General features: G+C 38.7%; 1 protein-coding gene across 2 annotated transcripts; it reads right to left on the reverse strand.

The window, feature by feature from the left end:
* Window positions 1-4,666: 4,666 nt before the first annotated feature.
* On the reverse strand, window positions 4,667-28,823 carry LOC149834136 (26S proteasome regulatory subunit 6A homolog). 2 transcript variants are annotated; one of them, XM_090011239.1, is made up of 10 exons: window positions 28,649-28,823; window positions 28,355-28,471; window positions 19,806-19,913; window positions 16,010-16,201; window positions 15,379-15,570; window positions 10,425-10,543; window positions 9,181-9,268; window positions 5,300-5,419; window positions 5,094-5,234; window positions 4,667-4,933 (listed from the first exon to the last, which is right to left on the reverse strand). In XM_090011239.1, the coding sequence occupies exons 1-10, from the start codon at window positions 28,748-28,750 to the stop codon at window positions 4,856-4,858; spliced, it is 1,257 nt and encodes a 418-aa protein (XP_089867365.1). In that variant the 5' UTR covers window positions 28,751-28,823; the 3' UTR covers window positions 4,667-4,855. The 2 variants fall into 2 exon arrangements, with proteins under 2 accessions (XP_089867365.1, XP_089867366.1); XM_090011240.1 differs by having other exon boundaries at window positions 4,778-4,933; window positions 5,030-5,234; window positions 28,649-28,799.
* Window positions 28,824-59,674: the final 30,851 nt, after the last annotated feature.

Raw genomic sequence — 59,674 nt, forward strand, 5'->3', positions numbered from 1 at the left:
CCTGAACCCTGTGATTCTTGGCCACAAGACTAACCTTGTGACCAACAATCACTGCTACTTTCTCAGTTGTTATTGCTCTTTCCCCTAATAAATGCTAATCACTTTAACTTGAACCCTGTGATTCTTGGTCACAAGACTAACCTTGTAACCAACAATTACTGCATCTACTTTCTCAGTTGTTATTGCTCCTTCTGCTTGTGTGACTAAAGCACACATCCACCAAAATAATAGTTTGCATTAAACTCCATATATATCTCCATCAAATAGTGATCTCTTAATTGAGGAAAATAACATAGTTAGGGATAGGTGAACTTGCAAAAGATTGCTAAACAATGAATTCTGGCTTTGCAGTCATGTACCAAAGAAAATCAACAACTATGACATCAATTTTAAAGTTATGTATCATGTAAATGGTAACTGCCCACAAGGACTCCATGTACATACTTAACTGGATGGGTGGGCTTTAGGCATTCCAAGTTGAAAGAGATTGCAAATTCGATACCTCGAGTGTACATCCTTTGTTGCAAGGCTGAAGCAAGGGTATCAACGGGGGATCTGTTTGTCTGGCAGGAGAAGTTAGTGCACGTCACCTTATGTTGGGACATTGCAAGTTCGAATCCCAATGTTATATGGTTGTATAACTGGTAGGGGGCGGCCTAACCCCAGCCTTCTCTGTCGAAAAAAAAAGGCCGATGCAAAGGTGAGATATTTCTGGTGAGCAGAGGCAGGATATCCAATGGCTCTACATGTACAAGAATTGATTGGAGAAAGGGTTATTGAAAACGCCACTTACATGCAGGAAGCTCGTTTCCTGGAAAACCGTTTGTGAAACCGAAAACCTTGTGTTTCTGACACTTGTAAAAATGTATGAAACCCCCAATTCCCATCAAGTGAGAAACCCGCTTCACATCACATGGGAAGTATATGGGAAACTCATTTTCCTCGTTTGAAAAATGTCTGTAAAAATTTTTGCAAGTTTTCCTTAAATAAGATTTTTTTCAATAAAAAGTTGAGAGATGTGTTATTCAAAGTTTTAGTAACTTATTTTAGTTGTAATCAATACAATCATATGTTTTATAATTTTTTTTTAATTCTTACTATTTATCATAATACTATTAAAAAAGTAAAGTTTATGTAAACTTATAATATTTTTCATGCATATGTCAACATTTGCACCTTTGTTCCACAGGCACACATACATGCAATATATATATATATATATATATATAGAGAGAGAGAGAGAGAGAGAGATGGGTCCGTGCTAAACCCATTTGGTGCTAAACTTATAATATTTTTCATGACATCTGCACCTTTGTTCCACAGGCACACATACATGCACTATATATATATATATATATATATATATATATATATATATATATATATATATATAGAGAGAGAGAGAGAGAGAGAGAGATGGGTCCGTGCTAAACCCATTTGGTGCTAAACTTATAATATTTTTCATGCATATGTCAACATTTGCACCTTTGCTCGGCAGGCACACATCCATGCACTATATATATATATATATATATATATATATATATATATATATAGAGAGAGAGAGAGAGAGAGAGAGAGAGAGAGGTCTGTGCTAAACCCATTTGGTGCTAAACCACGTGCCAAATGGGTTTTTCTGGCTTCTTCAGTGCTTTTTATGCTGTTCCGGCTCCATAGATGTGTTGGGCATGGTCGATTTACTATGAATTCACACCTGGATCATGTGTTTTGGATGAAAAAATGATGTTCGGAGACTAAAAAATTTATGAAGATTTTGGACAGTTGATTTTTCAAACTTTATAAAAACCTACCCATATATTGGAATCAAATGCTTCAAAAGATGATCCCTATAAAATCAATTACATAGATCACATCTGTATGGTCAGAATTTAAAATTACAATGAAAAAGCCCGCAAAACCCCATTTAGCATGAGGTTGAGCACCAAATGGGTTTAGCACTCTCTCTCTCTCTATCTATATATATATATATATATATATATATATATATATATGTATGTATATATATATAAATCATGTTTCCAGTTTCATATGAACTTTAGAAAGTCTGGTTTTCCAACGCCAACCTTGGTTGAGATGCCTGAGGGAACATGCCCATGAATCCATCCCTAACTGGCTTGCAAGGGTGATTTCCTTGGTTATGGAACACAAAGTTTACTCATTATTAACCGTCATTTATGCTTGCTTTTATACATATCAATCAGCTTGTAGTTGTTGATTGTATTATCTATGAACAAACTTGGAACTTAACATGAAACATCTGTGGCATCGTTTGGATTGTTAAATTAAGTTCAATGCAATGAGTTGGTCGACTTTAAAATTTATGCAATATAAATGGTTACCCATTACTCATTTGTGGTCATTTTCATACATGGCAATTCACTTGTAACCATCGTTTGCACCATTTACGGTAAAATAAAAATTGATTAGATTTAAGCTGCCAGATTGAATCATATAGTCTATGCAATATCATAGATGTTTGGCATAGGTTAGCTGCATCTTCACCCTTTCTTAGTGGCTCGGTGGTGGCATTGGCATCCTCATCACAACTTCACCGTTTCCATATACTTCCACAAGTCGCCGCTTCCGAACTTGCTTCGCTCTCCCGTAGTCTCGTTCACTTTCAGTTTTTAACACAGATCCAACATTAAGGAGTCATTTGTGTGTCACTGTAACACTCTTCGTACATTTAAATAGCATGAAGAGTGTTACAGCGGAAACGAAGTCCGACGGTAAATGAGGGTGAATTGTGGAAACATGGTGGGTGGAAAGTTTTCTGCGCAGAAAAAAAAACTTCCTCTGTTTGCATGCACCATGTCTTTCTGATGTGGGTCCCACAGAAAAGGCCTCTTTACCAATGAAGAAGAGCCCTTTCTGTGACATGCAAACAGGACCTAGGGGTATGTTTGATGCGCCGTTTCCAGCGGGATTCGGACGTTGGATGCATTACGCGCATCCACCGCGTCCAAAAAATCATGTAGTTTTCGTAACAGACCCCTCCCCTGTTACAAAAAGAACTGGACGTGGGGAACAAGGAGTGTTACGAAAAAAAAAAAGTCGGGAGAAAGGGGTCCCCCCGACTCTCTATCTCTCTCTTGTGCAAGCCGGGCAAGGCCACCGATGACCGGGCACGGTTCTCTCTCTCTTTTTCTTTCCCCCTTTTCTTCTTTCTTTCCCTTTTTCTTCTTCATTCTTCTTCGTTTTTCTTCACCTTCTTCATTCTTATATCTATATCTCTCCTTTGTTTTTCTTCGTTATTCTTTTTCTTCTTGATTTTCATTATTTAGGGTTTTAATTGAATAGGTTAATTCTGATTAAAATCCAATTAGGGTCTCTCTTTCTTTTTTATTAGGTTAGATTTGATTAGGGATCTCTCACCTTTTTTATTTTCTCTGATCTTCTTTTTATTCTTGATTAAAAATCTGTATTAGGGTATTCTTCTTTCCCTTTTTTATTTTTGATTTTTTATTTTCTTTTGATTTTCTTTTTTATTTTCTTTAATCTTTTTCTTCTTTTCTTCTTCTTCTTAATTAAAATCTTGACTAGGATAATATTCTTATTCCCCTTTTTTATTTGATTTTTTTTAAATATTTTTAGTGTGATGGCTTGTCCATGATGTCCGTGGACTTTGGAACACAGACAGGGAAAACGGTCGAAACAGACATTGGACTTGAAACAGTTGTTATGGAACGCACAGAACATTGGTTCTGTGCCGTTCTTTTTGTTCATTTTGCCCAACCCTGAACAAGGGTTCAAACATACCATAAGGGGGGCAGTAACATCTGGACAGAAAGCCCAAACCTGCTGGGCTTCTCAACAATTTTCAACCAGTCAAAATAGAAGAATAGGATCAAAGTTCCAAAACTCCCAGCAAGAAAGTGACAACATTAGCCACAAGCCCTGCCAACACTTGCGAAGTTGCTCTTCCTTTCTTATCTCTCCAGGGCCATGATCCGCTAAGGTGGTTGCAATGAATGCAGATGATTGACAACAATGGTGGATAGAGATTAAGGTCTGAAGAAATCTGCAACTGGTAAAAAGCTAAAAGAAATGAAATACCGTAACATTCTTTTAGGCTGTGCTTGAGAGAAGGGTGTAGGAGGAAGTGAGAGGGGTCAGAAGTAGTTATTTGGCTTTTGGGAGGAGATGAATGAAACCTAAAAATAGGTATGGAGTCCGCTGATTCCAAATCCCCGATTTGTTCTGGTTTCAACTCCCTCTCAAAAGAGGTATTTGCAAATCCTGGATTCTAAAGAATTCCGATGGTCTCATGCTTCTTTCACCAGATTAAATGTTGGTCTTTCCCTCACAGCCTCCATTCCCATGAACACCAAGGCATCTCTATCACCTCCATATCACACCAATATCACCAGCCACCACCACACAGTACTTCTCACCTAATTGATACCACTAGAAATACCACCACCACCACTGAAGCACTGGCAGCTTACTTCGAATTAATATAAGTTGCCCCACCACCACTGAGGCATTCACCACCAACTCAACATTGCAATTATTCTCCATCACCACCACCTAAGCACAAAACTCTACCCCTCCCATCACTGTGAATCTAAACTACTGCTGCCTCCAGACAAGATCAGGAAGAAAGAGGAATTGAAAGCCGAAATCCCTGATAGGTCCTCCAAACAATAAGAATCCCTGTTTTTTATTCAAAACCACTTCCCCTAAATTCCAGTATTTGATTTTCTCCAACTCCTTGCAAATCCGTGCAAATGCCGGATCCCAAACACAGCCTTAGTGTACAGGATCCCAAATGTCGTAATTAAGGCCTGAACTTTACACCAAATTCCAAGTACTGTACAAAAAGTTGAAACAATTAAGCATAATAATTCAAACTTGACTTCTTCTTTGCTTGAACTTGGATGATCCCTTCGTTGAAATCTTCGTGGTTAACCTGAGTACAGGAAAAACGTCACATAAGGAACACCACACCGGGGAAATACCCAAAAGAAGAAATCACATTGTTTTAGAGCAATATTATATGACTGACAAAGCCCTTAAAGTAAATAGTAGATGGCAAGATCATATTCAGAAATTTGAGAAAAAGGCAGAACCTCAGTTGCATCGCGACGGAGAGCCAACATGCCAGCCTCCACACAGACAGCTTTGAGTTGAGCCCCATTGAAATCATCAGTAGAGCGTGCTAGCTCTTCAAAATTGACATCCGGATGAGTGTTCATTTTCCTTGAGTGGATCTGTTGCAAATGGAGTTTTTAGTGACATGCATCACGACCAGCAAAAAAAAAGTATCAGGATTCACCTGCAAGATTCGAGCCCTAGCTTCTTCAGATGGGTGTGGGAACTCAATTTTGCGATCCAGACGGCCTGAACGCATGAGGGCAGGATCAAGAATGTCCGCTCTGTTAGTAGCTGCAATGACCTGCTTGCCAGAATAATTGATGCAACACTCAATGGTCAGCATACAAGACTAACAACCCTACAATATACAAACTGTGAAAAGAAAGATTGATAAAACCACAACTCAGGTCAAATAATAGCTACACTGGTCAGAGTTCAAAGGGTCTCAGATTTGAAATTCACCGGGCCCATCACCCCATGCTTACATTGACGGTGGGGCCCCAAGAAAAAAAAAAGTACTTGATTCTGCAGGACCGAAAACACCCCTAAATAATACTGGCAACCATGGCTTTTTGCTAGAGTATGGCACCCTAAATGGTACCAAAGATTTGTGTGTGCACACGCATGCGTGCTTGTGTGTACACTGTGTAGTTATTTGTTTATTTCTATAATGTGTTTCTAATAGTTGCTGTGTCAAATACATAAATATAAATATAAATATAAATATATGCATGTATACATGTATGGGGGTGTGTGTATGTGCTGGGTCTTCCGTCAGCCGACTAGTCCTGCCTAGGTTCCAATTAGGCCTTTTAGGGGCCTGGGCACTAGAACTTTTGACTACCTATCTAATAGATGTGACAGCCTAAAAAACCTTTAAAACTAAAAGCTAAGTGAGACAACACAGCTCCACAGAAACATGAGAAATTCAGCCAGATAAGTTGGATGGTCCAACAACAGGTTCCCTTGAAATGCTATCCACGATGGCATAATCAATCATACAATTCCGATTGTTTTCTTCTCCTTTTGTTTTCTTCTTCTTTTGTTTCTTTTGTGATAATATCAGGGAATGTAGTTGTCAGCATCATTCATGGGTTTAACTATGCATACAAATGAATGCTGACAATTTTGAAAGAGTTTCATGGGAAGGAATCTGGCTGTGGCAAAAGATTCTGAAGATTCCTTAGGGCGTGTTTGATCGTGGATCCTGTGCGCTGGGTGCATGGAACACTGCGGCCAACAAATGCTGGACGCAGCAGACGCACGTACCGTTTCACCTCCTGGTTACGCTGAGAATAGGATAGAGGAACACAACTTGAAAAAAAATCGAGCAGAGGGGGGTCTAACCTAACCCTCTCTCATTCAAATCCCCCTCTCTGCGTCAGCCGCGTCAGTGGAATGGTGAAACACCGTCCTCCCCCCCCTGTTAGGCTGAGAATTGAACGGGAGAAACACAACTTAAAAAAAATTATCAGGCGGAGGGAGTCTCTCTCTCTCTCTCTCTCTCTCTTCCCCTTCTTCGTTCTTCTTCTTCTCTGATTAGGGCTTTTTTTCTTTGATTAGTTGGATTTTCATTGATTAGGGGTTTTTTTCTTTATTTTTATTTATTAGTCTTTTTCTGTGATTTTCATTTATTAGGGTTTTTTTCTGACTTTCATTAATTAGGGCTTTTCTTATTTAATTTTATTAAGGCTTTTTTATTTGATTTTATTTGATTAGGGATTTCAATCAAATATCTTTAATTAGGGTTTTAGATATTTAATTTGATTAGAGCTTTTTTCTTTGATTTTCTTTGATTAGGGTTTTGAATCAATTTCTTTAATTAGGGCTTCATATACTTAATTTGATTAGGGTTTTTGTTGTGTTTGATTAGGGTTGTTTTTCTTTGATCTTCTTTCATTAGGGTTTCAATTAGAGCTTTTTATATTTAATTTTACCGTTTATTTATGGTTTCTTTGATTTTATGATTTATTTTTCTAGTAGTTTAGGATTTTTTGGTTTATATATGATTTATTTTCTTGCATTTTAGGGTTTTATGATTTATTTATGGTTTTTGCATTTGTATATAAAAGAATATGAATTCTAATTTTTTCTCAAATTACCCAAAATTTAAACATTTTTTAGTACTTGGATCCATTTGAGATGCATATTTGGGGCTCAAATCCATAATTTGTTTTATAAAATTTCATAATTAGATCCAATATGACACCAATTAAAGCATTTATATATCGAAAAATATCAATTCTTATTTTTCTCAAATCATCCAAAATTTAAACATTTTTTTAGTTTTTAGATCCAATTCGAGATCCATATCCAAAACTAAAATCCATAATAAACATGTTAAAAACAGTCATATGGTTGGGCGGATCGAGTCATACATTCCAAAACGAAGTTATCTGACCCATTATCCATGTGTCCAAGCTGTCCACAATGTAAAAATCAAATGCTAGACATTAGGAATACAACTACTTGTAAGTCGAAACAAACGCTAGACATAGTACAGTTGTTACTGAACAGAAAGAACGTGTGTTCTGCTGTTCCGTCCAATCTTGAACGCACCATCAAACAGAAAAAATATGAGAGAAAAAGGACAATCATGCACAATGTTGTGAAAAGCGTTGAGGCGTAGTGAAGCGCTCCACCAAAATCAGAGGTGAGGCATAAAGCGTAAGCCTCAAAATTTTTTTGAAAACTTAAAAAATACTTTAAAAAATATCTAAAAATATAAATAAATAAATAAATAGATGTTTTATTGATAAAGCAACAACCAATAAGATAGAAAATCTCAAATAAATACCAAAAAAATTTATTATACATAATTACTTTTTCCTAACACATAATTATACAAAAAACTATTGGTTTTTATTTTCTAAATGAGTTCCACAAGAAAAACTAGACAGGATATTCATTACCGTAACTATCTTCTCTACCATCAATGCTCAGTTTGGTTTTAGACTTACCAACCTAACACCCTATGGAGGGTGCAAATGGATTGTTATGTCAAATATCCAATCCAAGTCTGGCATATTATTTCCATATGTGAATCATCCAAGTAAGATCCAAACATGCATTCAGATTGGACTCCGACTCGCTTAGCATACAGCTCCTTTGCTGATGACCTTCCATCTCAACGTATGTCAGAAAGACACGTGGTCGACACAAGGATGCATGAGCAGGTTCGACTCGTAAGTTTGAAAATGTTTTGAAAAATAAGATATGAGGACACAATTTTTTGAAGTTTTTAATTAATAAAAAACTATTTTTTTGTTATTTTAATGTTAAAAATGCATTTTATTAAAATAAACCTTTAAAATAATAATAAATAATGCATTTTAATGTTTTGAAAATGCATTTTTTATTATTTTTTTGTCATTTATGCTTCATACTAGGGGTGGCAATCGTGTCGGGTTGGTGGGTCGACCCGACGGGTTGGCGGGTCAGCATACCACAACCCGAACCCGACTCGTTTATTAAACGGGTCAGCTGTGGCAAACACGAACCCGACCCGTTTAATAAACGGGTAACCCGACACGACCCGCCAACCCATTTAATAAATGGGTTGGGTCGGGTAAACGGGTTCTCAGGTTCGCGGGTCGGGTTGACGGGTTGACGGATCGGGGTGGCGGGTCGACCCACCCGCCTAACCCGTTTATTAAACGGGTCAGCCGGGTTGGCGAGTTGGCATACCCCCAACCCGAACCTGACCTGTTTAATAAATGGGTTACGCGGGTCGACCAGTTTATTAAACGGGTTGGCTTAAGCCCAACCCGAACCCGCCTAAGAGGCGGGTTGGCAGGTCGGGTTGGCGGGTCGTGTCAGGTTTTGCCACCCCTACTTCATACATGCACCTCTCGCCTCAAGGCGAGGCAGGCTTTTTGCACCTTGAGGAGCAATTTTAACACTGGTCATGCAATATAGCTGCCATAACTCAGAGGTCATGATGCAAAGACATGCCATCACTTTCAAATTAAGAAACGGGGAAACAACAAGACATACGACATGGAAAATAAAATTGGCATGTGTTAGGTAAAAAAATATATATTAAACAAAAGTTGTTCTTACCTTTATACGATCATCACTGCTAAAACCATCAAGTTGATTTAGTAACTCTAACATGGTCCGCTGCACTTCTCTGTCGCCACTTACTTCACTGTAATAAATGGAAGTAAGAAAAAATTGTATGGTCAGAATCAAAAGATTTAGAGCTTTACTAACAAAGTCCCAGATTTTTAAAAATAATAGAATTACCAATGTGCTTGCTAACTCCACCAATTGCAGGTTATGAATAAACATCGATGGAACCCAAATAAGGTATCCAATTTCCAAACAGTCCAAAGAATAAAAATGAAGAGACCCTAAATGCTTGTAACCTAACAAAAAAGTCCAAAATAAATTTTAAACTGGCCATAAACACCAGTTATTATCTTACAGATACTTGTTTGGGTAAGTTGCACTTGGTCGGTAGTAAACAAAATTTATAGATGTGACTTTCACCACTCACGAGCTCTCCCACAACAGAATTAATATGCAAGAAGCTAAGAAGAGAAATAGTTTAACCGTCCTATGAATCAATCTTGAATTCCCACTTGACAGGTGAGGCCATTAAACACTAGAATTTTACAAACAAAATGTGCTATTAACAATGGTTATTTACAAAATACAAATACAAGCCTGAAGCCTATAGAAGATCAATATGTGTAAAATAGGGTCTAACTTTATTAATTTATAGTATGACACAATATATAAAGAATCACACATTAATAAACTACAGAAAAAATCTAAATAAACCAATGCTTCTTTGCCACTGAACAGCTAATGTCAACAAAAAAAAAAAATCCTTCTACAGGTAGCCATGCAAAAACATATAAGAAATTATATACTTCACAATAAGATGCAAGGCCCCAAATAACAGCATTAAGGAAATGGGAAAAAATATTTGAAAATATAACCAAAAGAAACTAGAAAGGTGTATTGTCCATCTGAAAAAAGAAAACCAATGATGATGATAGCAATACTTTTTAGATAATTGGAAAAACACTACATGAATTTCAGTGCACATAAACTGCATTCTAGCTTTGTGATTTTATGTACTCTTCTGCTGTTTGTATTACCCAGTAAACAATATAGAAAATACTGCAAACCAGATTTACAATGACATGCCATCAGGTGATATCTCTTTCGGCAACTAGTAATTCAAGAAAAAGAAAAATTGCAGATGAGCATGATTAGATGCAACATATAACTCAAACAGCATATCCGTTGTTCTTTTTCCTTTTTTCTTTCTTGGAGAGATTGACTTTGCATACCTGTCAAATCTTTTTGTTCCAATGGCATCAATTTCATCTATGAATATAATACAGGGAGACTTCTCTTTTGCAAGCTGAAATGCATCACGCACAAGCTTTGCTCCATCTCCAATAAACATCTGAATAGGTTCATATTTCCATTTAATTGTCATATTTCAATTCAAAGAGATCTACAAATGTTGATACAAATATAGATCCAATATTCAACATAAACACTTCAGAATTAAATAGAAGCCAAGGTCATATCGAACAATCAAAGATGTTTTTCAAGAGTTGCAAAAACAATAAAAAGTATTTAACTGATAGATGTAAAATCCCTGCAATGAATATTCAATTTTCCGATAACCCATTTTGCTCCAAACTATTCAGTCAAAAGCATTCTCAGAAGAAACTAGACCAAAAACCCAGTGATGAGGATTTCAGAAATCATGACCTTGAGGAACGAAGTGGAATAGATAGTGTAACTTAATCTGGCAGATCCTGCCTAGTATAGTCCTGAATCAAAGAACCAAAGGGGGATATATGCTCCTATCCATGGTCACCAATATCAAACATTTCTTTTAATTTCTTATATTGTTGTTGCAAGGAATTCAGAAAACTTTAGGGTTCTTTCGGATGTTTTTGGCACACAAAAAAACTAATAACAGAACAATCTTTTATATCATTTTATTTAAGTTAGAGAAAAATATATGTATTGTTCCATTAAAATATTTATAGTTGCTTGGATCTTTATTTTTTATTGCAGAATGTACTTTTCAGATTAATAACTAGTCCAATTGGATCCAATGGCTGGAATAAAATAAAAAATAACCCACAGTTTTATGCTGTCAGGACAGCGACCGTAAGTACGGCAGGCAAAGCCAGTGCGGCTAGGTCTCTGATCCTGGGAGTGGTTTCTCCATGTAAATATAAAAAAAAATAAACCTAGATAAAAGAAAAATCAGGCAAATTTCCAGCTATGTAGAGGAAAATAGGAATCATGGAGTACCCAATAAATCTTATTAACAATTGAAGATCTGACAAATTGGTGATTTGCATAAAAAATTGAAACCCAAGCACTCAAACAGCTTCCTTTGTATCAGGTGAAGTCAACCACACTGAGGTCCATTTCTATCCAAAAGTAGATTCAGTTAAACCTAACGAAGTCCAGTTTTATTTATATATATATATACATAAATGCACACACATACACGTGTATATATATAATATTCACCTTTGCACCAGTGTGGTGTTATTTTTTATTGATGAGGAATAGCATTTATAGATTATTAATTTGATTTGTTGCATGAATTTATGCATGATGAATTGATGAAATGATAATTGTTTTTATTTCATTAGTGTTAACTTAAAACTGTTAAAAATTATATATATATATACTCTCCTCGCACCCCCCCGCACCCAAATTTTTTTAAAGTGAAGCATCGCCGCATATGCGCCCACACCTATGTGACATAGCTCAAAACTAAGAATTAACACATTTAATGAGACATGAAAGCCTAACAAGAGATATGAATGTAAAATAAATGTTCTTTTTTTCTCATAATTGTTTACTTTAAAAGATTTTATAGCTTTAGAGTTTCTCTCCTTTATTAGAGAAAACACACCCTCTATCTGTAACCACAGTTTAACCCAAGGTTGTCAGACTAGGAAGCAGATACAGGAAACGATATGGGGTGCAGAAGCGAGAAGCGATACATTTTAAAATGTATAGAAAGCGGGAAGCGAGAAATAAAAAAAATATAATAATTGAATGGGAATTGAAATGAAACTCAAATAAAAACTAAAATGAAAGTGATTATTCTTAAATTTCATGATTTTTTAGTATAAGAATTAAATTTTTAACAAAATCTAAAAATGATGACTGTCAATTTAGAGAAAGCACATGGAAGTGAGTGAGAAGGTAGATAGGAAATACAAAAAAACATGAAAAGTATAGTGAGAGAACATATAATAAGAATACATGAAGCATGTGGAAAGCATAGGAGAAGCGTGGGAGAATCGAGATTTTCATCAAGTTTCAGAAGCGAGGAGTATCGCACTTCCAAAGCGAGTTTCCGGGAAGTGGGCTTCCCACCTATCTAAGAAGCTTTCGGTAACTCTGGTTTAACCCAACCTCTCATGCTTACTCCTACCTCCTGCCAATAAGATGTTGTCTCCCTCTTTATTCGCTAACCATGAGGTTGTGACAACTTTTCCCTTGCTCAAAAGATGCATATGCCTAGTTGCATGGGGAAGCATACTTTACCAAGGAGAGTTGTTAACAACTTTCTACAACTTATAATATTGTATGCGTAAATATTTAGGTTCAATCTCAATATTGTATATGTAAATATCACAGGTGACTTTTGCACTATATAACCTCACCTCAAGGCAAAAACCTTGAGGCAAGACACATTATTTGAACTTTAAGGTGTGTTTTTATTTTAACAATGCTAATCAAGATACCACACACACACACACACAATGTATGCAGCAATTGTTGTCAGAGGGTGGAGGTGAAGCAGGGAACAGTTGCTAGCTTAAGAAACCTCATGGTAAGTTGATAAAAGACTGGTTATTTGAAGTTCCAAAGTAAAAAATGTAGGAAAGACTTGTAAAATTTTAAAAAAAGTACATTAATAAGTTTCCAAGTTTACTCTGTTCTCAAACCAAGCTTGGTCAAAATTTAGACCAAAGCTTGGAATATAACATTAAAATACTAAGAATACAAAATAGCAACAGCATCAGTCAGATGTGGCTCCAACAAGACCCAACCAATGAGCTCTAACCTCTAAGTAAATTATCCCTAGGTTTAATAGGGCCTAAGTATGACAACAATATTTAAAAAGTACATGTATAATAATGAGAGCTTAGGTGCTATGTAGTCAAAGGTGACGACTAGGCGCCTAGTCGGGCTAGACCTATGGTACTTGGACACTCCGTTTTGCCTTCCATACCTGCATCGACACCTGGACACACCATTTTACCCTCCGTACATAAAAGTGTGTATTCAATTTATAATTTATAATTATATTTTCAGTTTATAACTTTATATTTTCAGTATATAATATATATTTTAGATATAACATATATATTTAGATTATATTTAGTTTATTGTGAATTTATGTTGTATTTATGTGATATTTAATATATATATATATATATCCGTGTCCCCGTACCCGCATTAGGGCGCTAGGAAAACTAGGAGTCGGTCAGATTCCTAGTTATCACAAAAAAAGGTACCTTTTTTGCTGACTAGATGCCTAACTTGCCCTCGCCTAGGCGTGAGGGCAGTAACTTCTTCTTTTTTCATGATAACACATGGGGGTTATAAACCTCTTTCTCTCTCTCAGGCCCGACACGCCGTCACCCTCCGCCTCCAGGTATGCCTTCTCTGGCCCCCTTACTCTGCCTCTTCTTCTTCCCTGTTTCTCTCTAACCCTTCCTCTACCTCTTCTTCTTCTCTCCCTATTTTTTGCTATAATTGCTCTGTCCCTGTTTTTTGCTGCTGCTGATTTTGTGACTGTGTGTTGATTCTACTGTTATTAACTTATTCCTTATTAGTAATTTAGTATCCATGTAATATGTATATGTTATCTATGTGATTGTTGTTTTTTTTAATTAATTTGTTATGTCTGTTTGTTTGTGGATGTGACATTGAATTGTTGTGTCTGGATGTGACATTGAATGAATATACATATGTACATTTTATTTGAAGGTTAATTGGTTGTCTTTTATTTTAGATTTATTGATGGAGTATCAACGACGTGGATGTTATTTCAATATCTTTAAGACTTGATATTATGTTTAAATTATATAACTTTTGTTGATATTGACAGTTGTTTGCTTTGTTTATTCAATTGTTCTTATTATTTGGACTGATTTTGTAATATAACAGGTTTACTATGCTTGCTTGATGATTGTGATATCTTATACTTAAGCATTTGTTGATTAACTTTATTTTAGGAATTCAAATTATGTTAAAATTGCATAGCTTTTGTTGATATTGGCAAGTGTTTACTTGTTTATTTAATTCTTCTTAATTTTTGGGCAGGTTTTATAATATAACAGGTTTACTATGCAGCTATGCTTCACGATAGTGGTATTTAGTACTTTGTGCATTTGTTGATTAATTTGATTTTGGATACATCTTTTCTGTTGGTTTAAATAATATTTGGGTAGGTTTTGCAATATAACATGTTTAATATGCTTGACGATAGCAATATCTTATGCTTTGTGCATATGTTGTTGATTAATTTTATGTTGGATACATGTTTGTTGTTAGTTTTAACACTTTATTTAAGAATTTAGATTATTTTTAAATTATTTGACATTTGTTGATAGTTGTTTGCTTTGCTTATTCAATTGTTTTTAATGTTTGGACAGGTTTTGTAATGTTTAACAATGTTTTTTTTAGCTTTTGCTTATTGTTGATTGATTTTATGTTGCATACATGTTTGTTACTAATTATAGAAGTTTATTTGCATATTTTTTATATTTTTATATTTTTTTAATTAAGGTACCGACTAGTCCCGCCTAGTCTCCGACTAGTATTTTTAGGGGTCCACCGACTAGGCACCACCTAGCGCTTTTGACTACATAGTCTAGGTGAGACCCGGGTCCACAAACACACCCAGTTGATTAGTGATGCTTAGACTATTTTTTTCTACACCCATAAGCATCCCTCTGGAAGAGGAACACCACTACCACCAGCATAAAATATAATGATGACCAACAATAATGATAATGGCCCTTTTTCTTCTAGCTAGGGTGTTGGGGTCTACCAGCACTAGGTTTTTCATTCAGTGAGAAGTTAATCAATTCAAATGCATGACTAGAGAATAACAACATTGAAATGAAATACTAATAGTGGTTGAAAATAATAAAACCAATAGCAAAACACTTGGCCACTAGCTGACCCTTAAAATTACTTAGAAAACACACAATTAACATGGAAAAAAGAAGACGTTTTTACCTGCACAAGTTGTGGACCTGCTAGCTTAAGAAAAGTAGCATTTGTTTGAGCTGCACAAGCACGTGCCATTAGTGTTTTACCAGTTCCCGGAGGTCCGTAGAGCAGAACTCCCTTAGGTGGACGAACCCCTAATTTCTGAAACCTTTCCTTGTGAGTCATAGGCAGCACAATTGCTTCAACAAGTTCTTGGATCTGCAAAAACATCACAGTTAGCACTACTAAACATAGCTAATATTAAAAATTTAGCAATAAACATTAATAACATAACAATTATCAAGCAGATTTTAGTTTTATATGAAGCATTTTTAAAATTGCACAACTACTGCAGTGTCATGCAGTAGTACTAAAAATAAACAAAAACAACATTAAGGGTATGTTTGGTTGCATCTCATATGACTGGAATCACATGTGATTTGGAGTCATATGATTCCAAATGACAAGGTTGAAATCACGAGGTATGAGAAAATTCACTCCAAATGTGATTTCAAATCACATTCCGTTTCTCATGCTCATCATCTGATGTTTGGCTAGCTCTGAAAATGAGATCCATTCTCTCATTTGCATGAGTCTGAATCTCATGAGATGTTACCAAACATACCCTATGTGGAACTTTTCACTCAAATTGCTGCACCTGCTTTTCAAGCCCTCCTATATCATTGTAATCTTCCGTTGGTTTTTCATCCACCTCCATGGCCTTCACACGAGAATCATATTCAGATGGCAAAGTGTCCAATATCAGGTAGCTATCTTTGTTCACCCCAACTAAATCGCCAGGCTTTAGCTTATCAGGGTCCACAAGTCCGACCACAGGAAGAAAGATTGTCTGCATTATAAAATATAGAACACAAAAGCTCTTATTAATGCATTGAAATTCAAATAAGTTTTAATGAATATGATCCAAACCTAAAGCACATAAAGATAGATATTCTTCCATGAGATGCACACAAAAACAACCAGCAAATACAAAGTCAAACTGAAAAAGATGATAATAATAACAATAAGAACAATTAGTCTAAAGCATAGTTACTGTATCGTTAAAGGTAATTTCTCAGCAAGTGTATTTCTCAGAGAGATTTTCAAAAGTTGATAAATCTCAGGAATATCTAGGGAGTTTAAAAAAATTTAAAAATATAAATAACAACAAAGAAACAATTATTTTTCTTTCAAAAATATAAAGAAACGTGTTTTAAAGGTTTTAAAATATAAAAGAAACAAAAAAATAGGAAATGCAAACTTAAAATAAAAAAAGAGAGTTTTTTCCAAAAATTATCATGATAATATCACAATATTTTGTCTTCTGATGATATTTTGAAAATATCGCGAAATATTACCTTTAATATCGGCTACCTTAAAATATCAGTATTTCTTGCGATATTTTCAAAATATCACCAATATCGGTGACAGTGGTCCAAAGAACAATTATTGAGAACACATGAAAAATGGAGACTATGGACCTATCATTTTGTAAAAAGTGTGTGCACTGTGTTGTTATTAACTATTTATTAATAAGTGCAGACAATTTAGTCAAAGGTAAAATCCCCAGAAGAACTATCAATGTTCCATCCCACAAAGCTCCTCTCCACTCATCGGGTAGGGGTGACTTGTGAATGTCACCAAAGTTGATGGGATGTCACAGGTTCTAATGGCATCCCTTGCCACAAGGTCAAAGCTGGGTGTACTCTCCAGTGGGCAGGGAGACATCAAGGGCTTTACCAACTGGAGGCCAGCCAATCTGCAGTCAGTGATGGAGGTTATCCCCTTGGATAATAAAAAAAACAGCAAGATGGGAAAATCTGATCACTGGATTTTGAAATGCCAAAGAAAAGCACAAGAATATTTAGTCTCTTATGCATATGTCATCCATTAACAGCAGAATGTTCATCACCAACAATGTGAACACCAATAATCAGGTCTTAACACCCCAACCACCAGAACCTAGAAAAGCTAAATTGAAGTCTCGGGAAATACTAAGAAAATAAAGAACCTATAGTCCCCAATTGTGCCATAAGTGATCTGCCCCCATCTTCATTTCTATAACCAACTATGCTCCAAGAGATCAAAGGAAAACAAAAACCAGCCATCTCGTGTATCACATAAGCCAACCAGTAAATTGTGGGAAAAAACAACTAGCAGCTTATTGCTAACAATAAACATCATCACATGTAGCACCACGTTGACTTAAGAACTCCTAACAAATGCATCGTCTGCAATACCATCAAATTTCTGTAGAGCTCTCTAGTCTAGAAATTTGGCTGACTGTAATGATCATTAGTTGTTGTTACGATCATGAGCTGCAAAAACAGTAGTAAACACACAACCAACAGATGATCCCTAACCCAAGTATAATTCCACACATTATTCCAATAAGAAAGAAGGTGGCCCAAAAGCACAGCTGACTGTTATGACCATAGTCAATGATATCGCTTATATTTTGAAAATATTGCGATATTATCAGTTTTTTTAGGTAAGCCGATAATATCAGCAAAATATCATGATATTTTTCAAAATATTGCCAAAAATAAATATTACAATATTATTGTGATATTTTCAAGACTTTTTTAACCATTTATCTTATTTTTATATATCATCATTCTTTTTTCTTTTCTTTTTTGAGAGAGAGAGAAGGGCGCTTACCTTTACTCATCTTCCTCCTACTCTTGTTCTTCTTCATCTTCTTCTTGAAGCGAGTTCCAAGAGACAGGGGGGTACAAGAGTCAAGACCCCCCTTAACTTTTTCTTTTCTTTTATGAAAGAGAGGGGAAAGGGGGTTGTAATCCCTTTCCTCTTATTTTCTCTTAATAAAAGAAAGAGGGGCCCTTTCCTCTTCTCTTTTTTTAATAAAGAGTCTTCTCTTCTTTTAAGGAAAAAAGAAAAGAAAAAGGAGGTTTTTGGTAACTCCCCTTTCTTATTCTCCTTTCCTTTTAATGAGAGATCCATCAGAGAGGATTGGTGGAGGGGAGAAAAGTCAAAAACACCGCCCAACCAACTTCTCAATATGGACCCATCCTAACTGGATCTCTCTCTCATACACACAGAAAGAAAAACTAATACAAAAGCTTTATTTCGTATATGTTTCACTAATTTTTATATGTTTTAAATTTTCAGTATTCCAATATTTTCACTAAAAAACCACTCATTGAAAAGAGCTCTGAGAGAAACCCCTCGATGAGAAATTGCCGTCATCGATACAGGCGACTATGGATGTGATTGTAGAATCAACAATTTTGTTTCATATAAGATCCTCCAAGGTTGTCATCTGAACCACTTGGTGATGGGATTTGTTCAATATAGAAGGATTTTTCACTCCTCCAGTGGTGATGATCAACTTATTGTGTGTCCTACCCCTCCCCACAACCTATGTCACATGGGTATGGGTACGGGTACGATATGGCAAGTTCGAAAAATGTGGGTACGGGGACACAGCTATATATATATATATATATAATCTCTTAAGGAATCCAAATTTGTTGTATTGGATCTATCCAGACCCATTACCCAGATTATAAATCAACCTCATTTAGTCCCAAACCAATTTTATAGGAAAGAAAAGACATTTTAAATGCAAAAAAGGAGGATGAGGGGTAAAACAAAATTATTTTAAAAACAAGGGGGTATTTAAAATTTTTGTGCTTTCATTTTTAAAGGGAAGGGGTACTTCACAAACCCTATTCTCTCATACCCCTACTCTCTCTCTCTCTCTCTCTCTCTCTCTCTCTCTATATATATATATATATATATATATATATATATATATATGCGAAGAAGAAGAACCAGAAGGAGGAGGATGGCCCATACCCACTGCCCTTCTCTCCTCCGTATTCGAAAGAGAACTAGCAAGAGAAGAAGAAGATGATGAAGAAGCAAGAAGTAGGTACACTTCTTTCTCTTTTCCTGCTTCTGCTCCTCTTTTTCTTCCTCTCCTGCTTCTCCCTCTGCCTAGGGGGGAGAGAGAGAGAGAGAGGTATCACCCGGTTGGGTTTACCAAGACCAGACCAGACCCAGACCAAATGCTGTAGGGTCCAGGTATGGTGACAAAGAGAGAGAGAGAGAGAGAGAGAGGGGGGGGGGTATCAACCTGTTGGGTTTACCCAGACCCAGACCAAACCCTATAGGGTCCAGGTATGGTGACAAATAAGAAGAACCGGGTCCGGAACCGAAAGTCCGATTAATACATGGATCTGGGTATAGTTTATAAAATTTTATACCAGACCCGGGCCCGACCCAAGTTCTGATTAAGACCTGCAATTTTTCAATGTAAAAAATGATAAAAAATATTATTTTACCGGGTATGGTCCAGGTATTACATAATAACATTAACAAAAGCAAAATGTTGATCCCAGTATACGGATGAAATTTCAGAAAAAAGAAAGCATGATATATCAATTGCAAATCAAACAGTTATGGGTGAAAATAATAAGGTTTCTTACTTGACGTGTAGATGTTTTCAGAACAACACACTTCCCTTTTCTTTGGGAGTCTAAATCAACATTAGCACCATCTTCTTCAGCCTCATCTTCAGGATTCATTTCTAGGATCTGCATAGCAAATAGCATTTAAGAAACTTCTCCAGATGGTTATCTAATTAATCACAATGCAAATATTTTACCTACAAAACAAAAAAAGTGTCCAAACAATAGATGAAATCTAAAATACGAGCGAATAAGATCTAATGAATTAATGTAGGAAGCAAACAGGGCCTAAGGCAGACAACGTGCTGATGCAGTCAGCAAGAAGCCAGGAATGAATTTCCTGGTTCATGAATTTGGCCATTCAAAAACTTGCAGAATTATCCATCTAATAAAACTATCCATTATGTTCTGGGTCTCATTGAATGCACCATTCTGACTAACAACATTATAAGCACCAGTGTGTGTTACTATGGCACCATTGTCAATCTTTACACTTTCACATTTTCTACATGTGAATGTGATGCAGAGCAGGCGGTACCAGTACCAGTACCATGTGACCCTGGCACGGCCAGGGAACCCGACCCACCAGTTGGAATGGACGATCGGACCCAGCAGCAGGGTCCGACCCCAGGTGAGTTGACTCGATGCAAGAAGATAACGCGCACCTACTCCAGAAAAGGGAAGTCCCGGCTCAGCACCGATCCAGTCCAGAATTGAGGCCTTCTCGGGTCCGAGTCCGGGTCCGGGTCCGGACCCGGATCCAATGACCATCTTTAAAAAGCACGACCTAGGGCTGCGTGAGGCAGTTTTTGGAGAATAACGACAGCTTCATTTCTTTTTCTCAGCAGCCTTGTTTTGTTTTCCCTTTTCATTCGTTTTTTTTCATTACAGTTCGTAGTTTTCATTCTTTATTCCCTTGTTTATCAGCAATCTGCCAGAGACATTGAGTATTTAATAAAATCAGTTTCAACTCACCATTTGGGTGAGATTTATTGTTCTTTTTAAGCCTGTTCAGCAGCCGATTATACACAGTCGAGCCTGCCAGCCTTCATCAAGGTTACGCAGGAACTGGAGTGCGCATCGACAAGCCGAGTCTTCACTGCTTTATTCACAGCCCTTTGAAGGCTGCATCAGCTTGGTATCAGAGCCCAGACATCCTCCATCGATAGCCGCATGGCTCAAGAGGCGAGGAACGATCCGGCACACGGCAAGGAACGGGAAGAGGTAAGTACCGAGGACCCTATGATGCGCATGATGGAAATGATGACCAAAATGCAAGAGAATATGCTGTGCATGAACAAAGAAATGGCCGGGATCACCAAGAGGATGGATGGTATGGAGTGTCGACTCGTTGCCATGGAATCGACGGTAGGGTCGACCTCGGCAACAACTCAACCCATGGGTACCCCCGTGGGTGATGGTGCGGTGATCGCCACCAACCGAGAAGTGCTCCAGCAAGGTACGCCAACAATGAACCCTGGTACGGCTGTAGCGCCTCCGACCCTAGAGCCCATTGGAGAGCCTCCCATCAGTGTAGTGCATGCGCAGGGTAGGCACCGAGCCCCACCACAGGGGCTGCAGGCCAGACCCGACCTGCGTGGCCCAAGTTTGCTACTGGATCCTCTTGGGGGCACGCCAATGTCAGTTCGGATTGCGATGGGTCTGTCGACCCTCCCAGCGCCTGCGCCCGGAAACATGATTGCAGCCCCTTCACGGGCTAAGGGGATCGATCCCCTGTGGATGAATTCGGATCCCTCAGGGTCCAGTCAAGAACCAATGGTAAGTGGATCCGGACCCGATTACCGAGGACCACCCTTTGGGTTCTCAGGAGCGGGTCCGGGTTCGGCAGGCCCATACCCAGCCTACCCAGTTGGGTTGGGTTCGCAGTTCGTTCTAAATCCGACCCAACCCGTGAATTTTGAATCCCACAATGGATCCCATACTGACCCGAACCTGTATCGGACCCGGACGGAACTCCAGCTTGATCTTGAGCCGGGTCACAACCAGACCCATTTTCATATGGACCGTGGATCGAGTTCAAACAAAACCTTTTATCCCCACAACTCGATCCCCGATCCGACCTATCCCAATCTGGGTCCGACGAGTAGTTTAGGATTAGGCCTGATCCATATCCAGTCGGGCGAACCATCCCAGTCCTACCCCAACCCAACTAAATACCCGAACCCTAACCAACCCAATAACCCATTCCCGATCCAAAACCCAATACCTCGCCTGACCTTACCCCATTATCATAACCCAAACCCTTACTACCCCTTTCCTACCCACTTAGAGCCAGAGGCCCAACCCAACCCACCACCTTTAGTAGGACCCCCTTACATACCAGTACCACAGCGACAGCCACAGGCGGTGCCCGCCCGCGAGCAAACCCGGCCGCGACAATTTCAGCAGGGAGCGGCGCGACCTGAGCGTCGACCACCCCTCGGTAGAGTCCGTCAGCACCAGCATCCAGGCGAACAGTACCGCATAGAGGACGATGAAGCAGCATGGGACGACGACGCATTCTGGAGCGAGTATCCTGCAGGAATGGTGGAGGCTCGACAACAGAGAGCAGCGGAGCATCCCTCCACTTATGGGGTGAAACTGGACCTTCCGGAATTTGCAGGACGGTTCGACGCAGAGCAGTTCTTCGACTGGTCCTATGTCGTGCAGTTTTTCTTTGATTACCACACCGTAGCAGAGAATCGTCGTGTCTCTTTAGCGTCCACTCGGTTGAGAGGGTTAGCACAGACATGGTGGGTGGAGCTGCAGCGATCGAGGGAGCGGCAGGGGCTCGGGCGCGTACAGTCGTGGGAGGAGATGCAAAGACTGATGCAATCAAAATTCGTGCCTTCGGATCACGCTGAGAGAGCCTACAAGGAGTATCTAACCCTGCGTCAGGGCACTCGTACTGTGGCGGAGTACACTGCCGAGTTCCATCGTCTTTCTCTACGGGTGCAGATCGAGGAAACTGCCCGCCAACAGGTCACGAGGTACATCTCTGGTCTCCGTCCTGTTATTTCTGACGACTTTAGTTGTATCACGGTTGAGACATTAGATCAGGCCAGCAGTTATGCCATGAACGTCGAGGAAAAGTTGAAACGGAGGCAGGAATATAGGACCTCCCGTAGTGAACAGTCGAGTCGACCCAAGTCGAGTTTTCCAACCAGGGGAGCGAGCTCCCCTAGGAAGGAGGACTCAAAGTCTACCCCTAGAGCGAAATTTAGCAAACCTGATCCGTCCGGACCCGCATTCAATACCCGGTCTAAAACCAAACCTAGTGAGTCGACCATCCGTTGTTTTAGGTGTCAGGAGCTAGGGCATGTCGCGTCTAGGTGTCCCACTGTGGCCAAAAACACCCATCTCGTCGAAGGTATTGTGGAGTCCGCATCCGAGAGTGAGAGTGAGTCCTTGGGCGAGGATGAGGATGAGAGAGAAGTCGTAGAGTTCAACGGCAATGTCGATAATCTATTATCCATCCGTCATGTCCTGACCGCACCCCGTGAGTCGACCCCTGCCAAATGGCTACGGAACAATATCTTTAGAACCCGATGCAACTGTGAGGGTCACGCATGTGATGTTATTATCGACACTGGTGCTTGTGAGAACATGGTGTCCGAGAGTGTTGTGTCTACCTTGAACCTGAGAACCGAGAAACTGTCTCACCCCTACAAGATGGCGTGGTTCAAAAAAGGAAACGAGGTTCCCATCACCCAGCGTTGTTTAGTCCGATTCTCCATGAGGGAGCACTACCACGACGAGGTGTGGTGTGATGTGGCCCCTATGAGTGCATGTCACATCCTGTTGGGACGTCCTTGGCAGTTTGATCGCAAAACCATTCATGATGGCTGTAGGAACACATACTCGTTCATCTTTAAAGGTCATAAGATAATCCTTCTCTCCATCAAGGAGATGGGGTTTCCCACGATAGATAAGCCTGAGCGAGTTCCCCGACTGGCCGGACTATCCTACCAGTCTTTCTTGAACCAATGTCAGGAGGATGGTTATTGTTATGCTGTAGTGGCTAAACCCTCAGTGAGTACGTCGTTACCAGTTCCTACGGACATCAAACCCCTTATTGAAGAGTTTAGCGACATTATGCCGGATGACCTTCCAGATGATCTTCCTTCCATGCGTGTTGTGCAGCATGCTATTGATTTTCTACCAAGGTCGAGTCTTCCCAATCTCCCCGCGTATCGTATGAACCCCTCCGAGCATGCCGAGTTATTGAGGCAGGTCCAGGAGTTACTGCAAAAGGGCTTTATTCGTGAAAGTGTGAGCCCTTGCGCAGTACCCGCCTTGCTCACCCCTAAGAAGGATGGGTCCATGCGCATGTGTGTGGATAGTCGAGCCATAAACCGCATAACTGTCAAATACCATTTTCCCATCCCTCGATTGGATGATATGTTTGATATGTTGGTTGGTGCTTCCATTTTCTCCAAAATCGATTTAAAAAGTGGGTATCACCAGATTCGTATCCGAGAGGGGGATGAGTGGAAGACGGCATTCAAGACACGTGATGGGTTGTACGAGTGGTTAGTCATGCCGTTTGGGTTATCCAATGCCCCAAGTACTTTCATGAATATGATGACCCAAGTGCTGCGTCCTTGTATAGGGAAATTTGTCGTGGTATATTTCGATGATATTTTGATCTATAGTGCAGGTCGTTGGGTTCGAACAGTGCAAAGAATTATATCCCACGGACCGGATTTTCAACAAGTCTGGGAGGGGTGCATCTCTTCAGATCGCACCGTCGACCCCCGTTTTAGTATTCATAATGGTTACCTCTTCCGTGGGAACAAATTATGTGTGCCTGATTTCTCCCTTAGGCTTCAGTTGATTTCTGAATTACATGAAGGAGGGTTAGCAGGGCATTTCGGGCATGACAAGACGTTCGCTCTGTTAGATGAACGATACTTTTGGTCTAAAATGCGCAAAGATGTTGTCAAGTTCATCCAAGGGTGTCATGTGTGTCAAGTGTCCAAGGGTCACCATCAGAACAGTGGTCTGTATACTCCGTTACCCATTCCTGAACGGCCGTGGGAGCACGTATCCATGGATTTTATCGTGGGCCTCCCAAGAAGGCCACGTCGTTTTGATTCAATTTTAGTCGTTGTTGATCGGTTCTCCAAAATGGCTATTTTTGTCCCGTGTAAGCGAACCACCGATGCATCTTTAGTAGCGTCCTACTATTTCAAGGACGTCGCTCGCTTCCATGGTCTCCCCCACACAATCACTTCTGAACGTGACACGCGTTTTATGAGCCATTTTTGGAAATCGTTATGGGCTTTGTTGAAGACCAAGCTTCAGTTCAGTAGTGCGTACCACCCCCAAACCGATGGCCAAACCGAAGTTGTGAACCGCACCTTAGGAAACTTGTTAAGGAGCCTAGTAGGGGAAAATGTTAAAACCTGGGATCTAGTCTTGCCTCAAGCCGAGTTTGCGTATAATAGTTCCATCAATAGGTCCACAGGCAAGTCTCCTTTTCAAGTGGTTTATGGTCGGTCGCCCACTCATGTTGTCGATCTAGCTCCAGTGTCCAGTCTCCCTGATCCCGCCCCAGACGCCTTTGATGCCGTTGAATACATGCGTGATATACATAGGCAAGTCCGGGCCAAACTCATCGAGAGTTACGAAGCGTACAAAGCCTTCGTTGACCAAAGTCGTCGCGACATTCAGTTTCAAGTCGGTCAGCTTGTTTGGGTCTACCTGCGTCCTGAGCGTTTTTCCGTGGGCACTTATAATAAACTGAGTCCTAAGAAATATGGTCCCTTCCAGGTCCTACGACGTTTAGGGTCGAATGCCTACCTCATAGAACTGCCTCCCGATTGGAACATTTCCCCGATTTTCAATGTGTCTGATCTATATGCTTACTGTGGAGACAACAAGTCGTCGGAGCCGACTTCTTCCCAACCAGGAGAGAATGATGCAGAGCAGGCGGTACCAGTACCAGTACCAGTACCATGTGACCCTGGCACGGCCAGGGAACCCGACCCACCAGTTGGAATGGACGATCGGACCCAGCAGCAGGGTCCGACCCCAGGTGAGTTGACTCGATGCAAGAAGATAACGCGCACCTACTCCAGAAAAGGGAAGTCCCGGCTCAGCACCGATCCAGTCCAGAATTGAGGCCTTCTCGAGTCCGGGTCCGGGTCCGGACCCGGATCCAATGACCATCTTTAAAAAGCACGACCTAGGGCTGCGTGAGGCAGTTTTTGGAGAATAACGACAGCTTCATTTCTTTTTCTCAGCAGCCTTGTTTTGTTTTCCCTTTTCATTCGTTTTTTTTCATTACAGTTCGTAGTTTTCATTCTTTATTCCCTTGTTTATCAGCAATCTGCCAGAGACATTGAGTATTTAATAAAATCAGTTTCAACTCACCATTTGGGTGAGATTTATTGTTCTTTTTAAGCCTGTTCAGCAGCCGATTATACACAGTCGAGCCTGCCAGCCTTCATCAAGGTTACGCAGGAACTAGAGTGCGCATCGACAAGCTAAGTCTTCACTGCTTTATTCACAGCCCTTTGAAGGCTGCATCAGAATGTCGATAAATGTCTCAAAGCAAACATTCCTAATTATTATTTATGAATAGCTGAAATCATTGAGTGAGCTTGTAGGGGTGACTCAGCACAGCTGAATGGATGCCACGAATTCAAAACTCGCATGCGTGCGTCCCTAGGCACAAGACCAAAGATGGAGTTATGCCCTGATGGGCAAGGAAGACCTAGAGTTTTTACACCGATGAGCTTGCAAGTGAGAGAGATGTTTGTTTATATAATATATATATATATATAGAGAGAGAGAGAGAGTAAATATTGGTTACTAATGAAGGTACGGAACTAATGAGCTCGAAATCATAGGTGCAAGTTGTATCTACTCAATCTAACCACATAGATGTGTTCATCATGGTTTGTTTGCTAAGGATCAAGCCTTGGATCATGCTTTTCTGATTTAGAAATGTGATCTTTTGAGTTATGAAATTTTGGCACATTGTGGGACATTGATTTTTGAACCCTTTTAAAAACCTATTACTTGTCATAATCACATGATTCAAAACAAATTTCCAACTAAACAAACCATGTGTGTGTGTGCGTGCGTGTTATTGAAGGTACGGACCTATTGAGTACAAATCACCTTCTTTTTATATTTTTTGGTTTTTTTATAAATCAGACCTTATGGATGTGATCGACATGGTTTTCCTAATAAAAATTGAGTTTTTATTCATGTGATTCTAACATGTAAGTAGGTTTTTCAAAGGCTTCAAAAATCAAATGGCTCACAATGCACTAAAAATTCATGACTCAAATAATCATATGTATAGATCGAAACAACATGATCCAAGATTTGATGCTTAGCAAATAAACCATGTTGAACACATCTATGTGGTCAGATTGAGCCAATAAGAATTGAAGCTATGAATTCCAGCTCAATAGTTCCACACCAATTTCTTCATTCAATGATTTCAAACTTATCCATCTAAAGTTTTTGTTTCCTAAGACCTTGCACTTAATATGCACCAAGGTGCAAGCTAGAAATAACTTCTAATATTTAAAAAAATGGCACTGGATTTCTTGTGAGCTTACCAACTCTTCCCTTATCCACTAATTAAAAGGCAACACATTTCTCATTTTTCATCGCAAAAATGGCACTAGATTTCTTAAGTCACAATGACAACAGAGGCCTTGCGTTCAAATTCCACAAAGGGATATCCACCAGCTTTCCTAAAAAAGGAAAACAGTCAGAGTGGCAGTGGTGATGATGAGGGGAAGGGCCTATCTTTCATAAGGTAAGCCCGTACCTCTAAACCACTTCTAGCTTAACTCACCCATTCTCTCAAAATGACTGTTCATAAGAATAAGGGTGGTAGGTTCATTGTCCTCTTTCAACCTGAGTTATACTAGTTTATCTCAAATTCAAATTAATCCAGGCAAAAAATCTTTCATGGTGGCTCAGGCCATGCATTGTTCAGTAAGCCGCGCAGTTGCTCCATCGTACATTTCATTAGTTGTTTTGCTGACAATTTTAAGGTGAGATTGACCTAGTGATAATGATGCCGTTAATTCTCCAAAAGAATAAAAGTAAGTCGAGAATGTTACTCATTGACTGAACAGATCGAAGTCTAGACATTTTGATATGAAAATGGGAAATCGTCTACCAATGGATAAAAGATACAGATCAAAAGCAACATTTACTTTAGCGATGCTGACCTAATTCACCACAAACAACATACAAATTTCACTTTCACAACTCCAACATTCGATTTTTACATTTCCATTCAATAACCATTCCTCAAATATTTACAAGTATATGCTTCCCCTGTCAAAAATTGCATCAAGTCCCCAACAGCCCAATGCACAACACTCAAACTCAAATCCGCGAAACCCAATCTTCAGAAAAGCAAAAAAAAGATAAGGCTTTACAAGGAAAATAGCAACGCACCAAAAGAGGCTACTAGGAATCGGAACTAATAGAACCCACACGCTATCCATTAAAAAAAGAGATAGTCTTGGGGACGCTTCAGCCTTAAAGAAATCACAGAGGCATCGGCCGAAGAAGAATGGATATGTTACCTCGACGATGTTTCCGACCAAGTAGGGAAGTTGCTTGTTGAGCTTAATCTTCTCCTGGTTCTCCTTGATCTTCTCCTTGAGATTTTCCCATTCGAGATTCGTCCTCTGAACCTCATCCTTCAAGCCACCCAAAAAAAAATAAGGAGGATGAGGAGAAACAATGAGATCACTCTCGATGCTAAAAAGCTAAAAAGCTAAAAAGAAAAGGAAAACCCCCCAATCTGAGGTTCCAGGGTTGGTGGGCATAACCTACAGAGAGAAAGAGAGAGAAGAGGGGTAAGTGGGGGATCTTGCCTTGAGAATCCTGATCTCGTTGTCAAGGAGGCGGGAGGCCCTGACGATGTCTTCGATGGGCATTGACGCCAACTGGTCGTCCTCGAAGAAGTTGTCCGTCATTCCTTTTATTGTTCTTCTTCTTCCCTTCCCTTGCTCTTGCTCAGCTGAGAGAGAGAGAGAGATTAGCTTTCTTTCCCTCAACGAGAGAACTTTCTTGTGGAGCAAGAAGGGAGGAGAGGGAAGAGGAGTTGGTGGCAGTTTTCGGCCAGTTTTGGTCCTTATGTCGTAAAATATCTCCGATATTTTTGAAAATATCTTCAATTGAGATCAGCATTTCTGAAGTTTTATATAATAGCAAAAAACACATGTTATTTTCAAAACATTACCTATCTTGAAAAGATCGTGAAACAACTTTAATAATTTTTATTTGTTTGATGAGATGGGCTGTCACCCGTTGGATACCCGACCCATCTAGGTGTATACCCGAACCCACCCAAATAACAGATTGTTAGTTCGGGTCATGCCATGTCACGAAAATAAAATTTTAAATTTAGATCCATATTATTCCAAAGTTTATCTTTACTAAAAGTACATATAAAACACTTAGGTTGGATCAAATATCATAAAAAAAGCTAGGTCGAAAGGGCTACTTAGCAAAAATCATAACCCAAACCCGACCTCTCTAATTAAATTATGGTTGGCCTAAATCTTATTTAGGTCGAAACTTTTTGTGCCCATACTAAAAAATCAGGTTCGATTACCTAATACAAACCTGACCCATTGATAGCTGTAGACACTGGCCACTTAATGACATTTTCTTTCATGAGATTTTTATGTTGTTTATATTTTGTTTGCATATTTTTTATGTACTAATATTTTCTTGAGATTTTTTAATATAGAATTTTAAGTGTCATAAAATTATTAATTGCTAAGAATAGGGTTTGAGACATTGATTTGGCACATAATTAGAAAAACTGCATTTAAAATACATCTTTTCAATTAAATTTTGGAAAAAAAGAGAGAGAGAACAATACTATGTCTTGTGAAAAAACCGCAAAAGTAATAGTTATTTTGAGAACACAAACAATACCATATTTAGAAGTATTCTGCCCAAAAATAATCCTAAATTTGAAACCTCATATACTTGTCATTGTCGACCTCATTTTTTAAGTTAAAGCAGCACTAAACTTGTAGATATCATTTGTTGTTTTTTTCAGCTGACATTCTGAACATAAAATGTTTTTCATAGCTGATTCATCCTTTAGGGCCTGTTTGGATTCATGGAATTGTAGGGAATGCAATTCCTGGAATTGGATTTCCATGATTCCACTTCCATTGTTTGGATTACTTAACTATTGGAATCCCGTTCATTTGTTTGTGTTCACCTATGGAAGTGGAATTTAATTCCAAGTTTAAATTTTGCATCCATACTTGAGTTTAACCCAATTTTGCTCAACTCTAATTATCACTCTCTCTATCAGGATGGCAGTGGACTTGGGGAAACGAGCCCCGCCTCACCTGGTTCCGTTTGGACTGGGGATGGAGGACATAAAACGGAGATGGAGGCGGGGATGGACTTAAGCTTTCCCCCACCCTGCCCGTCCCCAATCCCTGTTAATAAACCTTCCTCTCCTTCTTTAAGGATAACAGTGGACCGAAGAAAAACAGGGTCCCACCCTGCCTCGCCCCATTTGGACCAGGGATGCAGGGCAGAATTTTGAGACAGAGCGGGGGTGGAGACCTTGTCCCCCGCCCCTCCCTGGTCCACTGCCATCCCTCTCTCCATGCTTTTTCTTTTCGACCGAGAAAGTTAGGGTTAGGCAGACCTAGGGGTGGCAATCGGGTCGGGTTGGCGGGTCGTGTCGGTGGGTCAGCATACCTCAACACGAACCCGACCCGTTTATTAAACGGGTAACCCGACACGACACGGTTAACCCGTTTAATAAACGGGTCGGGTCGGATCGGGTAAATGGGTTGGCGGGTCAGGTTCGGGTAAACTGGTGGGCAGGTTGGCTGGTCGGGTACGAGTAAACGGGTTGGCGGGCGGTTCGGGTAAACGGGTTGACCCGCCCGCCTAACCCGTTTATTAAACGGGTCAGCCGGTTTGGCGGGTTGGCATACCCCTAACACGAACCCGACCTGTTTAATAAAGGGGTTAAGCGGGTCGACCCGTTTGCGACACGAACCCGTTTAAGCCAAACCCGAACCCGGCTAAGAAGCGGCTTGGCGGGTCGGGTCAGATTTTGCCACCCCTAGGCAGACCCCCACCTGATTTATTCGATGCAAAGGAAATTGCACATATTTACAACAGAGGAATTCATGAAAGACTCATATTCTGTTAATGTCTTCCCACATTGGAGTTGGCCATAACAGCAAGCGATCTGGCAAATACAATTGTGACATCGGGAGACATGACTCTCTCAAACTGAAAAAGGCAGCGGACCAATTGATCTAGGAAACCATGATCTGCCCTCCAAAGCTTTGTTAATCTGAGCCATCGTGTCTTTGCGTGAGGCTTCAATTATAATTTTTCAGGAAGTTGGGATGAAACTCATAACCTTCATCCAGCAGCAAGAGTCTCTCAGTTAGCAGATCATCCGAACGATGATAAATGTTGTACAGGTTGAGCTTAAGCCACTGTTTGGGTGGATATCTTTTGTTGTTTTTCTCAGTCGACATTTTGAACATAAAATGCTTTTAATAACGGATTCACCCTTTAGGGCCTATTTGGATTCATGGAATTGTACGGAATGCAATTCCTGGAATTGGATTCCACTTCCATTGTTTGGATTGCTTAACTAAACTGGACTTGGAACCCCATTCTTTTGTTTGTATTCACCTATGTCAGTGGAATTTAATTACAAGTTTAAATTTTGCATTCACACTTGATTTTAGCACAATTTTCTCTCTCTCTCTCTCTCTCTCTCTCTCTCTCTCTCATGCATAGGTGCATGGTAACATTGCGAATGAAAGATGATTTATAATGGATTGTAAACAGTAAAACCATGTACACAACAAGTAATATATAATTTAAAATCAGAAACTAAGAGGTCAAAAAAAAAGGAAATTTGGCCCTAATTCATCATACTATACACATTGGATATAACACAATATATGGCACCAAGTACACAGTCCCACCTAAGGATGGCAATGGACCAGGGCGGGGACTGGGGACAAGGTCTCCACCCCCGCCCCATCTCAAAATTTGAACCTCCACCCCCGCCTCTACCCCTGTTTCATGTCCTCCATCCCCAGTCCAAACGGGGATGAGGCGGGGCAGGTACCCGTTTTCCCTCTGTCTATTGCCATCCTTTAGAAGGATTGGGGATGGGGCGGGGCAGGGCAAGGTGGGGATCATGACGGGGGGAAGTGTATGTTCATCCCCGCCTCCATCCCCGGGATGGATTTTAACCTTCATCCCCGTTTCATGCCCTTCACCCCTGGTCCAAACGGGGCAAGGCAGGGTGGGGCCCCGCTTTCCCCCGGTCCACTGTCATCCCTAGTCCCACCGTATATAAACAATAGGCAAATAATACAAAAAATTTGGGCCATGCAGGCAAAGCAAAATGCAGAATCCACCAACGTTAAGACTGACGTGAATGCTAACTCTAGAGACCAGCCAAATGCATGGTGTCAACATGTTCTCTTCTATAATTGTATGCTTCTCTTGTTCTGTGGCAAAAAATAGGATTTTGAAATTTCGAGATCCCAAGCCTAAAGGCATGTGATTAAGATGGCAATTTTTAGAATTTCAGTTGCTCATGACTGAATTCCTAAGATACAACTAGGCTTGGACCTCAAGAGTGTATCGCTTCACAATATTAGATGACATCTCCTACATGCAAATTTGCAAGTCAAAGAAAAGCAAAATAAATAAAAAGAGAAAAGCTTGAGAATTAAAAATTTTGATGATTCAAAAGACATAAATGAATAATTTTTATAGACTTTAGGAGAGCCAATACGTTTTGGGTGATAAATGAAATTAAAATGTCATGAATTCAATATTTAAAAAATTGAACAAAAATGGTCACCTGCCTTTAACCTTTAAAACCGACCAACACTCACAAAACTCAAATACCATTTATCTTGAATGCATCATAAGTGTAGGGTTGGGAAACAGAATAAGCTACTCGTGGCTTGGCTCATTTCAGCTAGTAAAGAGCTCATCAGATAGGCTCGTCAAGTTTGAGCATGAACAACTAGCGTTCGGTTCGCTTGGCTCTTATAGGCCTCATTAATCAATAAAATACATATATTTTATATAATAGAACAAAGTTTTTCAAGAATTTAGAGTTTAAATCCTACTACTTATAACTTTAAAATAGTAAATTATTTTGTAAATGAGCCCGTTTGAGCTTGGTTTAATAGATTTAGGGTTCAAATTCTATTATTTTCAACTGTGCAAAAATATGCATACTTTTAGTTTTGGAGAGCGTATGTCCTTGTTTGAGATCACATCCAAAATAAATATATTTAACTAAATTATTTAAAAATATTGAACCCAAAGTGAACTAGTTGAAGATAAAGTAGAAGGGTATTAATGGTATTTTAAAAGTATTTAACTCATGTTGGCTAGGTAAAAGATAAATATAGGTTAAAGTAGGTCCTTATTTGACCATTTTCAGAATAAGTTAGGACTATATTAGGAATTTCATAAAAGGTGATACTTTGACATGAAATTTCAGGTTAAAGGTAACTAGTTCTCTACGAGCAAAATTTTTATTCAAATATTTTGAAGGTCAACAATGGGCAGACTTGCTTCATAGTTAGGGTTGTGGCTCAGCTATTTGGCTCATAAAAAGCTTGTTTATACTTGTAAAACAGGCTCGGCAAGCTGAATATGAACAACCAATGGGGTCTCCGAGTGGTTGGTAGGAGCTGTCAGTACACGTTTACTTGTGGTAGGACTTTGCAGATTCAAACCCCAGTGATACGTTGAATAATAACGGATCTGCCTAACCCCAGCTTGCTTTAAAAAAAAAAAACTAAATATGAACAATAGGTACTCAGTTGGCTCCCTTGTATATGCTCATTAGGTAGTAAAACTCATATTTGACATATATTTTACATGTATTTGTTTTGTAATCCTATTTCTTAACTTTAAAATACTGTTTTTTTATGAGCATGTGAGTTCAAACTTGGCTCATTTAACTCATATTGATTTACGGGAAGCAGATCAGGTCATGTTGAACATGAGCGTTTTTCCTCATGCCGACATCGTGGCCATCCGATTTGCATTTTAAAAAGCTCAAAAGTCAACAAAACCACGTGGCATTCATCCAAAATGCAAACAGATGGCCACGATGTAGGCACGAGCAAAAACGCTCATGTTCAGCATGACCTGATCTGCTTCCTGATTTACGAGCTCTAACTTGGCATGACTTGCCACAAGAATGAGTTAAGCTTGAACTCTTCAAGCTTGTCTCGTTCAGTTCATTTACCAGCCCTAGTTACAATTAGGGCTTGTTTGGAATCTTGGCGCTGGGATGGGGGTTTATTCCTTTGGTGGTCCCAAGGTAAAATTTGGTCAAACTACTTTGGTGGTCCTGTTTGGAATCTCGGCTATGGTATGGAATGTTTGTGCATTTGGGATGGGAAGTGTGACCCTTTCTCCTTTGTATTTGCACTTAATTATGGATTTGTCACTGCTATTTCTTCAAATGCACAAATTTAAGGAGAATTTGCATGTTTTGTATATGTGTGATCTATTCAGTATACGTGTGATCTTCATAGGGAGAAAAATCACTTATTTTGAATAAAACTCGCATGTATACATGAAAATTTATATAAAAAATTTTACATAATTCAATATTTAATTCAAATATATTTCAAACTGAGAATTTTTCTGCTATTACATAATTCAATCTTCAATTCAAACACACTTCAAACTTCATTTCTTATTGAAAATTTTCCGAGTCACCTGTTATATATACAATTCAATCTTCATTTCAAACTTCTACATAACACAATCATATATTATATATACAATTCAATTTAAATTCAAATACATTACAAAGTTTAATTCAACAAAGTACTACATGTTATATACACAATTTAATCTTCAATTCAAACACATTTCAAAATTCATTTCAACAAAGTGACACCTGTTATATACACAATTCAATTTTCAATTCAATAAAGTGTCACTTATTATATACTAGATTCAATTTTCATTTCAAACACATTTCAAACATGCATCAAATACACATGCATAAATAATTCAAACTATTTAAATAAAAATTAAATTATTTTTAATTATAATAATATATAACAAAGTTTAATATTATTTTTATTTTATAAAACAGTCCAAAAATATGCAATCACTGCTCATATTGCTTAAGGCACAACATTAATTCCTTGTTGACCTTATCCAGCTTTTTGATAAGGTCAGCTTGGCTTTATAGCATGACGGTGTTTGCTTTAAACAACTCTCTTAGCATGTCAACTTTTTTCCTTAAAAGGTCTATATCTACATTTGCTCGTGCAACCTTTTTTCTTGTGTACTTTAGACTCTTTGACCCAACTTTCTCTTCCATAGATGAGTTGTTGATGGCTTTCTTGTTGTCATATCAATCTTAAGTTTGAATTCAAACAACGTTCGGTAATCTTTCTTTCGATCCTTTAATATGCCATGGACAATTTTGCTTACTACATCAGGTTGATAGAGTGGTTATTGAACAAAATCAAATTTTTGGATCACTCAACTAGCTATTTGACGCTCAACTTCATTTATGTTGTACAATCAAATATCTCTCCTCATGAAGCCCTTGACTGCTACAATCACATCTTGTTTATCCTTGTCCACCACATCTACATACTAGCACCATGTCACCTATAATAATATTTCAGCATGGTTAGTCTTATATCGCATTATAACAAAAAATATATAAATTATTTCAAGAATACTTACATGTGTCATGGTAAACTTGCGTAATTTTGCAACGCAAGCTTCCTTGTTGATATAAGGACCCAACTCTCCTTTATCATTCATACCCTCATCATTATGTGATTGCCTTCATATTGCAATATGAGAAAATTAAGAAAAATGTTACGTCTTAGAGGTTTTTCAATAGATATATACTCTCATATCCAGACATGCAAGGATCAATACAAAATTTAATATAAATTAACATACAATATAGTACATCAACAATTTCTACATAATGTTTGAGTATAAATAAAAAGTTAAGAAGAAATGAAAGAATAAATACCTCCAACGATACCAACATTTCGATGATGTTTTTTCTATCATTCCTGTATTCATTCAAACTTTCATATAGATGTGCAAGTGCAGCAACTCTCTATGTGTACTTATTGATGTGATCTAGTGAGTGTAACTTTTTCATGTATAATGCATGGATCGTCTTCCCACTAGTGTCGATGAATAATCATATGTCAAAAAAGTAAAGCAATAATGCTCTCATTTCCATGTATATAAATGTTGTTTTCTGCAAAACTGAGAGCTTCACACTCGGTCTCTGTGAAACAATAGGGTCATAGTGGTTTCTCGACATCCTAACTTGAGTGTGTCACCTTCGAACGCACCCTCCTCTGCTTCTAGGAACACATGACCTAAGTGATTTAAATCTTCTCACTGATGTCTAGTCACAGGCTCCATGTGACACCTAAATCCATTGATTCATGCCATGTCCACTTATGTAATGGTCATCTTAATGCTTTCGACTGAAATTTGTTTATCGACAGATTTTAGATCTGGACAACAAACTCTAGGAGACTGCGATTGGTGTTCTAAGGTGTGATCTACAAGATTTTTTTAAAATATATCTAATCTAGCCAATCTTTTGTGTTTTCTCTTAATGTTGGAAACCACGTGTGCTAAGAACCAGTAGAATCAGTGCATATAGTATGCTGATATAACGCCATCAAATATTTAACTAAAAAAAAGTATAAAAATTTATTTTAATCACAGAAGAAAATTTTTATTAAAATTTTGGTTAAATATCTCGTTCGTGTTATAGGCGATCGATAAAAACTTTTATAACATAAAGAAAAATAACTAAAACATTGTTTTGAATAATTACATGCCATTTAAAGTCATAAACAATAAGAAGAAGAATTTAAATTTGAGTTCCACAAGACATCATTAGAATGATATGGTCTCATAGCACCACCCGCAGCGATGCCTGCAATTGCTTTATGATTTTTATTTGCTACCTAAAAAATAGTAATTTAGAAGAGGTCTGACTACACCCAGTCTGAGTAAGAACATAATATAAATATGATTGTGCTCAATGTCACGTGTACAAGTATACATGCAAAACATCTAAATACTAGTGTATGACGTACCAAAAATTCATTCAAGACATGAAATTCACACAATATAACCACTTGTCGTCTGACAAATAAAAGCATCACTTAGAGCTATGCATTGCATTATATCATTAAACCATAATCATATTACAACAGTCGCAATATCAAACCAGACATCTACCTCAAAACAAAAAGAGGTAAATTTAGATTCCTTTTTTTAACTTACTCTTTGGGTACACACACGTTCATACAACATAGCGGATTAAGACTACACGGGAGTTTGTTATGCTTTCATGAAATAACCCAAGTGACTAGTTGTACAGATACCCATAGGGGATGGTCCATGATCGAGAGAGTACTCCCCAATGGTAAAACTAGAATATGATGCATCTCGAGACTTCTGCAGAAGACATGGATCTACCATCTAGAGCACGTTGATAGTCCTGACCCCCTAACTCCGAGGACTAGGCACCGAGTGAGATGCCTAGCTCTCACAAGAACAAAAATATCCCACAGAGTTTGTACCCTATATCCTCTCCAAGATAGACCCCGGGTATGGTAACATATATTGTCTTTTAGGTACACCTAGAACCTAGAAAAATCAATAACATATATCGTCTTTAAAGTATACCCAAAATCCCTTAAGTTATGTGTGCATATATTAAATTTGTTTGTTTCTTGGTGCGAGTCATAGCACCTCTAGGAATTATCAAAAACCCTAAAACCATACTCGGGGTGATCTAAGTGTATGCACAACATCAAACCTAGTTCACAATAGGCACCAACACAGTTTTTCTGAGAATTATAGGCTCACATCCGAGCCAAGCACTTATGCTTGCATTATTTTAGATTTTCAAGGTTTGGGTGTACGTATCGCACCCCATTGGTTATTTAACCATATGTCCTATTCCGGGTGAAACATACCCAAGTGTACGCATCACAACGTAGCATCAACCGTGGCATGTCATACGTACAAAATTTCACAATTGTTCAAATGGCACCACAAGGGTTCTTTGAAAAAGCGTGCTCAATTTTGACTTCACACAATCATGCCCCTGCCATTTTTTTTAACTGTGCAATTATAAAAAATATGCATTTAACAACATGTGGTTCATGCATTGGACAATGGTCGCGATATTCATATGTCAACCACATACAAATTACTTACGAAACAAATACATAATTGGTATCTCATTCATTTGCCACGTTCTTTAACACATAACATTCTTTTCATAAGCAGGTAATCAAATTTTCATTACATGATTTAGACATGCGCACTGCAGTGAGTCCTACCATAAATTATGTGTGTGCACATTAGTGAGTTTCAGACCTACTTTGAGCAAGTGCACAACAGTGAGTTTCTAATGTAATATATGTATGTGCAATGTAAAATTTTCAATCATGATAATGTATGTACACAACTTTGACCGTGCATATACACAACGCACATATTCATGTGTGCATGTGCACAACATGACAACACAACAGTGTTTTTGAAAATATACAACACACATGAATATGTGTGTGTGCAAATGCATGGTACATTAGGCACACTCATTCTCATAACACCATGACCAGACAATAGAATTTTTGGACTTATATATTTTTTTAACGACAAACTGGCCTGATTCAATTTAACCCAATATGATGCAAACTTAAACATGTATATCACACCTGCTCTATAGCAAGAGAGAGAGTCGGCTGGTGATCTGCAGACTACAGCCAACCTGCACCTCTTATATATATTATTATGTTTTTTTAAAAGCAAGTCGGGCTGCGGTAGACCTCTAACAATTACGCAACATAGTGTTGGTCGGGGCCTGCAGCGCCTTGTCAAGGTGACTTGCACTAACTGTGTGTAAGCTGCTTGCAACACTCAGCCCATACAGTGGTCGACAGACCCTAGTCAGGTTGGGTCAGGCTGACCAGACAGGTATGGTCTAATATACAATATTGAAAAGACAATGAAAAGTGGGTTGGGGTGTGATCATTTCAAAAAATTTGCTCTTTGTTCCTTCTCTTCCTCATCTTCGCCTTTCTAGCCTCTATTTTTCTTTTTGAAGGGGAAATAAAAGATAGAAAATAAAGAGAGAGAGGAACTCTTTTGCAAAGGTCTCACTTGACCTAAATTTTGAAAATATTTTAAAATTACTCGCCTCTGTTTTGAAAATTTACGGGAAAATAGAGAGACGGGATTCGCTCGTCGGTATGAGGTTCGACCGTTTCTAGCGCCTTTATGAGGGGTAATTGAACCAAGGATTGAACTTATGTCTTTTGCTTTGCCTAAATATTATCTACACATTTTATTCTAAGTCTAGAATGCACAAAGAATCATGCTTGTGTAAATGAAAAGATGTATGCTCTTTCGAGAAAAATAATTAAGAAACTTTAGATTTTCCCAAGTGATTTTTGAAATAAGTTTGAAAATATTGTGAAAAAAGGTTTTAAAAGATTGAACTTGACTTAGAAATCTTGAGCTCTGAGTGCAAATTTGGAAATTAGAATGAATTCGAAATTTTGAAAGGATAATTTGAAATTCTAAAGTTGAAATCATATTTGAGATCAGAGATTTGAAATAAATTTAAATTTGATTTGAAGAAGGAAGATTCAATATAAAGATTGAAATAGAATTTTGAAAATAAGAATGGAATTTGAATTTTGAGATTGATTTGAAATTTGAATTTTGAGATAAAATTGAAAAATGATGTCAGAAATAGAATTTGAAACTGAATTTGAATTTGAATTTTTCAAAGAAGGAATTGAAATCTCTGAAGAAAAATAGATTTTGGAAATAGGGCTGGAATTTAGATCTAGAATTGAAAATCAAGATGGATCTTGAAAAATGGAATTGGATTTAAGAAATCCATATGGAATTTAAAAAAGAATTGGATTTTGAGAAAATGGAATTGGAAAATAGAATTGGTTTTGAGAAATTTAGGTAGAATTTAAAATGGGTTTTGAATTTGAGAAATCCAACTGGAATTGGAAAATAGAATTGGATTTGAGAAATCCAAATGGAATTTATTGGAATCGGATTTGAGAAATCCAGATGGAGTTTTAAAATTGATTTGAATTTCAAGACTTGAAAATGAATTTTGAAAAAGATGAAAAATAAAGAATTTCAGTGAAATGAATAAGGATTTAAGATAGAATTTGAAAAGATATGAATTTGAATTGAAAAATGGAGATTTGAAAAGGATTTTAAAAAAGATATTTTGAAAATTTATCTCAAAATCACTTGGATTTTTGAAATAATTTGAAAATATGATGTAATTCTATCATAAATGATGAATGAATTAAAAAAGAATTTGAAAATGAGGATATTGCGGGGAAAAGTGGTCGGGATGGGGTTGGGGTGGGGATGAGGCGGGGCGGGGAAAAGTGCACGTCCATCCCCGCCTCCACCCCTGGACGAAGATGGATTTTAACCTTCGTCCCCGCCTCCATCCCCGTTTCATACCCTTCATCCCCGGTCCAAACTGTGCGAGGCAGGGCCCCGCTTTCCCCCTATCCACTGCCATCCCTACCTTCGAGCAGTGAACAACATCCTCAAAAGGGAAAAAATTCAGAAAATCAGAAAAAATATAGGGTTTTGACTTTTGATCCAGGGGGCATGATTCAAGCGGCACGTGCGGGAGCTCATCTTCTCCGGCCCGCGTGGAGCCTCGCACATGGCAGGGGAACAATCTTGGCTCGGGGCCCTATGACAGGTGCTAGGGTCTTCTCCAGAGTGGTGTATGCTTCTCCCTCGACGTTCGTGGACAAGGCCGTGGTCGTGGATCGAGTCACAGGCCTCCTTAAGTCGAGCCCTCTCATTGGCCCCGTGAAGGCAAGCAATCTCTCTCTCATCGTTGGAGACCCTAATTTTCTCTAGTTGAGTCGATTCCATGTCTTTGTGTTCGTTTTCATGGTCAATTGTGAAATTTCTTCCTTTCTTTTGATTTTTATATGAACTCCTTGCGATTTGATCGATGCCTTTTCGTTTTCACTCTTTTTGCAATTAGAGAAATTGTGTTAAAAAAAAAATCATTAGCACCATCGCAGATTAAGGTGATGAAGAAGCGTAACAGATTGTGTTGTCAAACCCCCAAAAAAAATCCTTTTTTTATGTGTTTAATTGGAGAGAATGTGTGAAAAATCGTTCGGATTTTTGTGGATTCAAGGAATCAAGAAGCCTGATTGATTTCTTAAGGAACTCTGGAAAATGTGTTCCTTTTTTTCTTGACATCGAGGAGGATGCGAGGAACGGAATCAGGTGAAATGTGAATCGTCTAAGTTGCAATTTTTTTGTGGATGTTGAAGGTTGGGATGCTTGCTTGCGGTGAGACTCACAGAGTTGCTGGGGATGATTTGCCTGTTTCATTTCCTTTGACATCCTTCACCACATGGAATGTGTATTTGGTTTTGAGGTCAAGTTACATTTGTGGATAGCAACGAATTGGGCATATGCATCACTTTTTTTATCTTGCAGCGTCAACTGCAGGAGTCTCCTCTGAACGTCGAGGTAAAATCGTCGTTTTATGTTGATTTTTTGGGTTGTTATTTCATTTTTTTGCAAGGTCGATTGCGGGAGACTCCTCTGAACGTCGAGGTAAAATCCCCTCCTCCCTTCAGATTTTTTGTTTCATTTTCAAATTTTTTTGTAAGGTCTCATATTTTTTTACCTCACGTTTTTGTTTTGTGGGTGGGCTGAGATTTTTTTATTTGTTTCTCTTTTCAGATCCTCTCTACAAGGATTACCACTGCTGTAAGAAATTCACTCTATCCTTGACATAAGAAGCTTAATAGTTCTCTTTATATCATCCATTAATTTTTTAAATTTTTTTCAAGTTTATAACCTATAATGGTGTGATCCCTATCTCACTATTATAAGCAAGATCCCTATCTCGCCATTATAGCTTATAATAGTGAGTTAATTATTCTCGTTATAGCCTATAACAATGATATAAGGATCTCATCGTTGCAGTTTTGGTAAGATTCCGTTCACCCTTTATGGCGAAATATAAATGTCACCATTATTATTCAACAAAAGTCATTTTTTTATGACTTGTCAACGAGAATTATCGCCGTTATAAGCCTATAGTGATGAGAAATAGGATAATAGATCTCACCACTATTGACCTGACTTCTTGTAGTGCACCTTTGAACAGAGGACGTGACCTACATCACTGCATACACTAGATCCAGCTGGAGACAACACGGGTCATTCTAAAAGTTTATAGTTCTCTTTGCGACTTGAATGCCAAAGTCAAGATACAACATTTTCTATGGTGTTTGACCATGTTAAATTACTCAATTTCTTTGCACCCAGCTTCATTTTAAAAAAAAAAAAACGCCCCTAGGAACATAGACTAAGCCTCTCTGGCTCTTCCAGCTTGGTAATAAAATCAACATTTCTTTTTCTGTCATTTGACCATGTTAATCAATTACTCAGCTTTTGTACCCTGACTCATATTAAAAGACACGCATAGAGCTGGTAAATGAGCCGAATGAACCCAACATATGGTGTCTAAGCTTGACTCATTCTTGTGGCAAGCAAAGCTAAGTTTCAGCAGCCTTATTTACAAAAAAATAATATAGTTTGGACTCTTTAACTTATAAAGCCAAGCTCAAACTGGCTTATTTACAAAACAAGTGCAATGTTTCAAAACGGTAAGCAATAGGATTTCAACTTTAAACTTGTTGCTTGGCCAAACACTTCAACCATCTAAACTATGTGATATGAAATATGTCTAAAATATATCTATAGTTAGTTAATGAACCTAGATGAGCTGAGCTGAGCTGATCCGAACTGAACACTTGTATTTCCTGTTTGGCTTGCCATACTGATTTCACGAGCTCGAACCAGCTGTTTATGAGCCCAACATATATAATCTGAGCTATGAACGGCTTGTCTAGTTTCTCAGACCTACTGTCTTTAGTTAGGTGTTGCAATTTCCACTGTAGACTCTTCCGCACCATAAGATGGCGCATGGCTAATTTCTTTTGGTCTTTTTTCACAGGTGCAGTAAATCCAACTTCGAGAGGACTACCATCATCAGGGCGGGCTCAAGACAAGTTGAGGCTCTAGGAGAAGCCTCTAAATGAAGGCCTAATTTTTTTCTTAAATTCTTAATATCCTTCATATTTATTAATTGGGTTCATATATATATATATATACTTTTTTTTTATTGTACATAAAAATTCTATTATTTATTAAAAGGGTTGCACTTTTTTTCTTTAAATTCTTAATATCTTCCTTATTTACTAATTTGAACATCGGTTATGAATGTAAAACCACATTTCAAATGGAACTATTGTGCGATTGAACCATAAAATTGAAAAAATGGACTCTAAAAGACTCATAATAGTGCTTTCTTTTCATAAAATCACATAAACAAAATAGCATTTCCAATACATAAATTAATTGAGTTTACTTGTAATTGAGTTCTAGTATTCACACTTGTGCTTGTGAAGGACAACTAATGCTACTTTAGGATTATCAATCATTGACATAGGTCATCTAGTTGTAAATACTAATCAAGGACTTGAATTAATATTTGAATAGACCTGAGTCCATGCTGATTTATGGTATATTACTCTTGGCCAAGTAAGGGCGTGGGTTGGTTGGATTAGGATAATATTTATGCCGCTTAAGTTGAATGAACAAGTTACAACTATGATTAAATTTACACCAGCCAACTACAAGTCATGCATGGGCCCACCAATGGGGGCTATGACTGTTTGGTAAGAACAGTTTGTGCAAGTCACCATGTGATGGGACGTTGCAAGTTCGAACTCCAGTGGTTGAATAACTGCGTGGTTCGATATCCACCGGTAGGGCTCCTTTAATGAAAAGGAAGGAGGTTTAATCCCCAGCTTGATCATTAAAAAAAAAACATGCATGGCCCTGCACCAACTCAGTTTTACCTACTGGACCTAAGTTTAGACTAAGATGCAGATGAAACTAAAAGGAGTCTTGGGAGAAACACCAAAATGCAGGGGCATATTGGTTAACCTAATAATGGATTTGATCTGACTTGAGAGAGTCAATTACAATTGATAATTCAAATGGCACATAGATCAACCCCACTACTCTTTCAGCGCACAACTCGCTTGTCAACTCTTTAAACTTACAAAATCATCTCCAGCTCATCCTTTCCCCTTCAGCAGTCTAGATCTTCTTTAGTGATCTCAGCTTTCACTACCACCATTGTCATGGCTCTACCAAGGCTGCTGCTAATAATTGCTGTGATTGATGTGCTCATGGTGTTTGCAACTTTGTCGCCATCATTCGAGCCAAGTGATAAGGCACAAGATCTAAATCAAGAAGCTGATGATGATAAGCCCGTCCCCAATGATCTATCATCGCTCGGCCTTCGCCGATTTCTTGCCAACTCCAAACCAATGACATGTGACAAGTACCCGAGTGTGTGCCAAGTTAATGGCAGTTCGGGACTCGATTGTTGCCAAAAGAAGTGTGTTAATGTCAAGATGGATCCACTCAATTGTGGCGAGTGTGAGAGGAAGTGCAAGTTCACAGAGACATGCTGCAAAGGGATTTGCACCAATCTTGCATTTGACAAAACCAATTGTGGGAGTTGCGATAAGAAATGCCATAGGGAGTTAAGCTGTGTATATGGCATGTGTGGCTATGCTTAAGCGGCTAGAGGAAGTAATACACCTTTGATCATGAAATATTGATTGCTTGTTGAAACGTCGACGTATGCATTTATGAAGCATACATACTTCAAATAAGTGCCACCTCTCTCTCCTCCTCCCCTCTCATCCTTTTCTTTTCATTCTATATATGGTTGCTTGTCATTGTGTGATCTTGGTTAAGTATCATTTTGGTTGAGCATGGCTACCAAGTGTTGTATGTATTTCGGTGACAAGTATATATGTTGTGTTCATGTTTATGGTTAAACTTGGCTTTCTTTTCATGGCTTGTTAGTGGTTGGAGTATCTTCACATTGCAAAAGTAGAATGTTTACATCTTAAAGAAGCTGGTCTCCATCATCAGGAGGAGTGATTTTGATTCGGTGTGCCTGTCTCATAAGTGGCTAGCCTACTTCATAGAAGGACAATATTTCTTTTGTCTTGGTTTATCATCCGATAACACTGTGTTTTGTGATCAAAGGCCTGGTCGTGCTGGCTCAACCTGTCATGGTTACAGTTGTCAGCCCATTTAGGATCCTCACCCCGAGGGCCTATGCTGAACGTTAGCTTGCGCAAGGAAGTGACGCTGGCAGGAATCGAACCTTGACCATCCCGCCTTACCTCACTATGCCAAAACCCTATAGAAGGGTTGGCTGCCAATGGCTACTAAACATGATTAATGTCTGTCACACCGTAGTCCCAACCACTCTAGTGTATGCTTATCAATCTTTATGCTTTTTTAATAAACCACTCGGTGGTGGTAGATACGTGAAGATAAGTAGAAGTTTAATGCAATTAATGTCACAAATCTCATTCTCAGAAAAATCTTGCAAAATTTTGGTTTCTGTTGGTAAAATCTGTCGAGAATGTTGTCGTAATGTATAAAAAATGCAAATGATATATAAATATTAAAAAGTACTGAATGTTTCAGAACATCACGATATTTGTGACTTATCACTCTAGGGCACTCAATGCCATTGGTCTCTCTGGCTTTTCATGTGCGTTGTTGTCTCACAGAAAACTGGTGGTTTCTGTGTAACTATTCAGAGAATGAGGTGTTTGGGCAGGCCCCACCAAAGCAACGCAGGGGCTGAAGCTGTTTTCTGTGAGGAAAACAACTCCCAAAATGACTATTAGGAGGGCCCAAAGGAGTTTGGCTTAGTGGGATGGGACTTAGGCCGTTAGGCAGGTTGTCTAAGTTCAAATCTCATTGGTGTCACCCATTGCGCCCAAGCATGGCAACTCTCTTGGGGGTAAGCCCATAAATTTTTGCACTGTCAGGACAGCGACTGTAAGTACGGCAGGTAAATATAAAAAAAACTGACTGTTAGGGGGTGGACATTAGGTCGGGTGCTAGATGGGTAATCAGGTACTGAAAACTATGATGGGCTAGGTTTTGGGTGGTCCGTGCAGCTCTATTTGAAAAAGACTCAGGCAGGGCTACCAAACAAATCAAGCTGCTCATGGCTGGGCTACCAAACAAGTCACAAGCAACTCATTTAGCTTAAAATCTGTCGAGAATGTTGTAATGTTTAAGCAACTCATTTAGCTTAAACGAGTCAAGCACGAAGAGAGTGTGTTCATCTCGGATGAGTTTGTGCGGATAAAGCACGGGTTTTAAGGTACGTCACAAAATGTAACATGATACAGTTGAATAGAATCGATGGCTCTCCAAAGAAGGTTCAAGGTTTAAACCTCCCCGCTTTAATTCTTTAAAATACATCACTGCTTTCTGCCTTGACAAACCTTTTTTTTTTTTTAATTCTCTCTCTCCGGTCTCAGACCTAACCCTAACCCTAATCGCCTCACTCCCAAATGCATCTTTGAACAGAGGACGTGACCTACATCACTGCATACACTAGATCCAGCTGGAGACAACACGGGTCATTCTAAAAGTTTATAGTTCTCTTTGCGACTTGAGTGAGTTAATTATTCTCGCCATTATAGCTTATAATAGTGAGTTAATTATTCTCGTCATAGCCTATAACAATGACACAGGGATCTCATTGTTGCAGTTTGCGACACCGCTATTGATAAAGCCAGTTTGGGCAAGATTCATTGCTGGTGTCCGTTCACCTTTAACAACAACAACAACTACTACAACTACGCCTTCATCCCAAAACAATTGGAGTTGGCGATATGAACCAACAAAGAAAATCATTCTGGGTCTTCCACATGAATCCTTCTCCTCCAATCATTTCTATCCGCTAAATATAAATGCCACCATTATTATTCAATAAAAGTCATTTTTTTTATGACTTGTCAATGAGAATTCTCACCCTTATAAGCCTATAGTGATGAGAAATAGGTATTGACCTGACTTCTTGTAGTGTGTGCGACTCACAAATGCACCTTTGAACAGAGGACGTGACCTACATATCTGCATACACTAGATCCAGCTGGAGACAACACGAGTCATTCTAAAAGTTTATAGTTCTTTTTGCGACTTGAGTGCCAAAATCCATATACAACATTTTCTGTGGTGTGTGACCATGTTAAATTACTCAATTTCTTTGTACCCAGCTTCATTTTTTTTTTTTTTAAAAAAAAAAAACGCCCTAGGAACATAGACTAAGCCTCTCTGGCTCTTCCAGCTTGGTAATAAAATCAACATTTATTTTCTGGCTCATATTGAAAGACACGCATAGAGCTGGTAAATGAGCCGAATGAACCCAACATATGGTGTCTAAGCTTGACTCATTCTTGTGGCAAGCCAAGCTAAGTTTGAGCAGCCTTATTTACAAAAAATATATATTTTTTTCAAAATAAAAAATAATTTAGTTTTGGACTCTTTAACTTATAAAGCCAAGCTCAAACCGGCTTATTTACAAAACAAGTGCAATGTTTCAAAACGGTAAGCAATAGGATTTCAACTTTAAACTTGTTGCTTGGCCAAACACTTCAACCATCTAAACTATGTCAAATGAAATATGTCAAAAATATATCTATAGTTAGTTAATGAACCTAGATGAGCTGATCCAAACTGAACACTTGTATTTCCTGTTTGGCTTGCCATACTAATTTCACGAGCTCGAACGAGCTGTTTATGAGCCAAGCATATATAATCTGAGCTATGAGCGGCTTGTCTAGTTTCTCATACCTACTGTCTTTAGTTAGGTGTTGCAATTTCCACTGTAGACTCTTCCGCACCATAAGATGGCGCATGGCTAATATCTTTTGGTCTTTTGTCACAGGCGCAGTAAATCCAACTTAGAAATGACTACCATCATCCGGGCCTCCACCTATTTTTTTTTTCTTAAATTCTTAATATCCTTCATATTTATTAATTGGGTTCATATATATATATACTATTTTTTTTATTGTACATAAAAATTCTATTATTTATTAAAAGGGTTGCACCTTTTTTCTTTAAATTCTTAATATCTTCCTTATTTTACTATCTGTTATGAATGTAAAACCACATTTCAAATGGAACTATTGTGCGATTGAATCATAAAATTGAAAAAATGGACTCTAAAAGACTCATAATAGTGCTTTCTTTTCCCAAAGGCACATAAACAGAATAGCATTTTCAATACGTAAAACAAAATTTTTCTTTCTCTTATTTCAGTCATAAAAAGGCAAAATGTCCTATATGCACATGGAGCTAAAGGCAAGTTAGCTCTGTAAACTCCTTTCAAGCAATAAACATCAATAAAGTTACCAAAGGGGGCTCCCGTTGTCTGGTAGGAGCAGTTAGTGCGAGTGTTGGGTGGTTGCAAGTTAGAACCCCAAATGTTATGGTTGTATAACTGGTAGGCTAACCCCAGCTTTCTTTATTAAAAAAAAATAGATATCATTAAAGTTCACGCCAATTGCTTTGTTTTTTACATGTATCTCTCCGGTTCCAATTTTTATGAGATTTGAGGCCCCTCCAAGAGAGGGTGGTTTGTTGCGGTACCAAATTACGATGCAGTATGATGCGGACAGACATCGGGATCCATGCCGGTATGGATCTTATACGTAGCGTTATTTGGAACCCCGAACATGAGATCTCAGTACCGGCCCTGTTGGGGGGGGAAACATATAACCTGCTTTGCTCCAAGAAGGCATTAGGCCGAAGCGGTGGCCTCAAATCTCCAAGAAGCCAGCTGGCCCTGGTAGTCATCGAGCAACATTCCAATTACCAATGCAGCCGGCGTGGTTGGTAGGAGCTATCAGTTCACTTCTCCTTATGGTGGGACGTTGCAGGTTCAAAACCCAATGGTACATTGATTAATAAATGGTGGGGTGTACCTAACCCCGGCTTGCCTTTTAAAAACAAAATGCCTCATTTCTCAATTGCCTTAGGTCGCTCATTTCACTACCCCTTGCTATTTAGTTATATCTTGAGTCACATCACAATTTCGGTGGCCTCCTTCTAAGTCTTTTATTGGCCTTCATTCCTATTTTCTTCTGTTTAAGTCATGTCAAAGAGTAACTGAATCGCCATGAGCAGAGGGTTTAACATGGTTAACAAACAACTACCGTGAAGGCCAGCCATTACTTGATAAAATGATGTAGGAGCGGAGCAAGGTGCATGTGAGGTCTAAGGGATCCATTTGGATCCCATAAAACCCCTCCCTTAAACCCTTGTCAAGAACCGGATCCTGTCCCATTATCACTTGGTTGAGCTTTCCATTGATCCAGTTATGGTTCAAATCCCTCCAAAACCACTACGCTCGAACCATAAATACCTTGTTAACCCATTAGGTCTGATCCTAATCATAAATTTTAACCTCCAAGCCCAAACCCAAACTTTAAATCCTACTCCTCATCTACATGGTTTGGACCAGACCCAAAAGTTTATTTTTGTGAACCCATTTAGCCAAACCATGGACCCATATGTAGATCCATTTGAAGCCTATTTGAATCCATCATTGAACCATAGGATCAACATGCCCCTACTACTTGGATCTTCTGCAAACCGGATCCCACTATTGTCAGATCTCCTTGACTAGTTCACATCAATTCTCCATACCCAAGAGGTGACATTATTTTGATGGAATGCACAGGTTGAGCGAAATTAGAAGAAACAAAAGAGGAGATGACTCGAGGACGAGTCTTCAACCCTAGGAGAATGATGGGGGAGCATAGCAACATGCATGTTAGGTCTAAGAGATCGATTTGGATCCAAATTTTTAGTTTAGGATTTTTATTTAAGATCGATTTATATTTGGATGGTATTATATAATGGATCTATCTCACATCCAGTTTAAAAGTAGTGTTTTCTCTTTTTACCTTATAAATACTCATTATAGGGGTTTCTAAGTTAGAGATGGATGATTAAAGCTTATTCTTTTTCTCTGAATTTTATGCATTTTTCAATATTTTTTTGCTTGCTCTGATTCTCTAACATAAGAGTAGAATAGCGCAGAGATTTTTTTTTCAGCATCTTCATGATCAAAGGTGCATTAATATATTGGGAACGATGTTGAATTAGATAGATTGTTGTGCACGAGTGTAATGCACCTTAAGAACTGGACATCAAATTGAAAAGATAAGCCTCTACGTGAAAGAACTAATAAGGGTCTACCTAACCCCTGCATGCCTTAGATCCATTCTTTTGCTCTAATTGTATCATAGATCAGGGTTGATGTAGGGGAAATGAATGCATTCCCTACTCTACTAAATCTTAGAAGTCTATTCATGCATGCCATAATTAGAATCTGATAATAGCATAGGTTCTCCTCAAGGGAAACGGTCTATCTTCTTGCTTTGCAGGAGCATGGTGGTTGGAGCAAACACACATTTGGTTATGAATTCCAATGTGGCATATATAAAGAATAAGAAAGAAAACGCAATATCTCATCCACAATTGAAAATGTTATTCCATCTGTAACTAATGCAAATAAGCATGGGCTTTAGATAATCCATCGTGTAGTCTAATCTTTTTTATGGTTATTTATAATTACATGTGGCCCTCATTGTTGTATCTGCCCTATCTATATCCTAAATGGTTTCTAGAAATCCATATAAAATTTTTATTTTCTATACTCTTGAGTCTTGAGTTAATTATCTTGGATCTCTATCAAAGGATCTCATCTGACATGAAACCAGGGTACTCTTTCACCACTCATTATAAAAAAATATTATTAAATAATTATACTATCTTATTCTTACCTATTAACTTAATTTTACAAGATACATTTTTTTATGTTTGATATCACTGTTTTAACGTTTTGGAGCTCCCATTTTATCAATCATTCCCTAAGTAAGCTCTCATGCTTGGTTTAGTGTCTTTGTAGTATTTATTTATATCGCTCAAAAAATTACTTTTTGTTCATGTTCAAGTAACTATCTTCAAAGAAAATGTTACCATCTTCATCCTTTATACATTTTACATGGTTTAAGTGTTTAGTTTTTCTTTGCTCGATATTAGCTCGCTAATTCATATTTTCTATGCCTTCCTTTCTGCGTTGTTTATAACATGTCATATACAAGTTATTTGACCTTATAATTTTCATCAACTTTGTTTTCCATTGTCTAAATTGTCATACTCCTAGTATTTTTGTGAATCACTAAAACATATCTTATTATTCTTAATGAGTTTTTAAATTTTTTATTCAACTACTAGGCCTGCATATGTATACAATAACAACTTAGATCAACTTATAGTTTCATTTTTTATGTTTTAAAAATGTTCTCATACTTTTCTACATTATCACCATTAAGGTCCCATTACCTACTATTGAGTTTCCCCTGCTTTATTATATGCTTTTTATTTCTTAATAGAATGTAGTTTATAAATATTAAGTTAGCATGTTTTCGTTGTAAATTATAAGCTGGCCTTTTTTTCTTCTTAAAGTACATTTTACAAACTGTAAGATTGAACACCCAAATGCAAAAGAAAAGAATCATTTCCCATATCTCGGCAATTCCAAGTCCCTATCATCCATCATCTTATTTAAGGGGAAGCTTGGAAGCAGGAAAATGCTAGGAATAATGCAAAGCCAGAATGGAAAATGTTGTGGTTGACTAAAAAATTTTAAGCTTTTTGAAACAAGCTTATTGGCCAAATAACCATCTCTTGGTCTAAGTTTTTGGGAAATAAATTTTGGAGGAAAAGTTTACTTTATGAAATTTGTTTAGCCACACATAGATCATTTTTTGACAAAAGCAATGCATTTAAAATGTGCAAGGTTGACTTTGAGGGTTGAACTTTGGATTGAGATTTAGCTTTGGACTTGGATTTGAATTTGGCTTGGTTCATTTTTGGTCTTGTTCTTAGCTAGAACATTTTTTTATCATTCTTTTTGGACCCTTTTGTACCTCTTAAAAGCTTTTATTAAACCTTTTCATTTTTTGTGTTTGATCAAGTTTGACTTATCTAGGGAGTGGCACTTCGCCTAACGACTACCCTCAATGTCTTTGGCATATTAGGAAGGCGAGTGGGTGCATGTAGCCCATTATTAGTGATTGTTTGGGCTTCAAATGGGTACATGCTGGTCGTTGGAGCCTTAAATGGGTGCAAGCTACTCAATTGACTTTTATGGGCTCTTGTAAGCAGTCCTCTAGACCGTTCTTCTAGGGTTTATATAAACCCTCAATTGCCTAGGTTTCTCATTAGTGAGTTTCAGCTCTATTCTTCTTGCTATCTCTTTTTCTCTTGAAGTTGACAAAAAAAATAGTAGAATTTTTTTTTAAGGAAAAACTTTTCTATTTTGCCCAGATTTTTGTCAAAAAGAAATCTCACACTAACAGTTTTGAGGTCAGCCCTCACCCTAATGAAAACATTCTTTTTCCAAGATGATTTTATTAACAGCATAAAATTTTTCATGAAGAAAAGTTCTCCTAATCTCAACAGCCTTGTTCTGCAGTGCATAATCAATTATAGGTGCTTCTTTGCTTATTGAATTACTATCTCTTTCATACCAAAGCATAAATATGGCTATTAAATTTTCAGTTTTCTTTTTATTATTTAGTCTTTGCATATAATTGAAATTTGGATACGGGTTATCAATTAAATTTGGATTTAGTATGCATTCAAATGCAAACCAACATACCAAATCTAAATCCGATTATTAATCAGATGTTGATCTCCAAATCTGACTGAGTGGATTCAAATTTGACCTGATATCTAACCCAAATCTATGCTACTCGCATCCTTCAAACCCTTCGGACCGGTAAGATTATGCTTCTAGAAATACGGTTTGAAGCCTTCGTGGACTCCCTTATTTTCTTTTCCAATAACCTTTTTTTTCTTTTGTTTTTTGCATGTCGGTAATTGGGTAAGACAAGATTCTAGGTCTGGGTGTCTGGACCCGAGTCTGGGTCCAATTTCATTCAGTTCATGACACAGACTGTCACGGGGCTATTTTCTTCAATAGGCCAGCGTAGTGTGACGATCCTTCTTTACCGTTGCAAGCCTACTTATCGCTCGTTTGCCAGTCGCGGAAGCTTGTAATTAGAGTGCAAGAAAGCAAGAGAGAAAGAAGAGAGAAGAATTGCAATCACAACGAGGGTGAACAAAAGAAAGCTCAACGCATTTAATTCATTCATAATTTAGTTATTAGGCCTCTTACAGTTCAAGTATACGGGCTGCCCCTTCGGAGTATTGATTAACTTGAACCGGACAGCTTACATCAGACTCAACGAAAGCAAAACAAACTTTAGATGCAACTTTACAATGTAAGTCACAAGGGAACATGCTCCCCCCTTCCAATCATGTGTTGTCCTCGATGCCATCTGTTTCATGGTAAGCCCTGACTTCAGTCGGGTAGTGGTTGTTCATCCGAAAAGCTGGCTCCCACGTAGGTCTTGTTGTTTCCTCCCACTGCACTAGGTATTTCTTCGCTTCGCCCAAGTAGTTGACCTTGTGACGAAGGATCTGACTGAGGTGCTTCTTGGCCTGTTGTGTTGTTGAGACCCTCTGCATGATGGGAGCGCGTTGTGGCATGCTACGTTACAGATCTCCGTCATCTGTATGGAACAGTTTGAGGTTGCACACGTAGAACACTGAGTGCACCTTAAAATCTTGGAGCAACTCCAGCTTGTACGCCAGTTTGCCCACCTTCTTTGTGATGGTAAATGATCCTTCATACTTTCTCATCAGTCCATGGTGCCACCTGCGGAAGATGTCTGTGCAACCAGGATAAAGCTTCACCAACACTTGGTCCCCAGCGGATCAACGATGCTTGTCCACCTACTTTTTTATTCTATTTTCCGCCTTGTGTAGGAAAGCCTTCTCCAACTCATTATGCTTGTGCCAGTCTCTAACAAATTGATAGGCGAAGGATGGCCTTCCCTTTTCTTGTGCAACAAGAGTGTGGGGGGTCAGCGGTTGTTGCTCCGTGGCTATTTCAAATGGGTTGTGGCCTGAAGACTCACTCTTTTGTAGATTATAACTGAAATGTCTTACGTCAAAGAGCTTTACCCAATTTTTCTGATTGATACTAACAAAGTGCCTAAGGTACTACTCAAGTATCTCATTGATGTGCTCAGTTTGCCCATCGGTCAGCAAATGGAAGCTTGTTGAAAACAGCAAATCAGAGCCAAGTAGCTGAAATACCTCACGCCAGAACTTGCTTATAAAGCAAGCATCGTGATCACTCACAATGCTCTTCGGTATGTTCCAGTGCTTCATCATATACTTTACAAATAACTCTGTAGACTTCTTTGTAGGGCACTCCTTAGAAGTTGAGATGAATGTGACATACTTTGAGAAACGATCAACCACCACTAAGATGGAGTTGGTGTCATCTACCTTCAGCAGACTAACAATGAAGTCCATGGAGATGCTTTCCTAAGGATATTCTGGAATCGGTAGAGGCTCAAGGAGACCGACTGTCTTCTGGTTTGTTCCCTTGTTTTGCTGGAAGATGAGGCACGTTCGCACATACCTCTCCACATTGCCTCTCATCTGCGGCCAATAGTAGTCACATTTAAGGAGTGATAAGGTCCGCTCCTGAACAGGATGGCTGGCCCATAATGTATCATGGCACTCCTTAAGCAATCCTCGGCGGAGGCTTCTTTACCGCGGCATGAAGATTTATCCCTTTTTTATCACGAGGAGGTCGTCCTATAGCCAAAATCGTTGAGTCTTCTCTGCCTGCGCCAGAGAAACAAGGTGGTGCACTGTCGGATCATGTTGCGTACCTTTCTAGATGTGACTCAACAAAGTGCCCTCCAAATGCACTTCAGAAGGTTCCGCACATGCAATAGTCAATTCTGCTCTGCGGCTCAAGGCGTTCGCAATTACATTGGTCTTCCCAACCTTGTACTCTAAGGCAAAGTCAAACTCAGCCAAAAACATCTGTCATCAAGCTTGCTTCAACATCAGCTTTTTCTGTGTCTAAAAATAGCTCATGGCAACATTGTCCTTCTTAACGACGAACTGAGCACCCAGAAGGTAGTGCCGCGAGGTCTTTAGGTAATACATGATGGTTGTCATCTCACATTCGTGCACCGTATAACGCATCTCTGCATCCTTTAGTTTACGACTTTCATATGTGATTGGATGGTCGTCCTGCATAATAACTCCACCGATAAAAAAGTTTGAGGCGTCTGTGTAGACCTCAAAGAGTCTTCAGTGATCAGGCAATCGCAACACTGACTCCCTCACTAAGGCTTTCTTCAAGCCGTCGAAGGCATCTTGGCATGTTCCTGTCAAGAGTCATACCTGATTCTTCTTTAATAGGTCAGTAAGGGATGCAACAATAAGGAATTAACCTTCAATGAATTGGCGATAGTAATTCGCCAAACCAAGGAATGATTGCAACTCTGTCACCTTGCATAGTGGAACACATTCCTAGATGGCTCTTATTTTTTGCCCATTCATGCGCAGCACACCATGCCCCACAACGTGGTCGAGGAAGTTGATCTTCTCTTGATTGAAGAGACACTTCTCTCATTTAACACAGAAGTCATTCACCTTTAGCACCTGGAATACTGTACACAAGTGCCTGACATGTTCCTCCATGTTGCTGCTATAGATCACGATGTCATCCAAGTAGACTACCATGAACTTGTCAAAGTAAGGACAAAAAATCTGATTGATTAGGGTCGTGAGCGTGGTTGGAGCATTCATCAACCTGAATGGCATTACTAAGAATTCATAAGCACCATAGCGGGTGGCGCAAGTTGTCTTTAGCTTATCGCCATCTGTAATCCTCACCTGCCAGTAACCCGATCTCAACACTACAAGAAAAATGCTACTTAGCGACAGAAATTTGCAACGGATTTTTTCTGTCGCCAATTTGCGACGGATTAACGAGCGAAAACTATTTGTCGCTAACGTTTGAAATATTTGCAAAATTAGCGACGAAAATATCTCTGTCGCTAAAGCCGTTGCTAATTAGCGAGGGATTAGCGACAACACTTTTTCGTCGCCAAAACACTACAAAAAATGCTAATTAGCGAGGGAATTTTTCTGTCCCTAATCTATCGCTAATTAGCGACGGATTAGGGATGGAAAATTCCCTCGCTAATTCCGTCGCTAATTTTTGTCCCACCTGAGGCGCAAAATTTTCCCTCCCTCCGTTCAAATTTTTTTCTCCCTTTGTTTTTCCCTCCCGTTCGATTTAAATCATCCCCACTTGAGGCACTTCTCAGGACGCCAGAAGCCCCGCTGACGACGCACACAAAGAGTCGATCCCCACCTATGGAGAAGTCGCAGATGGAGCCATTGTGGCTTCGTCGAAGCCGAGACGTCAAGGAGGCGACGAAGAGGAGGCTGTTGTTGGGGAGCCACTGGAGCCTGCCGGAGTCGAAGAGAGTGGCGACGAAGAGGAGGTTGTTGTTGGGGAGCCACTGGAGCCTGCCGGAGTCATCGACGGACCAACCGAGGGTCTTGTATAGTAGAAATCTGATTGCTTCCCGGTGTGGCCGTCCCACACCCCTATGTCGTACTCGTTGCTCCTCCCCCTGCAGCTCGCGAAGATCTGTGCGGAGTCGCAGCTGAAGTTGAGCGCCCCCGTCGTGAAGCTCTTGGGTTGGTTCTCGTGGCAGACCTGGAACTTGAAGAGGAGCACCCCTCGTCAACCCTGGCTATGCTGCCTGTCTTGACAGCTCCTCCCGACGGTGCCCCTCGCCGGTCTCCACCGCTCATCCCGCCTCTCCCTCGCTGAATCCCGTCTCCACTATGACCCTTTCTCCCGCCGTGACTGGCTCGCTGCGGAAGAGCGTCCCGACGCCGGAACGCGTCGGTCCTGTGCAAAAAAAAATGCTCCTTGCCGGAAAACGCACCGACAACGAGCATTTTTTTATTTTATTTTTAAAATCTAATGACGGATATTATCCATCGCTAATTTAAAATAGTGAAGGATTCGTGATGGATCATATTCGTTGCTAATCTGTCGTAAATTAGCGACAAAATTAGCGGCGGATAAGTTCTGGCACTACTTAGCGTCGAAAAAATTGCGATAAAAGTTTTATGTTGCTAATCCGACGCTAATCCATCGCTAAACAGTTTAGTGATAGATTAGCGACAAATTTAGGTCGTCGCTAATTCACAGGTTTCTTGTAGTGCAAGTCTAGCTTTGAAAAGACTGAGGCACTGCCCAACTGACCGAACAAGTTTGCTATTTGTGGCAACGAGTACTTGTTCTTTACAGTGACCTTGTTTAGTGCACGGTAGTTCACACACAACCACTTGAAATCATCATATTTCATCTGAAATAGGACTGGGTGCCAAAAGGTGCTTTTGATGGACGAACGATGCTTGTATCCAACATCTCGTCAAGTTGTCTGTGCAGCTCTTTCAGCTCAACTGGCCCCATGCGGTATGGAACCATTGCAAGAGGCTTCGCTCTTGAGGTCAACTCAATCTTATGGTCGACCTCACATCTTGATGGTAGACGCTTTAGCAATTTCGGAGGCATCACCCTCCAAAACTCTGCCAATAGTGAGGCTAGGGTCGGTGACACTGCTGCTTGCACCTTCCCTTCTTCTGCGCACATGATAACTAACTTTAATTGCATTCCCGACAATACTGAGGTCTTACCTTTCTAAGTAAGGCACTGAACTGTGTGTGACTGATTTGACCCTATAATCGTCAACAAGTTAAACTTTGGTAGCAACAACATATTCTAGTTGCGCAGAAACTCCATACCCAAAATCATCTTAAAATCATTCAGAGGCACCACACAGAAGTTGGCCTTGCCAGCCCAACTTCCAATTTAGATAGTCATATCCCTTGTTTCACCAAGGATGGGCTTGGCCTCAGAGTACATCATTTTGATGGTCCTCTACTTTGGCTCGGGCTTCAAGCTCAATCGCTCTACCTTTTCTCGTGAGACAAAATTGTGTGTGACCCCAGAGTCTACCATTGTTGAAGTATACTTTCCATTCGTAATGATTTCCAGGTGCATGAGTTCCTTACTAACCTTTATGTTTTCAACTGCGCAATTTCTACCTGCGATGCATTGTGATGTCTTCTTTTAAATCGTTGTAAATTTTGAAAAGATTTTTATATGAAAAACATGTGAAAACCAGACATCAAATAATAAAAACCGGTTCTCACTAGTGGATGAGACCGGGTCGAACTCAGGGAACGGGAATATGTTGTATTCAAACACACCAGTCTAAACTAATCTTTATTGCTGAATTATTGAAATGTAAAATGTTCAGAAAAGTAAAAACAACTAGCTATTACAACAAATGAATACCCTTCGCAGAGGGCGTAAAGTGCAATATTTACAAACCCAATTAAATTCCTAAATTCTAAAATAAGAGAAAAACATCTTCTATTCTTGCACTTTCCATGTCATGCAATCGCTTCTGCTCCACTCCTGTGCTATCCTGCACAAGTCAAAAGGACACGAGCAGTACAAGAGATCGAAATAGAAATTGTACTAAACAACTTATTTAAATGCTAAAAAAATATTATGACTAAGCACTTTTATGAACTAAATTTAAAATCAAAATTAACTAACAACTAACTCAATTAACTAACAAGACATTAAACTAACTATGAAAACAAGAAATCAATGAAGGAAACATGAATTAACTATGATAAAAGAACAAGAATTTGAAAACAATATGAATTCCAAGAATTAAAGAAAACAGGAAATTTAATGCATAAAAAAAACTAACTGTAATGTAAAAACATGAATTTAAAGAATGAAACAAACAGAAAATTAGAATGAAAACAAGTGGAAAATTCAGTATTACAAAAACAGAAAATGACTTGAAATAAGAAAATCAGGAAATACGAAACTAGAAATGAAAAGAATTGAAAAAAACAGAGATTGAGCTAAAATCAAAACTAGAAAATGACAAGTAAAGATAAAAATTTAGAAGCAAACAAATCCAAAGCAAATGCATACACAAAATTAAATGTCAAACAAGCAAATGAACACAGAACAACAAAATCAATTAAGTGAAAAAGAGTAAACATGAACACTATTAGGAAAAACAACACATACATCAACTAGACAAAAACACAAACTCAACGAAAACAAAAATTATAGAACACGGTTAATACAGAAATTTAAAAACTGCAAAAATAGGAAATAGAAATGAAAATGGAAATCAAAACTCACAATTACTGAATTAAAACAATACTGAAAATCAAATTAACGGAAGGATTGAAAAAGTAATCAGCATCCGATCTATCGAAATTTTTTTTTATCTTTCGTTTTTACATATTTTTTTCTGTTTTTTTTTTCTTTGTTTTACAGAAATAGCAACCAGAATATGATCTGAAGAAGAATTGAAGAAGAAGAAGATCAATCAAAAGAAGAAGAAAAAGAAGAGGAATTGGAAGAAGAAGAAGAATCGGAGGAAGAAGAAGAAAATCTGAAGATAAACAAAAAACGAAAAAGCTGCAGAAGAAGAAGAAGATGCAGAGGATGAAGAAGAAGAAGTAAAAAAAAAAATCGGAAGAAGAAGAAGTAAATGAATCGGATGAAGAAGAAGAAGAAGAATAAGAGGATGAAGAAGAAGAAATAGGAGAAGAAGAAGGAAAGAAGAACTCAGCACTCACCGTGAATGAATCTGAGGGAAGAAGCTGGCGACCTCCACCACCGCTGCCGTCACCGGAAGGAAGTTTATCCACCGTCGGATTAAAGAAGAAGATAAGGAGGAAGAAGAAGGGGTAAAGGGGAATCAGGCAATGGAAATGGGTGAGAAGAAAGGGAAGAGAGGGAAAGATGAGAAAGGGAATTGGTTCAGGCGTAAAGGGGGAGGCCCTAATTTTTACGATTTTGGGGGTTT

Source organism: Nuphar pumila, chromosome 6 (assembly GCF_984573655.1).
Source record: "Nuphar pumila chromosome 6, dmNupPumi1.hap1.1, whole genome shotgun sequence".
NCBI lineage: Eukaryota > Viridiplantae > Streptophyta > Magnoliopsida > Nymphaeales > Nymphaeaceae > Nuphar > Nuphar pumila.

Excerpts from the sequence above, each read along its gene's own strand:
- LOC149834136 (XM_090011239.1), bottom strand. The coding sequence starts at position 28,750 with ATGACGGACAACTTCTTCGAGGACGACCAGTTGGCGTCAATGCCCATC. Across the intron at positions 9,269-10,424 it reads GGAACAAAAAGATTTGACAG|TGAAGTAAGTGGCGACAGAG; the intron begins GTATGCAAAGTC and ends CATTTATTACAG. Across the intron at positions 5,235-5,299 it reads CTAGGGCTCGAATCTTGCAG|ATCCACTCAAGGAAAATGAA; the intron begins GTGAATCCTGAT and ends CATTTGCAACAG.